We start from the raw sequence: 71,925 nt of genomic DNA on the forward strand, positions 1-71,925 counted from the left end.
TTGGCACTTGCAGCATTAAGGCTGAACGCTTTTTGTCGCCTTCGCTCGTGCAAAAACGACATAACGGACGCCAAAGTTTGACAGTAAACTTCTCCAAGGGCTGAAAGGTCACCGGGACCGCTCATCCCCTTTCTCTCCTCCTCCTGCTCCTCTTCCTCCTCCTCCTCCTCCTCCTCCCATCAGTCTGTCATGAAGATGTGAACTCTTACCTCCCTCCCTTCCTCTTTCTCTCTCCGCCGTCCAGGACACTTTGATCTTTTTTTTCTCCTCTATTCGGTACAAAGAGATCAAAGGCTGCTCGCGATTCTCGCGGGATGTACGAAAGCGTGGATGTTGTGGGTCTCAGCCCCAGCCCCAGCAGCCCCAGCCCGGGCTCTTTCCTCAGCATGGACTACTACCACAGACCCCCGGGGCTCGGGCAGGAGAAGGGACTCCTGTCCGGGGTAGGAGGACTCCAGCGTCCGTTCGGAGGATCCCTGGTGACCGTGAGACACTGGAGCGGATCCAGCCACTGTGAGTCCCAATGAAAAACTATTTCTAAAGAAAATACCTGCAGGGTACAGATCCCGTTAGTCAGTGTGGGCAGTTTAATTTGTTGAACTGTTGATTTGTTGTTGTTTAATCTGAAATGACAAGGGGTGCCGGTGTAAAACCCTTTGCTTGTGCTTTGGTATCTGCTGTCAGCTCGAGGGGATGAATGCATGAGTTCACCGGTTTCAACTGGGACACATGCCAGCGCCTTCTTCTAGTATCAGGTGCCCCACAGCCTCCTTTTTAGCACCCCTATTAAATATATTTGAAATGAACACACCACTGTGCTTTACATGTGCTGTCATTCACTTTGGCTTTACTAGCCTGCTCAGCATGCTTCCTGTCTTACACACTGTAGTTCCTTACAGCATTTATGAGCTTATTACTGTCACCAAAACAGTTCCTCTTTTTATGACCATTATATAAATCCCCTAATATCTGACAAATGCTACATTCAGTCTGAGGTGGTCCATATTAGTCAAAAACGTATGGTGAGACTTAACCTCTGCAGTAGAGATGATAACAATCAACTAATGACTAATCAATTGACCATTAAAAATTTAATTGAACAAGTGAAATGTAATTGATAGGCTATGAAATGCTGTCAAAATATATGCAATATGTTGCTGTGAGCCTTGACTGAGGATAAAATGCATTCGGTATTGTTTAAAATAAGCAAAGTTTTTATGTGTGTTTTTTTTTTCTTCAAATAACAATTTATTGATTGCTCTTTAAATTTTACCGATTAATCAATTAAGGAAAGTGCTTACAGTTTGCAGCCTTGCTTTGTAGCTGTGTGTGTGCACTGTGAATCACGCAATTTCAGGGTTTGGTTTGTGTTTCCATGGAAAGACTGGGATGACCTTAGTAGGTCAGCAGCTGCCTGCACGCATTTGACAAATCTAGCCCATCCTGACCTGAAGCTCAGTGCTTCTCAGTGGGTGAAAATGTTTCCAGTTTGTCAGCATAGAGATGTTTTTAATGTATAAATGATGTAGAGCTGAAACATTTAGATAATTAATAAATTAGTAGATTTACAGAAAATTTTAATTATCCATGAATTTTCAAGCGAAACTTCTAAACACTACTTAGTTTTCAGTTCCTCGAACTTATAGGGTTTTCTGCATTTATTTATTTTATGTGACTGCAAACTGATAGTTGATGGGCTTTAGACTTGGTTAGATAAAATAATTTCTGAAAACATCCTCTTAGATTTAATTTCTGACCGTTCAGACCAGTGAGTCAGGAAATTAATTGAAAAATAATCATCATGATGATAAATAATTAATATGGTTAGTTGCAACCAGAAAAGGGTTTTCAATGTGTCACAGGTTCTGTAAGTTACTTTGTGCAATAATGTATAAATGCCATGTGAAATACAGAGTAAAACAGGTGTTCTGTATAATTAATTTAACCATACTCTCCCACAAGAATACCACTCCTATGTGAAATAATATTGCTAATAATCATTGTATAGTTTATGGTCATTAAATCATTTTTTAGATGATTATGGAACCTTCCAAATTATTGTTAATATAAGCATTTTTTGTTTTGTTAGTCTATAAGACAGTTTGTTGTGAAAATGAGTGCAGAGGATAGGGGGTTAATACCAACAAAGAAATATTATAATATATTCACGCAGATGCTAATAAATCACATAGTAACATTAAAAATACTAGTAAGTGTAATTATTTGGTCATCAAATTTTTGGTCATCATTTTCCATGTGGTGAACATTTCCTGGGTTTTACACATTTTTCGCTAATTGTATCATGTTGGGTATCATTAAAAAGTTTGAAAATACTATTAGCAAAATGATACTATACTATTAGTAGAAAGTTTTGGTATGGGTTCTATAAGGATATGTTTTACGATACATGGTGCGCTCATTTCTAGATAAACGGATTCATGCTAACATCTTGATTTGTGGTCATTTTGGGCCCTCATTATATGTGTCCATGCATCTATTATAATAAGAGCTGTGAATATTGTCATGTAAAATCCATGGCACTGGAAAAACTCAACTTTAGTTTTTTAAGTTATTTTCCAAAGAATTTTTACACATAACTTTCATTTAAAAAACAATGTCACTTTCAATTCCTTTCAGGCTCATTATAACAGATAATAATAACAATTCTGTAATACTGTTACACCGCAATATTTTCATACCATAATCCCATTGTTCATGTTTGCTAACTTTATTGATCAAACAGACTACTGTTATTGTGATGAAAGCAATATTTTCACATCTTCCTGCACCGTTTAGTTAGGTATGCTTGTTTTAGTGTCCTCGCTGGGTGCAAAATAAAAGCTTTTCATGGTAAACAACACGTGATCCCAATTTGGGAGGCCAATTTGCTCTGTTGTGTATCTTTGCGGCCATGGTGGGAAGAGCTGTTATTCTTATAAGTCACAATTCATGATTGTAGTCAGTCAGTTTTCCAGTGCTTGTTCTGAACGATGTATGCTGCGGGTTGCATGGGAGCTGAGATAAATCAGCGCTGCAAAAGTCCCTGCTTGTAAGAGGAACTTTGATTTACTGTAAGCTTTAATGGCCTTTTCTTCAAAATCATGGCAGGGTGATAGTCATGATGTAATGTGACACATTTTGTTTAATATTTTGAGAAAATAAACAATACCAATATCATTAGAAAGCTTATGTTTGCAAATGTTTATCGAAAATGGCCCTTGCTCATTTTAATAAAGGATGCCAAACTGTTGCCTCATCACAAACTGTAGAAGACATTTTACAAAATGAAATAAAACACTAAAAGTGGTAAAATGATTATTTCAGTCAGGAACTATTTGATGAGCGAATGAGTGAACAACACCAGACGGTCAGTACTTGACCTGATGCAGGCTGCTTGAGGACATTTTTGTATGTTAATTTTTTCTTTTTAATTGACAAACTGAACATATAAAAAAAAGCATAGGTCAAGAAAAAAATTCAAGTAAAAATGCAGTATACAAATGATAAAGGTGATACAGATACATAAAAAAGAGAAAAATGAATAGGTAAATAAATAAATAAAAAGCAAGAAACCAAACAAAACAAAAAAGAAAAACATGAAAAATAAACAGATGTATAAACATAGACATATACAATACATTCAATTGGAGGATTTTTAGAGGGTTTTTTTTTTTTATTTTGAGGTTTGATACGTAGCCTTGATGTGAAAATTTTCCATCCAGTTATTTTCTATACCTGCTTAACATCAGCATGCATCGGCTAAGAGGCAATGCCCGTCTTTCACAAGAGTAACACACATAAACACAGAAACACAAGACCTTCTTGCTCTGAGTTGACAGTGCCGGCCCAGCACAGTGTCGCATGTTAGAGACAGTCTGCCTCAGAGTCAGACAGTTACCCAAGGGTGATGACATGGTGATGTCACTGCGACATGGGCCTTGCACAACCGAGTTAAGTCATGAAGACAGAGAGCGCAAAGTGCTCAACTCGGCCGCTGAGAAACACAAGGAAAGAGAGACATATAGAGGCGAGAGGGGAGTGCTCGTAAATTTGGTTGTAAAGACAAGAAGGATTATCCTTAGTGTGTGTTTGGGGGGGGGGTCTTTGTGCGTGACTGGAATGAAGAGCGTCAAACAGGTTCAAAGGTCAAAGGCCGTACACAGATGCAGGCAGGCACGCACATTTAGTGACTGCTCCAGCTACATGTAAGCAATGGCCTGGGGATAGTGGTTCACTCTGTGTGTGTGTGTGCGTATGTGTGTGTGTGTGTGTGTGTGTGTGGTTGGGTGTGATCCAGCGCAATGACTCACTGACAATTGGGAAGTGACCTACATCTCTCCCTCTCTTTATTTCTCCTTCTATCTGCCTCTTTCTTTCCTGTGTCAGCTGCCCAGTCATCATTTCTCTGCACTGAATGACCTCTCTTTTCTCTCTGTTGGATACACACACACACACACACACACACACACACACACACACATTGACTCACACTCACAGTTTGTCTGGGAATGTGAGTGTGTACTGACCAAGTTTGACCTGAGTGTGAGTGTGTGAAAATGGGAGGAGGTGGATGGTTGTTTGTCAGTGTTTTCAGATGGCTTTATCTCTGTATGTGTGTGTTTGGGATTGCACTACTAGCAGATGAATGCTAACAGAGAGGCAGTGGAAAGCTGGTTATTAATTCATTTGTTCTAGTCAGAGTCCTTAGGCATGACATGTCTTTGTCTGTATTTGACTGTGTTGAAATGTGTTCTCTTGTGTCACATCTTTTGTTTACTTTAGAGATAGAATAAAAGAGGGAAAGAACAATGTTAACCTTGACTGCTATTATACAGATTTCTGTCTTGGAGTGTGCACAGAGTGCTAGCATTAGGCTTACTTCAATACAGCTTCAATACGAACAGCTCTGTAGAGCTCAAGTCGGTTGTTTTTATCTTGGTTTACTTTGCATTTTCCTGTCACGTGACTTGCAAGACTATCAAAACGACACTAGTTGCATGGGTTTCTCTAATTTATATTTACAAATTCAGGATGTTCCTATGACATTTCTTTGAGCCGCCACACCAATGCAATTCATGCAATTTATGTTTATCTAAATGACACAGCTGCTCAGATGACACTCAAGCTACAAAATTTCACAAGATAGAAATTTACCCCGAGTGACATTTTTGTGCCAAAGATAAGAGATTCACATAGATATCAGACAATAATTTCCGTGTTGACGGCCATAAGGCAAATAAGATGACATTTGCTGATGGCAGTGGTCAATGTTTTTTTTCTGTTGTCTCACATAATTTTTGCATAGGCTGAAAAGCAGGTCCAATTGTCCAGGGGACAAACGGGACAAATTGTTTCCCTAGAATGCCTTCATGGCAAGAGACCATAGTTAACTCATTCAGTATGTTTATATGCACAGTTAAGTTGAGCTATGTTTATAGTTCCATAAGGCCATTTAACTGGACTACTGTCCTTGTCCCAGTATACAAGCACCGGGGGAGAATCGATTTACTGACAAAAGTATGTCAGTAAAACTCCTCCAAGGCAGGTAGTGATATGCCCTCTTTCAGCTGGTTGCTACTGGACCATCTTCCGGATTACCTATTATGTCACATACTGAACAAGTTAGCAAGCAGCAAACAGGTTGCATGTCGAATGGTGAAAACATGGATAACTTTTCGGTGCTGTACATTTTGTATGTACTCTGCACTTTACTTGGTACCTTAGTCTTTTTTTGTTTCCTTCCCTTCTTCTTCTTTTGTTTTTCCCGGCTTTAGTCTACGAAGTTATGCTATTCGACTTCCGTTTCAAAGTTCAACGCGGGAACTGTGGAGCATGAACGTCAAAGCCAGTTCAGGTCTGCTTGAGGCGTATACATGAAAGAGTAAATCGATCCCCAGCAGCATTGTCTAGGTGTGTTCTTACAACTCAGAAATTGGACTTGGTACAAATTCAAATGTTTATATGCATTTTGAAAAACAAACAAAAAAACAGTTTTTGTCAGACTAACACAATAATTCAACTTGTAAAACATCATGTAAATGTTCCGACTATAGAAGTGTCAGTACGCACCTTATTATTTTACACTGATAATGCTAAATTGAACAACAAATCTGTGCTGAAATCAGCAAGAGGAGAGCTGCTTCACATTACCTATTAGCAGCCGATAGCCAGAACCAACAGCTAACGGAGGTTGCACTGAGTTATGTTATGATGCGTTCAAGCAATTGAACTAATCTGTTTTGTAAAGATGAGTATTAGTTGAAGGTTTCTTGGCAAATAAATACAGCTGTTCGAAGGGAAAAAAATGTTAATGTTTTCACAGCAATGTAAAATAGATATTAGACAGGGAACTATAATATATATATATATATATTATATATATATATATATATAATATATATATATATATATAATTATATATATATATATATATATACACACATATAAAGGCTTTTGAAGTAGTTGTTTTTTAAAGGTGTTTTTCATATTTCATAAATTTGTATGAACAGGTTTTGTTGCCTATTGCTCATGTATTGAAGAACTGAATGACTGTAAACAGTTCAGTTATTTTTTCATAGTGATTTTTTTACGTGGCACAAAAAGGGGAAACATTACAAAAAATCAAAATAAACAAAAACAACAACAACAAACATCAGTATTGGTTATCAGCCCAGGATTGCACATTTGCTGCATCCCTTGCAAAGATGCTCAGTACACATAGTTTAGAAATTGTAAACTTAGCAGCAGAAGGTACGCAGGGTTGATTAAATATGTATCTGACAACATTTAGAAGGCCATTCCAGTGGCCTTCTAAATGTTGCACACATTATTCTTCTTTGGCTACTTAATAAAAACACAGACCCTGGCTCAAAATCATGGAGCTGATAAGCTAAAATGTTTTATAATGAATGTTTAAGTGGGAGAATGTGTCTCCAGAAACTGGCGGGATGCAGTCAGCTGATGGTCGTACTGGAAAAAAATCCATCACTGATTGTATCGTAGGTACAGAAACACTGAGATCGCTGGAGATTGATTGACAGTGGTGTTATAGAGTAGATTTTCTTCCCTCAGCTGTAGAAAGCACACAAAACAACCACTTAAAATTCTGGCTTATCGTTCAGTCCAGACGTGGACCTTGGTCCGGACATTGAGAAGCCCTGGTTTGTTCCGTGGTAGCTATCTCTTTAACATCTCTGGTCACATTAGGGCCAGTGTGAGCAAATCAATGAACTGTCACTGCTTTTTGATAATATTGGATTTACAGGATTATTGCATCAGTGTGATAAAATACCACAATTCGTCAAATGTTACTTGATTAATCACAAAGACACTCCCATCTGGTTATGTTACCCATAATTGGTCTCTAATTGGACTACACATTCCCCTATAAACATATGGTATCTTGGTATATATTAATATTGATATTATAATAAAACTGCATACATTATGGTTAACCCTTCGAAACCAGAGCAAACTATGTTGATTTTTTTAAACATGGGGAGAAGGCAATAAACAACTAAACAACATGTGCTCCAAAAAGGGAAAAAAAAAGAGCCAGAAATTAGTCAAATGTTGCAAGAAAATAACATGAGAATAATTAAAAACAGAAAAGTAAAAAACAAACAAGAAAATGTCCTGCAAAAAGTGCAGGAATTTTTTTTGCAACATAATATTGAATACGGTATAATAATTATTATAAACATAGTTTTCTCGACATTTTTTTAATTTTCCAGTCATTCTCCCACCTTTTTTAAAGCCCAATTTTCAGGTAATTTTCTTGCCACCTTTTACTAATTTCTTGCAATTTTTGGGACATTTCTTGCCAAGTTGGTCATTACCCTTTTTTTCCCCTCTAAAAATCATGTGTTACAATTTACATCTACCTCCTGTTACCTATCCGGCGAGGGGGATGAAATACTGTGATTAGGGGCTGGTTTCACAGCGCATAGAGCATGCTCTCTATTCAGGAACTGTTTGCTGGCATATAGCCAGGACCGCCTGAGGAGACCATTTAGCAGTATTTTAAATCAGATTTGGAAAACGACTTACCCCAACACTGGCTAACATTTAACATTGTCACTATTGGATTTTAACTCAGCTGACCCAAGGACACAAACTGGCTGCTTTACCCGGGAGCAGGGATGCTCCAGAGAGGCTGAAACCATGCATTATTTGTAGCTCAGACCAGGGTAAACGCCAAGCTTATAATTAATGTATGTAAATAATGTGTTGTTAATATTTACAGTACACTGAAACTGAAACTTTTACTCTAAACACTGACAAGCCAAAGCATTTTTAAATAATTTATCACTGAGAAGACACAAAAAAAATCTGCAGCAGTAGGCAGGTTTCCATTAACCCTCAAATTGCGCAAATTGAAATTGCAAATACACAATACACCTAATGGAAACATGTCCGTTTTGAAAAAAAACCCAAAAAAAACCCCTCCCATTTATCGCAAAAAAGCTTTTACGCTCGCATGAGGTGGTATGTCAGGCGATTCAGAAAAGCTATATTATCCAAAACTGCAATTGAAACACTTTTCCAGGTCTCATGATGCCATCTATGTGCTCATCAGTAGGAACTGGCTCCCTCATGATGCAGCAGGCGCTACAAGAGCTGTTATTACATCACATAACTCTTAGACTAAAAGTCTCTTAGACTAAGACTAAAAGATGAGTGGATCATCTGGAAGTTTTGAATTCACAATTCCTCTGTGAAATCGTGGACTATCACCACCCAGCAATCCCTCATACGTGGCCGCTCACACATGTAAAGGACTTGCCTTTCCATTGTCGCTCCATAACACGCCTGCCGCACCTTCAGTTGGAAATAATGACGGCTAGTGCGGAGGCTGCAATAGAAATAAACCTGCTAATGTTTTGAACATCCATCGCTACCAAGTTCCTCCCATGCTGACACTTTGTTTGCATGTATTGCAGACTGCCTTCCCTGGTGTTGGTTGAGTGTAACACGCACACTTTTTCATCCATAAATTTTATTGATGATCACGAGAATAAAACATCAATACAGATAATCGGCAAAATGCCAAACACTGACCCCAATAAATCGGCCAGGCCAATAATCTGTCGACCCCTACTGCATAGTATATTTTTTATGATGATAGGATACAACTACTGAGATTAATGTATTAATTCATTTTTGTTTGTTATTGCAAGCTAGGAAGAAGCCAACAATCATTTGTTAATGCTATCATCTTTATCCAATAAAAATGTAAGGATACGATCCTCCTGAGGCACAAAGATGAGTCACCAATATTCTTCTCTGTTAAAGATCTCATCTCAACAATAATAAGTCTTTCTCTGAATCCAAACCTCCAGCTAAAAGCTTGACGTACTGTTATGACATGCTGTCGACTGCGTCATTTCCTGCCCCACTAAAGCAGAAGTGGGAAATAATAAGAAGAGATTACCAAACACACAGAGCGTCACTTGGAAATTTGAGGCGAAGAGGAGAGAGAGGTTTAAAAGAGGTCAGACAGCGCTGAGGGGAACTGCTGGCTAGCGTGTCAGTGAGAGAAGAGCAAAGACAAATAGAGGGGAGATAAAGAGGAGGGAAGATGGAGGGATGGTATGGTGGCTGAGGAGGAGGAGGAGGAGGAGGATCTTTCTTCATTTCTCTCTCCCTCTCTATGTAAACAGAGCAGACCAGCAGAGGGGAGTTGCATCTCCTCCATAGTGGAATGTCTGGTATGGCTACTGGGGGGAGGGGAGAAGTGTGTGTGTGTGGTTGTTAGGTTAGAGGTTAGAGCAGGCAGAGTGAAAGAGAGAGTTGTGGCTGTTCCTGGTATCTTAATCTGAAGGGTCAGGACCTTAAATTGGGTCACAGTGTGTCTTTGCCAGGTCTCTGAACAAAAATAAAACAACCACTTTGACAAAATAAGCCCAGACGCAGAAATGGGATGTTATGGTTCACTCAGCACATAGCTGCTGATGTGCAGCTGACTCCTTTACCGTTGCTTGAACTGACGTGAGGAGCAGGACAACAAAATAACAGAATACAAACGAAATCCTTTTGAAAAGGCATAATCTGACCACTGTAGTTGCTTTCACTGCCAGTGGGCACAAATTCCCCGTCCAGACTGACCAGATTGTAACCTTGATGTTCACCTCACCAAAGCAATATGTGATTAAGAGATTAGAGTTTAGATTGGATTAGAGTTTAATGACACAACATTATGCCAACACGCTATGGAGTACAATTTGTTCAATACAGGAATTTAAAACAAAAACTGTGGCCCCCAGTAGAAATGAAGTGCAACGTAACTTATTTCATAGGAGATAAAGCATTCCCTACTTCACCTGGAGCTGTTGGTTGATCCAGCTGTTAAAACAAATCTCAACATAAGGCAGGTTTCTGTTCACCCTTCATTTGTGCAAATTGAAAATGCATTGCAATATATATATATATAATGCTCACATGAGGTGGTATTTTAGGCTAGGCCATATTTCCCAAGACTGCAATGGAAACATTTTTTTTTTCTGCTTTTCTAGGTCTCATGATGCTATGGCTATGTGCTTGTAGGAAGTGCCTCCCTCATGATGCAGCAGGAGCTACAAGAGGTGTTATTGCATCACATAACTCTTTAAAATATAAGCGGATCATCTGGAAGTTTTGAATCCACAATTCCTCTGTGAAATCATGGACTATCACCTCCCAGAAATCCTTTATATGTGGCTGCTCCCATGTATAAGGGGCTCGCCTTTCCGTTTTTGCTCTCATATCATGCCTACCTTGCTTTCAATTGGAAATTATGGCTAAATAAAGGAATGACGGCCTGTACGGTGACTGCAATGAAAATCAACCTGCTAATATTTTGAGCATCCGTCACCATGCTTCTTGAAATGTTATCACAAGAGCAGAAGTCACAGAACGTCACTCAATGGAAACGCAGTCATCTCTCAATTGTGTTTTCTCGAAATTTTTAAAATATCTCTCAAGTTTTGCGCAGATCTGTAATTGAAACCCGTCTTTAGACAGTAGGGCTGCTTCAGGCTTCAATGCAATGAAATTTTCTGTGAGGCTGAATAGGGCTGCCCCTGAAAAGTTGGAGATTTGAATCATCAGTTGGAGACCCCCCCAATTACCTTAACTCTAGCAGTTTTTTTTTCTTTTTTTTTGCAATTCAGTGTGCTGTGCAGTGTACTTCTGGGGACGTTTTGGTCCCCAGATTTTGCTGCGGAGTGAGTGCTCCAGACCTTCAAACTACTCTTTGACAAAAGCAGCTGTGGATATGCACACAGCGGCATAGGGGTAGAGACAGACTGTGCTGTAAGGGGAAGAAGTGGTGAATTTACAGCTCATAGCAAATTAAAATGATACAGTGTCTGGCTTTAGTATGATCTAGTGTCAGCAAAATGTATGTTGTTGTGCATTTGTGATCCATTGTTAGCTCGTTTACTCTATTACACATTCAAACTTTAAAACTTTGTATGGAAAGAAAAGGAATTGTCGAATATAGGCATTGAACTGCCAAAATCAACTGACATAATTCAGGGCTGGGTACAGTCCTAAAGATGGATAGCACTGTCACCTCAAGAGGGTTCCAGGTTTGAACCTGCCAACTGACTGAGGCGAGGAGTTGTTCTCTCCGTGTTTCAAAGGGTTTTCTCATTTTATGTGTTTTTTTCCTGCTTTTTGGTCCTTTAGCAGCCACACGCATGCAAAGTCCACAGACATGCAGGTGAATTGGTGACTCAAGATAACTTGTATGTGTGAATGTTAATGTGAATGGTTGTCTAATGTGTGTCAGCCCTGTGGTAGTCCGGCGACCTGGCCAGTGTGCCCCGCTTCTCGGGCGAGTGGTAAAAAAGAATTAAATCAGGGCTGTCTAACGATTATTTTTTAAAATGTTTTAATCACGATTATGATTCAGTTTTTTCGCATTTGAAAACAGTTTTGAAGTCCGTGTTGAACTTGATAAATATTAAACTTTTAGAATAAACTGTTAAAATGAAAAAGATTTTGGAATTTCCTCTCAAAGTTCTGTGCAAAATAGAATTTAGATTCCAATAAAATCAAAAGAATTGAGTAGATAAGTCTTGTTGTCGCTTATACCCAATTCAGCTATATGAGTCAGTATTGGCCCGATAGTATGATCAGTATGAGATGGGTACCAGAAATGCACCTTAATTGCATTCTGACTAAATGTAAGTGTGGTTTTCCTCCGTCTGCCTCCTCCTGCAGCTATAGAGACTGAGAGCACGAGTTCAGGAGAGGATCTGCTTGTCCCCAGCCCTCCCTCGCCTCCACCTCCGCCCCGTGTCTACAAGCCCTGCTTCGTATGTCAGGACAAATCTTCAGGATACCATTATGGAGTCAGTGCCTGCGAGGGTTGCAAGGTACGCAGCAAAACATATGAGTGAGCTCAACTTACAAAGACATGACGCACAACATATCAGTGTTTGTCATGAATTGGTATGTGTATCCTAGAAGTACCCTGGAGCACTGCATGGTGCGCATGAGATCTACCAAAATAATATGCTTGGTCAGATGGCTAAAAAATATTTAAGGGCGGTAAATTATTGAAAAAGTTGAGAACCACTGCGCTACAGCATTCATTCTGGATAACTTGATCATGTATACGAACAAGTTACAACCGGAAAACCTGAATGAAAAATACTAACGTGAGACAACTGAGTATTTGCATAATGTGTAAGCGAAGAGGTCACGACCTTTGCACCTCCCTTAGGATCTGTAAGCCTCTTTGCGTCATCTAATCCTACACCCACACATACACACACGCACACAACTAATCTGTGCATGCAGTTAGTATCGACTTTGATATCTGTGTGTGTTTTTGCATGCTCGTGTTCAAGTTCATGTCCTGTTCCACCAATCACCAACCTGGGACCAATTTTAGCCTTGTTTAGGTTATACCCCAAACCCTGGTTTACAAAGTAGCACTTCCAAATTTTGACAATGCTGTTGTATTCTTTTCTCTTGCCTCCATCTTTTCTGTGTCAGGGTTTTTTTCGGAGGAGCATCCAGAAGAACATGGTGTACACGTGCCACCGAGACAAAGTCTGTGTCATAAACAAGGTGACGAGGAACCGGTGTCAGTCCTGTCGACTGCAGAAATGCCTAGAAGTCGGAATGTCCAAGGAGTGTGAGTATACTCTATAGCAGTGTTTACTGGTGGGTCACAGGTCCAAACATGGGTCACGGGTCCATTTTGAAAGGACTGCAACCATATCAAGTTGGGAAAAAACACACTTTAGTTTGAAGTACAGTGAATTTGCAGAGTTTTGGTTTCTTGCTGTAGTTTTTTGTCATAGTTTTTTGAGAACTGTAACTATTTCTTTGCCCACTGCCATTGAGAAAAATAAATTAGGCAATAAAAAAAAATCACCAAAGCATAAAAAAAAGAAATTGCCCAAAAGCTTGAAAGAAAAAAAAACTGCCATTTTTTTAAAGTAAAAATTTGATTTTTCTTTTAAATCGCCAAAATGTAGTTGCAAAAAATTGCAAAAAATTCTTATAATCACCAAAAATTTTAAGAAAAAAAAGAGTAACATATTGTTACTTGTAAAATTATTTTAATTTTTCTTTCTTTCTTTGCTAAGCCACCAAATCCAAGAAACACCCCTGGTGTTACCTAATTGCACTTTACTCTTGCAATATGTTTTATTTCATTCTGTTTTAAGCCCATATGTCATTTACATTTTGTCAAATTAAACTGAATATGCTTTAATATATTTTATGTACGGACCTTGAACTAATGAACAAGGATAAATCTGGACCCAGTTGCTAGACCAGTAGGGAGCCACTGCTCTATAGATGCAGTGCCATTCCTGTTTGTGTGGAGTAACGTGTGGAAAAGAATGAGCTTCTAAACTGCAAAGGGTTAATGTTGTTAATTTTTTAAGCTGTTTTGTCGTCATGCAATAATAAAGCAGAGCATAGTGTGACCTCTATACTGTAGCAGATGCACTGCAGCTCCAGCTCAGTGCTCTACTCACGCAACACAGTGATGTTTTAACCTTGATATTTGTCTCCCTCTGGTGGCCTTCATCAGGTGACACATGCTCCACAAAACCACCACTATTAACGTGTAATAACCTGCATCACTATAACATGGACTTTTCAAAATCTTGAAGGTTTACTCTGAGTGTGTTCCAGGTGTTATGAATAAATACAGCTGTTTGAAGGAGAACTCTGTTGATGTTTTGCAGTTAGTAAATGGCCATTATTTTGATGTTTTGCACTTGAAAGGTTATATTGAAGGTTGTTTCATAAATGTGCATCATTGAATTAGTCACCATTCAAAGGTAGTGTAATGAAGGGCTTATAGGGGGATATATAACAACAAAAACAAAACAAATAACAAAAATATTTATATTGGCTGTCGGCCAAATAGTTATTTTAAACGGTATTGGCCCTGAATTTCAAAATCAGTGTGCTTTATTCAAGATGTCAGTGTTAACACCTGCTTAAAACTTTTGAGCTAAATCCTCCCATTTTTCCTCCCACTGACAGTGGTGCGAAATGACAGAATGAAGAAAAAGAAGGAAGAGAAGCGGCAGGTGGAGACAGAGATCTACGTCCTGTCAGCAGACACAGAGCAGATGATTGAACGAGTCCGTCAGGCCCATCAGGACACATTTCCCTCCCTCTGTCAGCTGGGAAAATACACCACGGTACACACACACCAACAGGCTGATTCTATTTTTCTTTTAATAAAAAAAGACTAAAAACAAGTGCAACAGACAGGTATAGCCGATGCTCTTAAGGTGTTCTCTTTGGCATTTTGTGAGAAAAAATGTCTCTTTCTGTGTTCCTTACCCTGCAGAGCAACAGCTCAGAGCACCGCGTCGCCCTGGATGTCAGTCTTTGGGACAAGTTCAGCGAATTGTCCACCAAATGCATTATAAAGACAGTGGAGTTCGCCAAGCAGCTCCCTGGTTTCACAACGTTAACCATCGCTGATCAGATCACCCTGCTCAAAGCCGCCTGCCTCGACATATTGGTGAGTTTATCACTCATGTCACACATAGACACACTCAGAGCAAGTTCCACAAAACAGAGACAAATCTTCAACACATGGGCAAATGTACAGTTACGTGAAAAAAAGTCCTTTAAATAATGTATTTCCCTTCCGCTTTCCCTAGATTCTAAGGATCTGCACACGCTACACTCCGGACCAGGACACCATGACCTTCTCCGATGGTTTGACTCTGAACCGCACCCAGATGCACAACGCCGGGTTCGGACCTCTCACTGACCTGGTGTTCTCCTTCGCCAACCAGCTGCTCCCATTAGAGATGGATGATGCAGAGACAGGATTACTCAGCGCCATCTGTCTGCTCTGTGGAGGTACTGCATTTTTTATTTTTTAGTGCTCCGCATCAGCAGAGGTCAAGGTCACTGTGATCTTGTCTGTCTGATTCTCATGATATCATGTTTGAAGAATGCCCAAAATGATTTTTTTTTTTAAATACGTGTACTTGGACTCAAGAATGAACCGATTAGATTTTTGAGGTTGAAGGTCGAGGTCACCCTGACCTTGCATCCATTTCATTCTCCCGAGTACAATCTCCAGAACACCTTGGGGGAAATTTTTTAAACTTTGGCACAAACATCCCCTTTGACCACCAAATTTGAATCAATTCATCATTGAGTCAAAGGTCATGGGTCACTTTGACCTCTTCTGTCGCAGTCTAGTGAACATAATATCTCAAGAACACCTTGAAGGGGGTGTCCAGTGGCTGAGTGGATAAAGCAGGGACCTCATGGATGAAGGCAGTGTCCTTGCCGCAGCAGCCTCGGGTTCCACTCCTGCACGTGGCCCTTTGCTGCATATCGTCCCCTCTCTCTCTGCCCTATTCACGCTATCGATCTGTCCTATCTAATAAAGGTTTAAATGCCAAAAAATAAAAAAGAACACCTTGAGGGAATTGCAGAAACACTTTTCTGACTGCTATTCAACATCATAGCTTGTCAACATTTGGTCAGATACTGATTTGGTGACTCTAATCTCGGTCGTCCACCTTAAAACTGTGCTGATTGTAGAGATCGTCTGTGCTTCTGTGGGGAAGATGTGTGTGAAGCATCCATGTTTTCATAGACATGGATTTAAACTTGGAGACATACAGTACGTTCTTTTGTAGGTATATAAAATTAAATAGTTAATAAAAGAACATAGTGCTGCTAAAGTGTTAGTGCTGTGGTAAAAAAAACATAAAGAGATCGTGTGTAGTGGGGTTCTACACATTTGTGTTGTGTGAACTTTGTGTGTGTGTGTGTGCATGTGCAGATCGTCAGGATCTGGAGGAGTCAGAGAAGGTGGATATTCTTCAGGAACCAATGCTTGAAGCCTTAAAGGTTTGACATCTACTTATTATTCTTATAGCATGACACTGTTACAAACTTGGGTTTTTATTGCAGAGTGAGACACCCTCAAGATCCAAAACAAAGATATGTACTTACACAGACAGCAGAGTGTAACGGGTCAGTGAAGGCTTTGGTTAACAAGACTGAAACACATGCGTTTAAGGTTAAAGCTCCATCAATCATACATGTTTCTTATTGCCAACAACTTCCACAAAGTCTTAAACTATTAATGTCTGAGTCCTTTGTCAGTACTGAGCCAATTTGTTTTTTACGGGAAGGTGTAAATTTCAAATATACAGTTTTGTTTTACATGACTTAAAAAGGCTCAGTAAAACAGCTCACGATGTAGCTACAAGCAAACGCTCCTAAAACAGAGGGAGTTGTGCATTTGTTTGAGATTACAAATTACAATACATTTATTTTTATCCATGTCTTTGTGTGTGTGCATAGATATATGTGAGGAGAAGGAGGCCTGAGAAACCTTGTATGTTCCCCAAAATACTGATGAAGATTACTGACCTCAGGAGTATCAGTGTGAAGGGTGAGAGACACACACACACATACACATGCGCGCGCGCAATGATGGTGATCATTTACTTGGTACCTGGTAATAATTTACAGGCTTCTGCTCACACACATGAGCAGTGGTGGTAAGGTTAGTCCTAATAGCCACACTTGTGAGTAAGCCAAAAGCAGACAGATGTTAAGTAAAAAAGTGAAGCGTGCAGGTGAATGATTAACAAGATGACTGGCTGAGGTGAGGGCTGATCTGTGTCACTGAGGTTTTCTTCAGCTTGAGGTTTGGACAGGGTGGCTTGCAGGGATCACAAAAACAAAAGATCAACAAAAGAATTGGTAAGCGGGCAAAAGTGGAAAAGATCAAAATTGAGCTGGACATGTCACTCAACAAACAGTGTACAGCAAGAATCTGGCAGTGAATAATTGTGGAGCTAGCTCTCTTGTAGGTAGCTGGCTTGATTGCAGACAGGTGCGTTGATTGATGAGGGTCACCAGGTGTGGAGTAAAGGAGTGCAGACAAGGAGTGGCGGGACCAAATAAAGGCACACACGAAACACGCAAAAGTGACTGGAAAAAATAAACAAAAACCACACTCACGCAGACACACAGGAGTCACCGAGGGCCGATCGTGACAAAAGTACAACATTTCAAGCCCAAACTGTCTCTCTGTACATGTTATATAGAAGTTAACCAGTGTTTGTTACACATTCACTCTTTGCTGCTCCGTGTCCCCAGACAGAAAGTGTGTGCTCTGGATAACTGAACGGTACATTCCAACAGCGCTCCTAAAGTAAGAACGGGACAGTTTGTACCAGATTGTGCTCCGGCACTCAGAGTGAGTGTTTCCGAACACAACCTCTAAACCTTCAGAATCAGAAGATTCTCAAAATAATACATTTCACTCATGTCACTGAGTGGGGAGTTTACAAAATGCTATGTTATCAATAATTAGCATACATTTAGCATAACATAGCACATGGGACACAAGCTTAGATGCACCCATTTGTTATCAAAACTATGAATGCAATGATAAATTTTGGTTCTGTAAGGGTTATCAGTATTTTTTTATTGCTTTCCCATTTGCCACATACTCACTGGTGTGGATCTGTGTAATGCTGGTAAAAGCCGGGTAACAGACACAAACACTGTGAGCTGCATATATAATGTTACGTTAGCTAAAGTCTTGACATGGCATCATCACGTCTGGTGACGTTACATCGACAGTATTAAAAGGAGCATCGAGGGATTTCAGTTTGGCATGTTAAATAAGTATCAACTGACACCTGACTTTGAATTTTTGATTGGCTCTATCCATATTATGGATATGGATTGGGTATAACCATGCACAAATCAGCTCAGCTTCAGGAAACTCTAAAAGAAAAAGGCAATATTTCAAATATGGGTTAGGCTTATGTCTGATCATTTTTTAATGCTTTTTATTACATATTAGTAAACACCATATTAATAAAGTTTTGGTGATTTAAGTTCCCAGAGGCTTTAAGGAAGTTGAATTCACAAATCATCGTTGCGTATTTTACTCAGCCAGTAAACTCCCCCAATGAAAGTGCTACTTTGGGAAAGATTACTATTGGCCAGTTGCCTTTGACCTCCCTGGTCGTGAAGTCCTTTGAGACACTGATTAAACTTAACTTCTGGACATAATCCAACAAGTTCTTGATCAATTGGCTTGAAGTTTCACATTGATAAGTCCGAATGTCGACTCCAAGAATGCACTGGCTAAAATAATGAATACAAGCAACAAAGGTCCAGCAGAGTAGCCTTTCATGTCCTGTCTTACAGTCAGGTGGTGAAGAGGGCAAACTCCAGCCTGTCTGACAGCACCCAACCTCTCCATCATCTACCCTCTGGCAGCTGCTTCAGGTTCCCCTTAGTCAAGACATACAGATCAAACACTCATCCCCTCAGCCCCTCTAAACTCACAGAAAAGGAGGCAGCCTGCCCATTGGGAGCATCCAGTCCTTCTTGTAGGACGATGTTAAAGTTGATCACCGATGATGTCGCTGCTGGATGAATTTTGATCTTGATTATAATGCTATGTTGGTCATACATTTATGTATGTGGATGACGAGATAAAGTCATATTTTGTTCATACTGCTGTTCAGATGATTATGCTTGTCCACTGATGAAGCAGGGATTCCCACACATTCATATATTTGTGGCGGCCCACCATGACTAAAACAGCTGGACTGTCATTAGAATTGCCATTAGAATATACATACTGTTTGGTTATTTATTGCACCACACTCCCGAAGTGCAGGTGTACTCTGGGCCCAGACGGAGCAGCAGAACACCATATGTAGTGAAAGTGAAACTGGACTGTTGATTGAGCTGGGTGTAAAGGTTTGCACCCCCTCGCTTATGCAGCAGCTGCTCCTCTCATCTATTGATCTTATCAGCTGTGATAAATTGTCCACCCCACAACTCAAACTCTATAAACCACTGCGGAGTAAAAAAAGAACTCACGACCTGCAAAAATGTCAGAGTATGGAGAGGGGACACAGAATGATACAAAGCACAGAGAATTGCTGTTTTTATTTTTTGTTTGTTTTTAACATGGTATCATATAAGGTATCAAGAATCATGATTACACTAGTATTTGTATTGCCTACAAAATTTCTGGTATTGTGGAAGGCCTACTTGTCCGTTTAAAATTAGTATAATGTAAATTTCACATCATTGATACCATTATGACAGTCATGCCATATTATCCACACCAGGTTCCTACATTATTACATTTTTTGTTTTGCTGAACTTTCTCTCTCCACTTTTCTCTCTCAGGAGCAGAGCGAGTGATCACACTGAAAATGGAAATACCGGGCTCCATGCCTCCTCTCATCCAGGAGATGCTGGAGAACTCGGAGGGACTAGAGGGGCATGGAGCCGGGGGAGGGAAAGGGGGAGGAGGAGGAGGAGGAAAAGCAAAAAAAGGAGGCAGAGAAGAGGATGAATCAGAACTCGGCAGCTGTCATCCAAGTCCGTCGCCCAAATCTGTTCCCTCTCATAGCCCCAGCCCGAGTCCGGCGCCCTGCTCCCCCTCTTCTCCCTCCCCCTCCACCTGAAGTTCTACACACCTCTGCTCAGCGGAAAAGCATCCACACAGCAGACTGAAAGCAGAAAGAAACTGCAGCTAATAACACATGATGTGGAGGACAAAAAGCCTGAATGTTTGAACCCAGAAAATGGTCACTGGCGACATGTTTTGTCCGTGGTATTAATTTATGTGTGCCAGGAAGGAGGACAAATATCTAGGTGGTAGATATGTTGATTTTATACATTAAATGCCTTTTTATGATGCCGTAAAGGCTGATTATATGCAGACTGTGTGAACCTAAATGAAGGATTATGGAGATAATAAAATGTGTACAGACTGACGAAGAGGATTCCTCTTTAATCACACATTTCTTCTTTTAAGAAAAGTCATGTAAAATATGCAAAATCACTGTGTAATATATTGTACATAGAAAAGACTGTGAAAGAAGACAGAGACGGACTTATATAAGAAGTTATTTTCAAGAAGTTATTTTCCTAAATGTACATGTGTATATACTGCGTTTCCTCAGCTGTAAATAGTTGTTTTTTCATCCTCTGTCCACCATTATCACCCCATCACACACACATACTGCATTTAATCCTCTGCTTTCCATCCCCTCAAAGACACAGCAGGGAACAATTACTACTCCTCGTTCGGTTTTCAGATGCAGCTTCAGCAACTTCAACAAACTGTGAAACATCATTTCATTTAAAGTCATACAACACACTGCTCACAAAACTTTCCCCATGTGGTGACAAACCCCCACTGTGGCACACGAGCTTTTGAGCTCTGCTGAATTTTAATGTCATTAAGGTGATATGGAGATGTCCGTGGTGACAGGCGAAGATGTACAGGCAGGCCGTTTGTTAATATTTTGTTTCTTCTAAGTATGTTTACATAGTGCCACTGTTTGTTTCACTACAGCGTCCTTACTGTCAGGTACAAATGTCCATTTTCAGTGTTGTCGTCTTCTATGTATGGTCAGGTAAAACTCATTGCAAATTAAAAAAATACAAGGAGTTCAATAAAAAAGTGAGACTTTCATCTTCTATCCTGAAAATATGCATGTTCTTTGATAAAAACAATGTGTACACTGTGAAATATGCCATCTTTCTTGATATTTAAAATATCTTCTACAAGTCAAAATGCCAAGCAAAACCTTAAATACATTTGGGTATTACAAATAAAATCCTTAAGCTTACCCTTCAGACACTTTGCAAATAGAACCTCAAAACAAGGCTTTAAAACAGAACAAGGCTTTAAAATAGAAGAAGGAAGAACCTGAACAATACTTCAACAAAGATTTGAGACCTGCCTCTATGTATTTCTAAATCTTGCTCTTTGTTTTTGCTGGAGAATGAAACCTAAACTAGACTTAATCGTCATTTAGATCATCCAAAAGTTCAGTTTTGACAGTCAGGAGGAGTTTGAAATGCTATGTTGACAGCAGATAAGTTTAATAAAAAAGCAGTAAGTAAGCAGTAATGTTAGACGCATTGTATGGATTTTAAGATTTAAACCAGATTTTTTCCATTTAATTAAATCTTGTGGTGGAAACAAGCTGTTAACACAACACTCATATGTTTTAAAATTGACATGGTTAGCAAAAAGTTGCCTGTTTACACATCCAGTGGACACATTAGCATTGATTTGAAGTTGCATTTCTGTCTGTTGGTCACGTGGTGTGCAGAGAGTGGAGATTTATCAGTGCTCTGTCACTGAAAACAGCTATTCTCTGTGACCAAGAGTGATGCTATGAGCAGTGTTGTACATGTTCAGTCTTAACAAGAGCTAGCAGGCAATTCAATTCACACAGATTTAACGAACACCCCCGCTCCCAGGTCATCAAATAATGACGCTATGTCATGCCCCGCAGCATCTGATAGCAACGCATGGGACTCCCTGTAGCCTACCTATGTGGAGCACAGCTGAAACACATTGTGACACGTGCTTACTGTTTTTGTTTGTTTACACGGTCGCAGTTAGATTTAGGTAGGAAAATCACTTTTAGAAAAAATATTGTGTTTTGAGCTTTGTTACACAACATGACGTAAATGTCACGTGAGTGACATCACTGCACGACAACCGTACACAAATCACATTGGACTCTTCAAATAGTGATGCTTTGTCAGTGCTTTGGGCATATGAACGTGACACCAAAAGCCACCTTCCGCATCCAACTAGTATGCAGCTGGACATCATCGGATGAGAACATGGTCAGATAGAACTGGTGGCATTATATTTGCAGGCGGACAGCCAGATGGCACCAGTTGCGCCCACATGCCATGCGAAAGGACAGTGTCATGTTATAACACAACAGGTAACAGCATAATATAAGGAATGCAAGTGCATTTATAGGGCGTGTGCAGGGTGGATGGGACACACAAACAACAGACTTTAATGCAGGAGCCTAGAGTTAAGTTCCTTTTCGTTTCGTTGTTTTTTTCTACATCTTACCATGTGCCTCTTTTGCCTAAACCTTATTATTAGTGACTTTGTTTCCTAATTGTAACCATTGCATCAGTCACGTTGGTTGCCATCTACTGCTGTGTAAACATAAGGACCATGCTGCATCATCCCACCATGTGGATTTGTTGACATCACGGTAACAGCATCCCAGAGCATAAACAGAAGGATACGTAAAACATCATAAGTAGATGCGGAAGGTCACTGACAGAGCGGCACCATGTGACGAGTTGTGATAAGAACATGTTGAAAATATGTAACATTACAACATCAGTGACTTTGGTTTCACATGATATGTACAGTAGGTGATGAAGTCACATCATGCTATTAGACAACGCTGACTTTTTGTTTTCGAACAGGACATGGTCTGCTGTCGTCTGGCTTAAAGTCCTGTTTCACCTCCCTTTCCTCCCACGCCATCATTGCCACAGATGGGTTTACAACAGAGTCAGCTCAAAGCCCTGTGTATCTCATAAAGACCAAAAAGGGTGCATTTGGCAAAATCTTGATAATTGATAACATGGGAAAGAGAATGAGCTGAACAGCTTCCAATCAAACAGAGTTCTACCACTAATACATTTTATCATGTTTTGCAGACAGTGAAAAGGAAAGTTAAGGTATAGTGTAGATGCAATGAACACAATTATGCTGCATTTCAAAAACATATATTATAAATGTTAAGTCTCGACCTCTGGCTTCATTACAGCCAGATCTTACCGATAAGGAGGACTTAAAATGACAAAATCGTTTGCAATGTAAATTGGTGACAATTCAGCAGCACCCTGACCGTGATTACCTGAATCTAAGTCTATTTCATCAACTGTATGACTATAACCAAGTGTTGCCATTGTACATTTCTACATACCACAGATATGTAACATTTTGCATGTTATTATGTGGGAGATATGTTGAAGTTCTATGTTTTAATGACGCTGTGGTTAATGTTTTATTTAGTTTAGGCACAAAAAACAGCTATGACAAAGAAAAGACCATGTTTTGGGTAAAAATAGACAGTTTTGGGTGCACAATACCTGCTGGGAAAAACAGCAGCATCCACATTTGGAGGGGCAATGCCATTCACCAACCCCTTTACCGCCAAAATAAAACATATTTGTGGTTTTCAGAAATGTACAGTACCAGCATTTTCTTCTGGGAACTGGGCTGCTGTACCCCAAAAATCATTTTAAATTAGAAGAAAAGTACAATGGCTTGCAAATGCAGTGAAATTAATGTATATGACAAAACATTCATAATATGCTTGTCAATTTAAATTTACCAATCGATTACAGATGTGAAGTGTTTTTTCATGTCCACATTTTGCCATCATCCCAGTGTTACCAGATCATTAATGGATGTCCTAGGTGTGAGAAAAGTTTACGGCGCGCCATATTTCAGCAGTAACTACAGGGTAAATGTGTGCCCTTTCAAAGCCGTTGAAGTCAGTGGACAAACTAACAGAGTAAGCGCCCATGTTGTCGATGAGAAGCCAGTCGCCCACATGCAGCTCAGGAATCCAGCAGCTGTTGGTCACTTTGTCAATGCTGTCGCAGGTTGGGCCCCAGATGACAGAGCGGTATCTCTGCTCGCTGCTCTTGACAGCCTGCACAAACATTCAAACACAAAATGGTTATCATATTCTATTTGGTAGATATATTAGTAAATTAGTGCATGTGTGTATCCCAGTGGTGAGCTCATCGACACCACTTTACACTGTGTCCAAATGGTAGAACCACCAATATCGGGACAGCATCAGTGCAGCTGTAGCACCCATCCTCTGGTTCCCCTCTGGTAAACATTTTGAGTGTTTCCACTGTAGGAGACAGTAGGCACATTTCTAGGTGCAGCCTCATTTCAGGGTGGGCACCTACGGTTAGTGTCACCAGTTCATTATCTGACTAATTGTCTCCCCTTCTGTTTCTGAGTTATAGCCAGAAAAGTGTTTTTAAAAACATTATGATGTCAGAGTGAAGTTTGACCTTTTGGATATAAATTCTCATCACTTCATCATTTAAGTATTTTTTTAGTTATAGCCAAATACATTGTTTAGCAAGGTCACACTGCCCTTGACCTTTGACCACCAAATTTTGATTGGTTTAGACTTCTGTTGAAAGTGGATGTTCATGCCAAATTTGAAGAAATTCCCTCAAGGTGTTTTGGAGCTAAACAATTATGAGAATAGGATGGAAGTAGGGCCCCATTAACCTAAACCTTTGACCACAAACTCTCATCAGTTCATTGCTGAGTCCATGTTAACGTTTATACCAGATTTAATGGACAGACAGACGGACGACCTGAAAACATTATCTTATATATCAATCCAGTGTACAAACCAGTGCAGATCCAAGTTATGAAATCATCTCGTGATAGGGTTTGCATGTGATTTACAAAATGTCATCTCACCAATCACTGTGTACGAATGACTGGCTATTCATTAATGTGGCTGCTGAAAAACACTGTCTTTTACATACCCCAACCCAAAATATTCTGGGTTTGGGGGCCTCGCCCCAAGGGTTTACAACATGGGGAGGCAGGGGAAAACTTGTCTGAGCTAGAAATGAAATGCTGATATATAGGTCCACTTTAACTAACTGGCTCTGTTTGCAGCCTGAAAAGTTTCATCAAAGGAAGTCACAACAACACAGTATGAAAAGCCAACAATGCTGCAGCCCACAGAGTTGCAGTGGACAATTAATCTCCAACTGAGATTGAAATATGTAATTTATACATCCACAATGTGTACCGATTTACTGTCTACATGTATTAATAACAGTTGCCCTGCTGGCTCAGTGAATATGACAAGGAGGGAGTCCACACGAGAGATTTAGTAAGAACTATTATAACTGCATGGATTTAGTATTTTTTTAGTCTTAACTACCACTCTAAGCACTTTGACAACATAAGCCAGCATTCACCAATTCACAAACACAGTCATACATTGGTGGCAGAGGCTACCATACGAGGTGCCGACTGCTCATCAGGAGCTCACATGAGACCAGTATTGGGTTCAGTACCTTTCCAAAGGACCTTTCATCATGTAGACTAAAAAAACTGAAGCACTGACCTTCTGATTAGCGAACGACCGCACTACCTCCTGAGTCCCAGCATCCCTCTACAGTAAAGTATGGTAGCTTCCTAACCCTAACCACACCTTAACAGAGATTTTTTGGACTTTTAACCATTCAGCAGTGTCCATGCTCAGATGCCTCAGAAAGTAAGAATTTTAAATCATTGGCACTGCACATAAAAAAACTTTGTTATTAAATGTAATCTGGTATTTTAATGTTTTATGTGGTGATGGGGCTGATATTGATATTTACCCTGTGAAGGTATGGTTCCACCTTACTGTGGGCAGCATCATTGATGAGGCAACTCAGGGAGCCGTATACTCCATCGTTAAGGTAGTACATCATTATTCGCTCAGGGCTGTTTTCGTCACCATCTGAAAAAAAAAGAATAAAAATATTAAAAATTCCCAAAATATATGCAATATTTATACAAAGGTGTTGAAAAAAATATATAGAACAATATATAACGTATAGAAATATATATAGAAAGTATAATGAAAATGATAATTTTAATCATCTCCACCATATACAACTATGGGGCTCTGCACAAAGTGAGGACCTAGACACTCAGAGGCTGATTATGGCTAAAGATGAATCTTGATATTATGGTGCGTTAAGATCAGACACGTCTGACAGCTGTCACCCACACTCCTTGTTTTTAAAATCAAGATATATTTGAATAAACATAATAACTATAAAGCCATTTGATAAAAACCTCTTCTTCACCAGGCCTCTGCTATAAAATGACATGTCCAAAACTAAAGGAATATTTGTCTGCCATCACAAGGTCTATTCTCTATTTAAATTAATTTCCATCTCATTAAAAGTAACACTTGAAAGACTCACTGCAGAGGTATAATCATTAGGAAATATGCTACTGGGCCATTGTAAATGAATAAATAAGACATAATAAACGAAAGATTTCATCCCCACCTAACAAAACGTTTAGAGACTTTGAGTGAATATCCCTTTGAAATGATGCAGTTGCAACAGGAAACTGCACGTCTGGTGTTCTACTACAGTATATCAGTACAAAGTTAAACTGCCAACTATTTGTGAATCTGTGTACACAATACAATTGTTTTCACAATGTTATCATAGGAATGCTGTTTTTTGTTGTTTTTTTCTAATGCAAAGGAAAGACTTTTCTATTTTTGGTAGGGCTCTTGTCATCTTATCATGACCTTAGAATAGTTTTACTTTAAAATACTTTATACTTTATACTATATTATTTGTGGGCTAAGACATGTCTGTTTCAACCACCAGATGGAAACATAAATGGTCAATGTCTGAAAGGAGAGCTGATCACTGTAACATTCCCAAGGACATCAGTGGACCTCATTCCTGTCCCCTGGCAATGCAAGTCAATGGAGACGACCAACTGGAATAGGCTAAAAACGGCACAAGGGCTTTGCATCACCTATTTCTCAGCGAGGTAAGACACAATCTGTATTTGCGTAAGTACAAAAGGGAGTCGGTTTGCTGCTTTGGCGATCTGTGCCGTGAATCTGTTGTGCAGCGATTTTAGTTACTTGGAATCTGAGGAATCTCAGATTAAAGTTGCAGTATACTGTGTCCTACTTTTTTAAATGCCCTGTGCCAGCCTTATACTGGATAGTCAACATTCATGTGGCTTCAAAAGACATATCTGTACATTACTGCTATGTTCATCCAAATCATCTGAGATTGCTCTTTTGGCAAAGACATTGGCCACCAGTGTGAAGGCTGATTCCACGTAGTATCGGCCTGGTTCTGCAATAATCTGCACTTTGCTGCTTGGAGGGAAGAATTTGTCCAATGCTCCATTGATGACCTCTGAAAACTAGGAGGGAGAAATACAACTGGTTAATGGCATGTTTCAAAAGTGGTATGCCTCTTATAATGTTTCAGACATTTTGCTGACTTAAGTTCACGGGGATCTGCAGAAACCAGTATCTCTGACATCACGGGTGACTACAGTAAGGTTTCTGCATGTATTTCTATGAAATACAAGCCATGCAATTAGAAAACCAGGATGAAAACCAAATAACAGTGTTTGATCAAACATCTTCAACATTGCATAATGTATTTTTATGCTTTCTTGAGGTAGAGAAACCTTGAAAATATAGATATCATACAACCAATAAAGATTTAAATGACAATTTTTCCTTGAATTGTCATTGAGGTAATCGTTCATGTCATAACAATGCTAAGGTGCTTTAAAACTACGAAAAATCAATACCTAACACTATATCTACATATCTTTATTTTACCTCTTCAAATTTGACTTGAAAGTCATCCCTTCCGGAGAACCCTCCACCAATATCCAAGAGAGTCATCTGAAAGCCCAACAAATTCTGAAAAACATATCAGTTCTACTTTTTAGTAAGGCACCATTTATAAAGGGTGCAGAAGTTTGCAATGCATTCTCATAAAACAACACTCCATCACCGTAGCATCAAGTTACATTCTTAACATCAAGTTATGTACTTAACTTGAAGTCATGTAGGTTAGGTTTAGGAAAGTTATATAGGTTAGGTATAGACTGTTTCACTGGCATTGCTAAGCAGCAGCTTGGGTCCATGTTTACTTCCTGTCAGCTGATGTCATTCACATATACTGCAACAAAGTCCAACAAGAAATACAAAGGGACCCCATTTAAAATGTTTATGTTGTCAAGTTGGTCTATAGTAATGAATCATTTTGATGGCTTACCTTCTCATAGCACAAAGTACACTTTGTTTCACGTGGGACACAAACACTAGTGTCCTGGGGAAAAGTCCTGTCTTTGTTTGACCCATCCACTATTCCCACTTACCTCTGTGCAAAGAATTTCTCTGTAATAATATCCAACAACGCATCGGTCACTTAATCACAGCCTTTACGATTACATGGGTTCGAACTCTGATGCATTACTTTTTGTACATATACTTAGAAATTAAAAATTAAAATAAATACACTAAAACATTGCAGCCCATGCCAATACTAATGCTTTTTTTGGAAAAGAAAAAAAAAATTCGCAAACGGATGCACCAGCTTTGGGCTAGATTAAGTAGTGCATAGAAATGCATAAATTAAAGAGTGAAAAGTGGCTGACCGAGTTAGAAGCTGCTGTTAGCAGCCATTTAGATTATTATTACCCTGGGAAAAGCTAACAATGATAAGAGAATTGTTGACATTGAGAGAACAACGCAAAGACTTGCTGATCATGCTGATCATGTTTGCAAAAAGATTTTTCAAGTTGAAAAAGTATTAAGCCTCTGGTACACTTTGCCCCTAGACTAAGCATAGTACACCACCCAATAAACACACATGGCTGAAGGCCTTCATATAAGACGGATGTCATTATTATTCCAATATATGTACCGCTGGTGACGGAATTCATATCCTCCTTAACTACACCCGGATCATGAGCAAACAACAAAGATTTGCACAAGTTATCCAGTATAACCACAGTATGATCTGATGGCTCCCAGTACTTAAGCAGTGCCCCTCTTCGTCTTTGGTAAGGAGGGAAAGTTACACTCATTTACTTTGCTGACGCTGGCCATCACTTCTTTGTCATTCGATTTACATCACATTTGCATATCAACACAACAAGCCTGATTAAGGGTTAGCCTGTATCTCTAAACATGTACATGTACTGCAGTGTTGTAATGTTGCATTGCTATGACGATGACTTACTGCTGTATCAAAAACATGTCGGGCGTCTTCTATGGCATGCTTGAACGCCAAACTTCCCATGCACCCGCTGCCTACATGAAAGCTGACTCCAATGACGTCTAAGCCCAGCTCTGCAGCACGTTTCAGCAGCTTACCAACTGACACGAGTCTGGCTCCAAACTTTGAACTGAGTCTTAGCAGTGATTCAGAGTCATCCACTGCGATGCGGAGTACAAGTCTGTAAATCAATGAAAAAGGCTTCATCAGTACTCTAATCAAATTACACTAATCATAGAAGCAGAAGTAGCTGTTCACTTACTTGGCTTTGGCGTGACAGAGAGAAATCTTTAGGAGTTCGTCCTCATTATCAAAAGTCATCATATCTACTCCATGAGCACAGGCATATTTGATGTGCGACAGTGGTTTGGTTGTGTGTGCGTAAATGATTTTATCAGGTGTCACTCCAAGGGACAGGACCAGCTGGATCTCACCCTGTGTTAGACCAAAACTTGTTTCAAATGAGCAAAGTGAGAAGGAAACAACCACAGTCCATAATGAAGATTACTAACAAGGAAAACAGAAAGCTAGATTATCTTTGAAACACTTTATGTGTACCTTGCTGGCACAGTCGAAGCCAATGTCCAGAGCGCTTATCATCCTCAAAACTGCTGCTGTGTTGTTACACTTCACTGCATAGAAAGGCTTGACTCGAGGTAGTTCAGTTAGCCACCTGAGATGCTTCTTAAACACGCAATCAAGACTTGCCACATAGAATGGCTCTTCACTGTCCTGATTAAATGAAAGAAAGTTAACAATTTATTTCAAAAAGGCACAACTCAAGAATCTCTACAGTCTTACAGAATAACCAAGATACAAACCTGTACCCATTCCTTAGTTGTCAAATATCGTTGCTTGGGCAATGATTTTTAGATACTGACGTCAAAACACAGCTAGCAGGGAATGTTCCTACAACACTGGCTAAGGTTACCTACAAGTTGCAATAATGCTGAGAAGAAAACATTTTAATCTCGTTCAAACAGCATTTTAAGATGTTTATCATTTCTAATAATGTCCCTGTAAGGTTCAATGCTGACAAAGACATAACTTAGACATAACTGCAACATTCTAAGATGTTGTGGAGATGTTGAGGGATGACAAATCATAGAATGTTCTTTTATAAAACATTCCCACAATGTTACATGAGAACGGAGAAAGAACATTTTCAAAACAACATTCAAAACATTTTGATGAGGCCTGAGGTTTAAGACTTTTTTAAAATGAAAATGTAATGCAATGTGATATGTAAACAAACAAACAACAAAAACATTTAATGATGTTTATAAAGAATGTTACCCTAACTTAAGGAAGAATATTCTGTGAACCAAAAGAAAACTTGCCGCTGAAAACATTACTAAAACATTGCATTGGTTGCATTGTACCATTCTCAGAACATCATAATAACCAAAAAATTCTTTGCAGCATCAGTGTATAACACGGCCATATGATACCTTTATTGGCAGTATGATACGCTATCAGTTGACTGGACGGTACCTGAAACGGAAGTATGATACGCCTCCGGACAGTGTCAGTTTATAACACAGCACCTGACGCAGGAGTATAATACATTTCCAGATTACGTCAGTTGAAAACGCTGGTAACAGTGTAATAACAGAAGTGCTTGAAAGTCCCTATAGAGCAGGTGGGAGGAGCAGTGGATGTGTCTAACAAACCCCCTCAGGAGCCTGCAGTTCGCTTCCTCTATGCTTCTTGATTTTTAAACCTAACCACGTGCTTGTGTAGCACATGGAAATAAGTAAGAATCGGTTAGAAGTCTGTAAAATACAAAGTTTACAGATTTATTTTGTAAAAGACAATATGCATCTAACAAGCAGAAACTACACATTCTCTGTGAGAAGAAATGTCTATTTTGAAAAGACACAACGCATTCAACGTCAAGGAATGTCAACAAGGACAATAGCATGTCATGCACGGCACTGACCAAGTGGCGATATTTGACAAGTTGGGATAAAAATGGGTTGGAGATTAATAGTAAGGAAACCTAAGTGACTTGATGCCTCTGAGACTCACCACTGAATGAAGCTCTTTTATTTTGTCCTGTATGAAATCACTGATGCGCTCTCCACTGTCTAAAATGATGGGGGGTTCGGGGGACAAAACATGCATGGCGGATTCTTTTGTAGTCACTGGTGCTGCAAGGGATGACAGTCAGCAATGCATTCAATACTAAATCAGTGAATAGATGTTGTTAACATAAGGTTGAAATATGTATATACACAACAGACAAGGCTGGTTTTGTTTAAAGCTACTTGTCTTCATTGTGGAAAAAGTATGAACTAGAATTAAAAGTCGTGCATTCAAAAGCAGATGAAAAGCAAATGTTCCCTGTCAGTGTTTTACTGTTCCATCTTATGTTTTGGGATTTACAGTATATTGCTGCTTCATTTTATGTCTTTAAGGTTTTGGTCATTTTAACTGTATACTGTCCGTTAATTGAATCTACAGTAATCCATCATTTTCTATAAAATCTTCATATGTTTGTGGCTTGGCTGTCCTATGAGAGCCAAATATCTCTAAAAGGTCGACCTTTCATGGTGTCAGAAAAAAAAGCCCAGTTTTCAGCCTTGTGACGATGCATTTCCCAGCTGATCTCAGTGTTAAAGATTAAGAGGATTAAGAAGTTTATTTAGCTTAAGAAGAAGAATTTTTGCAGCCCATAAAGAGATAATTCATCCTTCAGTTTATCACACACAAAAGAAAATCATGGAAAACCATGAAAATCTGAAAAGTAAATGTAAAGAGGTAAAAAAAAAAAAAATAAAAAAAACATCCTGTGGGGAGTTGAAGTATAAAGATTGAGTTTCAATTAAAATGGAAGTACTCAAATAACTTTAATATCTATAACACCTGAAATGATATCCTGTGCTGAGTTCAGACACTTTTCACCAGCATTTAATCCAATGAAACCTGAGAAAATTAGTTGGATTTCTTTCAAAAACTTGGGCAAAAACATAACGAACAACTGGGCAAGACATGTCCCCAAACTGAAAAAAAGGCCTGAAAATTTGCTGGGTGTATTATAAGACAAAAAATAATAAAATAATAATAATAATATATATATATATATATATATATATATATATATATATATATATATATAAGATAAAAAAAGAAAAATAATAGTCTTAGATAGTCTAAATAGCCTTATTTCATTATGTTGCATGCAGAATAGAAGTATTTTTCTTGTAATTTTTTTTGTTTTGTTGCTTATTTTCAGGTCATTTCCTTGGGGCCTCTTTTTTTTTTTTTTTTTTTTTTTTACAAATTTCTTGCAAATTGAAATACAACTGGTTAATGGCATGTTTCAAAAGTGGTATGCCTCTTATAATGTTTCAGACATTTTGCTGACTTAAGTTCACGGGGATCTGCAGAAACCAGTATCTCTGACATCACGGGTGACTACAGTGATGTCAGGCAATCAAAAAATCTAACTGCTGCTATGATGTTCACATGCCTTTCAAGTCACACATCACCATGAAAAGTTTTTGTTTCAACTTACCCAAGTCTCTATTCACCTCCATATTTCGCAACCCTTAATTGTCAAATGTTTCAAATAAGTATTACAGTGACATGTCAAACAGAACTGTAAGATCTTAAGTACTCATACACATCAAAGTGAGGACTGACAGAATGATCATCTGGGTTTGTTAATTCAACAGTGGCTTTTCCACACCTACTGCTTTAAAGACATAATACCTTACAGTCATTCCCTTATCGGTTAACATGGAATCATTCATACAGTAAAGACATTTTTACTGTTTTGAATGTGTAATTTCATTTATAAATTATGAATTATCAATCTATTACTGAGGTTATATGTAAATATTAATAATTATATTATTAATAACAACAGTAATACTACCTTTTTTTTTAATTAAGTCCTTTTCAGAAGATAATAAGGAAACATTTAAGTCAATGTATGACTGAAGTAATAGGTTTTCAAAAGTAACTTAAAAAAAGACAATAAGCAGGTTTCCATTAACCTTCAAATTGCATGTAAATTTAGAAAAATCTCCTATGTATGGCCAAAAGGTTTTCACACTCTTTCTATGTTCTTGGCAGATAGATATGACCTCAATCGAAAATGTTCTTAAAACATGATTGGACAACATATTTTGAGTTACATGTAGTCTATTTAAAAGCCTCTGTGATTTCTATAGCAGCAAGATCACATAAGGAAACAGATTACCAGTAATTATAAAAAATACATGTTGGACTAAGTGCTGGTAGCAATATTGGTATGCCATACAAATATAGTTCCTCAAAGTGAGTTCTGATTTACTGTTATAAAATAGAATAAATATGCTGCATGACTTACAGTTTTGCTTGTCCATTCAGTTAACAGACGCTGTTTTTCTGGAGTTTTCTGAGACAAGTGTCTCTGATGTGCGTCTCAGATGAAAGTGTAATACTGAGCAGTTCAGCCAAAAAAAAAAGAACATAACGTGCAACGTTTGTTTCTGTATGGTGGAAGGGGTAGTGGTCCAATAATCAGTAATGTTTTTTATTGTTCATTGTTCCTTGGTGTTCTTTTAAAATGTAATCTATCAACTAATCTATTTCTAAAAAGTGAACTAAAATACTAGTATTTGAATGACTGTATTTTATCATGAAAATTGTTTATGTTGTAGCCATGTGTACATAGCTACAACATTGTACATTTACAGATGGTAGAAGTTTCTGTAATATTTGCAATGTACCATTTATATTGTTGATATGGTTTGAATACATTTAATTAAAGTTCGTTTTCACCTGGAAGTAGTCCCACAAGTCATTCAGCCTTCAGTATACTGGTTATGCATTTGCATGAATGTGCAACATAGAAATAGCATAATAAAGTATACTGACTGCAAAGTATGCTTTCTTAGTAATTGAAATAAGCCAAAATTATAACTAAGTATAGTAGTGCCACAGTAAGAATATATACAAGGTATAAAGCTTATAAAGCTTATATATTTGTAAGACACTCTCTCTTTAATATACTTATAATACAAACAAAGTGCACTTCAATTCCACTAATTAAGCATGTATATTCGTACATATAAAGTCATATACTTAAAGTATACAAATTATTCTTGAAGTTGTTCCACTTTAGCTCCTAAAAGTACACATACACTTCCAGTTAAGCCTTTCTACAGTTTAGTTATCCTGTTGACTGGAGTGTCATTGTTTCATTTACGCATGTTCTTTTTTGAAGAGTCATTTGCCAATAATTACAGTAGCTGATTAATGTCACTGTACTCTCTCTGGAGGTGTACACTTATACAAATACAAATACAAGAAACAGGAACTGCCAGTGGTGATAGCATCACGACTTCTCATCAAGTGGATGCAAGGGCGTAACTTTGAGTTGAACATTGGGGGGGTTGAGTGACACAGGCATTGCTTTGTCTTTTTTTTGTTTACTTTTTTTTTACTGTGTGCGTGCCTGTGTGTGTGTGCCTGCAACAGCAGCAGCAGCAGCATCTGCCCTGCAGCAGCAGCAGCAGCAGCAGCAGCAGCAGCAGCATCTGCCCCGCAGCAGCAGCAGCAGCAGCAGCAGCAGCAGCAGCAGCAGCAACAGCAGCATCTGCCCCGCAGCAGCAGCAGCAGCAGCAGCAGCAGCAACAGCAGCATCTGCCCCGCAGCAGCAGCAGCAGCAGCAGCAGCAGCAGCATCTGCACTACAGCAGCAGCAGCAGCATCTGCCCCGCAGCAGCAGCAGCAGCAGCAGCATCAGCAGCAGCAGCAGCAGCAGCGTCTGCCCCGCAGCTGTGTTAAATAACAGCTCAGAGACACAGCACAGCAGAGAGGAGGACTAACTTTCATTCATTCAACATTTGACCACGATTCAAATGTTGAATGAATGAAAGTGGTGGCACTGAAGCTCTAGCAATATCGTACCTCCTGTTGAGGAAGACATTTTCATTCTTTTGCCAACAATTATAAATTGTTGGCTGGGCTTTCTTTTTCCCCTCAGCTCTCTTCATACCACCGCGAATGCTTCCGAAACATAACATTAAAGGAACGCTCAGGTCAGTGGTGGGCGAAATCGAATCTCAGCACGGGAGGGGGGGCGCAGACCAGTCACTTTTTTTTTTTTTTTTTTTACTGCCATTGAGAAAATCTACCACATTATCGTGTTTATAATACCTAATATTAATTTTAAATAATTATGATATGATATTGGGGGGGTTGTGGTGGCTGGTTTAAATTATTGGGTGGGTTGCAACCCACCCATATCCCCCATAAATTACGCCTATGAGTGGATGTGCCAAAATCTAAATTTACAGGCTATACAGTATATCACTGAATCTGCTTTACCTTTTTGTATATTGGTGTGACCTCAGTCTGTCCAGGCTCAACAACTTCCAGTCAAAAAACTGGAAAGCATCATGTTAGTTTACTCAAAAAAGTAAGCAGATGTATTGAGCTTTTTATGAGCAAACAGATTTTTTTTTAAAAAAACACTGGAGAAAATGCAATGAGCAACAAATTGCAGGAAATTAGTAGATTTAGAACTTCTTGTTAACTAAATGTTTAGGGGAAAAAAAGCTGGGAAAAACTGTATTTGTTATTATCATAATTACCTAATTTAAATTTCGATTACTCATTATTTTAATTTCCTTTGTTTGGAGTTTTATTTTTACTTTGTCCCCGTTTTGACTGACTATTCACTCAAGTTTGAACTATAGGCTAAGTTTGAACTATTGAACTGCAACCCACTCCAGGTCTGCAATGTGTTATAGTTTAGAATACAGGCAAATTATTCCCACTTAATAGTTAAGAACTAAACAGCTATGTGCTGTGAATTAATGTGACGTCCTGATTATCAGCTTGATCAACTAGTCCCAGCTGTCAAGCTTTAGTGCTTTTGTTATTTTTCATGCTCATGCAACAGGAGTAGGTGCAGCCCTAAGTAAATTGTTTCTATGTTAACAGAGTGAACACTGTTCAAGCTGATTTCACACACCAGCTGCTACACACTGTTCTCTGTAAAAACTGAAGATATGGGTAAGTTTGTGCTACAATATGCTCTTATATTTTACTTTCTTGGTTATAGCCTACTTTTTAAATTATTATTAATGAAAATTTCTAAATTTGTGAAGTGTTGTAAAATACATATTTTGCACTGCATGTTTTGCTATTTTTATCTAAAAATATCTACGCGGTTTTCCATTCTTCATGTTTTGCTTATTTTGGCTGTGTTCATGGCTTAAATCTTGGCAAGATTGTGTATTTTTGTTTCATCTTGGAATTTTCAGCTCAACTCCTACAATAAGTCTAAAATACACTGTGTATACAAAGTGTTACATTTATATTGTTAACTGCAAAAAAAAAAAAAAAAAAATGCACTATTGAAACCAAAAGCAGTTTGTTTCCAGGCTGGCTGCACCTTGCCAAGCAGTACACCTCGTTAGGTGATGCAGCACGGCTGGGCAGGATAGAAAAGGGACAACAGTACAGAACACATACAGCTCTAATAGCAAAAAAAAAGGGAAGAAGGGTGCTTTTTTAACTAATGAAATTAATCATTAAAGATTATTTTATAAAAATGTTATTGTCATTTAAATCCTAAGATTTTATATAGCTGTAGTAAAGAAAATGCATTCAGCCATTATTCTGCACAAACATGTCAGAGCAAAATGTGCACAAGAGTGATCTTCTGGATATGTAGATTCTGTTCTTACCAAAGAACAAACTTCTAAAGAACAGTTGGTGAATGAGGCTTTAGTTATGTCAAAACATATATATATTGACAGTACAACATAAAAAAGTTGTAATATTAATGGGATTTCATCCTCCTTTGTTTGGGGCATGATCATGATCTAAGCTTTAGCCAGTATTTTTTTACAACTTGGTAAACTGGCCCCTTTAATATATGAAATGAGCAGCTCGTTTACTGAAGAAAAAGCATAATTATTTGGTGTTATTGCTTATTCACAATGGACATTATTGGCCCATTATTGGGCCACATTTTATGTTTTTACAAACAAATTTTTCCAATGAAGCAGTTTTCAGAAGTGACTTGGATCAAGTTTCTGCAGTGTAAAATTGACTTACTGAACTTTAAATACAAGGACAAATACTGTATGTCTGCTGTGTAACCTAGACTTACTAAAGTGGATGAGACAGGAGGTCCAGCTAAAGAAGATGGCCCTGGTTATTGTGTTTATCGCCTTGTTCCTGGATCATATGCTGCTGTCAGTGGTTGGTAAGTTCAAACATACAAACTGTTGCACAACACTTTATCTCAACACCCGATAGCGGAACATGGCATACTACAATAACTAAAAGAAATTCTTCATCTGCAAAGTGACCACTTACTCACCGTATGTAACCTCCAAATTGTGAAAAAACATTGTTTTTCCTTTGTGTGTCTGACAGGCAGAATCCAAAAATGGGTTAATCATCAACATTAATCATGAGTCAACCCTAACCCTTACCCAAAACAAAATTTGGATTATTGCTCTGTGACAAACAAACATCTGATACAATTTTTTGGCAAGATAATCTTTACAAACTAACACCACTTTTTAAGCCTAAATGCCGTTACCAGAAGTAAAAATCTAAAATAATAACCTGGTGAAAGTAATATGTATATTTGCATGTCAACTGCATAACTATGGCCTGATGAAAGCACACAGAGATTAAACAAGAGAGGTCCCAAAATGAGACCCCTGTGGGGACATGGCAAGTCACAGTTGTGTGCTCTGACTGACAGTTTCCAACTGAGTCTTTCTCATAAAATTGTATGGTCCACTGTGTCATAGGCACCACTTAAATTTAGCAGCACCAATACAGAGACTTTAATTGAGCAAGATTTTGTTGTGCTTTTTTTTTTGTTGTTTACAGTGCCAATCCTTCCAGATTACCTGTACATGACTGACCAGACTGCCATCAGAACCTCTGAGAACAGCACTGCCCTCACAGTCAGTCCTCCTATCATCCAGTCACTCAGTAACACATCAGCGAGTCAGGGCTCCACATTTGGACCTCCACAACAGAGTCCAGCTCTGTCCACTGATCCCACTGTGGCCCTAAAATCCCCTGAGTCAAACTGCTCTGATGCAGATTCTCAGCTGGACAAAGTGAACATCAAAGTCGGTCTGCTGTTGGCCTCTAAGTCCACCATACAGCTTATCATTAGCCCCTTCATCGGGCCTCTTACTGACAGGTGAGTGATTGTGGTCTGTGGATAACAAGATAAGATTTTACCTAGTTCAAAAACACATAATTTTGCCTACCTTTTTACTGTATATTGCACAGGATTGGATATCACATCCCATTGTGTGCTGGTTTCAGTATAATCATCTTCGCAATCACTTGTAAGTATCACATTAAAGTACATCCAGACAACAGCTCTGCATGAAAAAACCTAGAACTCTTATTTAATTGATTAAGGCCATGAGAGGGGTGCCTATGCAGAGGCACCCAGCAAAAAAAAACGAAGTTGTAAAGCAAAATGTTTTACTGTAGTCACCTGCCAATGCAATGTCAACTGTCAAGACCCTGCAATTGCCAGTCAGATACATGCAAGCACATGCAGTTTGGAGTGGTATCAGTGAAGTTAAATGAAAAGTCAACATGTTCTTGGTTTGTTGGACCCATCCACCACCCCTCCCGCTTGCCCTTCAGGCACCCTCATGCTCCTTATATTACATCGTTACAGGCAGCTTTTTAACCTGATATGTATCATATGGACATGACACGTTTTGTCCAATCATGTTCTTATGTGATGACACCCATTTGTGTATTACACTGCCAGCCAGGCGCCAGCCAGTAATCCGCCAACATACTATAACACCATGACTGATCGGGATCTTATGCCTAGAGCACTGCAAAAGCTATTTAAAAACTTAATAAAAAGAATGGGTTGGAAAAATGCATTTAATAACAAGCCATTTTGTGACAACCCAGAGGGGGTTGTGGTCATCACTCAGCAGCCAAATTCACAATTTTAAAGCATTTATAGATTAAAAGCCTGGTCAATGATTATGGTCAACTTTGAACGAATAACTTTAATGAGCAATGAGCTAAATGAAAATGGATTATGTAGGTACCCATGAGTCTTTCCTAAAAGACAAATCCATGATATGCTAGTCCCATGCAGTTTTTTGCTTTCAGTTCTAATCAAGATAATCTGGTATAAACTGTTGCACCTTGTAAATATGAACTTCAAAAAAGTTTTATAATGCAAAATAATGGTATTAAAAATGTGATTTAAACAATGTGATTAAGGCATGTGATAAATCGCAATTACAAAATTGTTCAGCAGCCCTAGATTTACTGTTTTAATCTGTTGTTGAAATGATTTCAGATTTGGTGAGGAGGCATCATGAGTTGTTTAGGACTTGTATCTATGAGTTGAAGACTTGGGACTTCACCTTTGACTTGGGACTTGAGTGCAAAGACTTCAGACTAACTAAGATTTCACTGTGTGTTATCGCTCTAAACATCTATCTCCTTGTTTCTGTGAAGTGTTTGCCTTTTCATCTAGCTACCTCTTACTGCTGCTGGCCAGATCAATACAAGGTGTAGGTGGATCCTGCTTGTCGGTGGCAGGTCAGATATGTTAATTTATGAATATTTTACAATGTTGACTGCAATCCACCAAATCATTTTCATTTTCAAATAGATTTGAAAAAATGCTATTTAAATGGTCAGTTCCACTAATTATTGTTATTGTTATTATTATTATTATTACTTCTGTTTTGCAGGAATGAGTATGGTGGCTGATGTGTACAAAGATGTCGAGGAGAGAGGACGTGCAATGGGTATATCGTTCACTGGTTTGGCCTTAGGATTAATAGGTATGCAAACAGACAGCAACCTATTCTTCAGTGTTCACAGAATTACAGCATTTCATTATTTTCTTCTACTTGAAATACCAGCGCATGTTAAACACTCATTTGGGGTCAATATCTGTGCAAATGGATAAACTAAAAGAAATTATTTGAAATGGCATCGATCAACTGAAGACGAGATCTGCATTAAAACATATAAAAATAGTAGAGTTGATTACAATAGCTTTTGGATGAGGAGCTGGCATTATAAATGAAATCATTATGATGAAATTGAGACTGACTTTGACCTTTTTACTATGTTAGACATTTGTGTGAAATTTTGTCATAATTAGCGGATGAATTCAAGAATTATGACTTAAAATGACGTTTGGTGAAGTCTCAGTGACCTGGACTTCTAAACCTCAGTTAAGTGGATGTGTGTATAAAATTTAATAAGATTCCTTCAAGGCCTTCCTGAGATATCACAGTCAAAAAATTAGATGGATACAACATCACACTGACCTTAACCCTTTAACTATGGCCTCCAAAAATTAAATCCATTTCCCCTTGAGCCCAAAAGGACGTTTGTGCCAAATCTTATGCCAAATTTGTGCCAATTACATTCAGATGGGAAGTGAACACGAATCACGTTCACAGGAACAGGTAGGCCTGAAGGATGGTAGGACAGACGTATGGACAGAAGGCCAAAACCATAATGCCTCGCATTTGCAGATATATAAAAATGGATGGATGTTCTGAAAATACCCAATAACAAGGATCTTTTAAATTATTTACTTCTTTTAAACTGCCCTCCTTATGTATTATGCAAGTTTTCCTTTGATAGAAGACATTAACTAGCATGGAGTTTTGATTAATTTAAGGGGGCGTTTTCCACATTTTCCACTTACTACATTATTCTTCTACTCCAATGTTTAACTTTCTCAATTTGAGTTGTCAATGATCTCTTTCTTATGTTGAAGCTGGCGCTCCTTTTGGCAGTGTGATGTATGAGTTTGTAGGAAAGATGGCTCCATTCCTGGTCCTGGCGGTCATCGCTGTGTTGGGTGGAGGTACTGTGGAATGTTGTACATATGATTAAACACTTAAAAATTCTTTACAATCCGACTGGAAAAGAGATAAGTCAGAAAATTTGGTTTGGGGTTGTATGGGGCATAGTAAGTGTATAACATACAATAGTTGTCAGTCGGCGCACTCTCACTTTGAAGTAGTGGCAGTAGTGGCAACAAGAAATCCCAGCAATTTACTGGATGGAGGGCAACTACAAAACTTGAGCAGTGCATGCATGAGGTACAGGTACGGGAAGACCACTTTGACAAACTACCCACATGCAGAACTACATGATAGAAGTTTATGGACTTTTGTATTTTAGAAAATAAAAAAAAGAATCATCTGCTGACTTTAAAGCAAATGTATTAAGTATTAAGAGCCTGTTTTACCCTCCACACACAGGTTTACATGTCCTCATCTTTCAACCCTCGCAGGTGCAAGCAAAGGTAAAGGGACCTATTAAGTATAAGGAATACTTTATTGAAGACCTGTTAAATAAACAACAAATAACATAGATAATCATAATAAATAAATGACTGAATAAATAAAGGTTCTAAATCTAAACAGTTTTTCATTATCATTATTTTAATCAATCAAAAAACTATTTATTACAAAATAAATTATTTCAACCTTTTCCTCTCTTATGTTACAGATGGAAAAAGGGACTCCTCTCCTGACTCTCTTAAAGGATCCATACATCCTCATTTCTGCTGGTATAGAAATGGCCTATAGTATACATTTACAATATAGTTGATACTGACTACATACTGACTGTGATTTTAAATACTAAACTCAGAAAAAGGAAGTAACAGGAAGCATACTTAATGATATAGTAATAGAGTAATAAGTATGTTCTATTAACTCTGCTTTCCAGGAGCCATATGTTCTACAACTATGGTTATTGCCACAATAGAGACATCCCTTCCTATCTGGATGATGAAGACCATGTGTGCTAGCCAATGGCAGCTAGGTATTCAAGATAAATCTATGTTATGCTGACACTATTGTGCTAACAGCCCATGCTCACATTATTCAGTGCCAAATTAAATAATCTTCATGTATACACTACAACTGCAGCCCATTATCACTCTGAACTTGTCAAACAGTCTGCATTGAAGGGCGGGACTTAACAAAAGGACAATTGCAATTTTGAATAAGTCATAATCTGATGGTGCCAGTGTTCTATAGTCGTGATGTGAATTTATGACTATACATGGCAGTTCACCAGAGATGAGATAACCCTCAGCAGTAATTTAAACAATAGATTCCAATGTGTTAGTAACTTCATATTCTGTGAAAATGTTTACTACCAAATATGAGAGTCAAACTACTGTATATTGTATCTTTTTCTGTTGCTGTCATATTCCAACTCATGGCTTCTTTTTGTCAGGCACAGTCTTCTTGCCAGACAGTATATCCTACCTTATCGCATCCAACATCTTTGGTTACCTGTCACAAAAATACAGTGGAAGGTATGTTGATCTGAGTCTGAAAGCATAGTAAGCTTTTTAAGTTTCTTCATGGTTTTTGATATCTCAGTACTACCATATACATTCTGTTAATGCCATGTTGTTCATCTCCTCTCGCAGTTGGATATATGCTTTTGTTGGAATGATTATGGCGGGAATAACCACCATTTCTGTGAGTCTTACATACATATTAACTCTTTGGATTACAGCCACCAAAAACAATATTTTTTTGTTTTTGTAATGATATTAAAAGACTAAGTACAAAGAATAACACATTTGCAGATATCACTTCTGGCTCCAAAAATCCAATCATTTACTGGCTGTAATCTTAACCACATAGACTGTCATACATTCTGTCCAGCAGACATCCTATAGGACTTTCATTTTGCTTGTCCAGATTAAAAAAAAAAAAAAAAAACATCAAAAAGGAAAAAAAATTAAACCAGATGTGAATTGGTGTAGACAATTTTTTGATGATCTTGTTAGGCTTTAATCCATGATACTGTAAATTTCTTCCTTTAAATTTCAGTTTGGATTTTCCAAGACCATTTGTCATTTGCTTGTTCTGAATGCATTTGTTGGATTTTCAGTCGGTAAGTAAGTCATGCCTAATATTTGCTGTTAAACTGATAAATAATTTGTTAGTTGAAATAATCATTACCTTGTTCTTCCAGGCACAGTGGACTCCTCAATAATGCCTCTTTTGGGTTACCTGGTAGACCTGAGATACATGCCAGTATATGGTACAGTTTATGCTATTGCTGATGTTGCAGTAAGCACTGGATTCTGTATAGGTAAGCACAGTACTCGCATGCAGCGATGATTCCATGATGAACTTTAACCAGTCTCAATGGAAGTTGATGAGGGCGGTATACTGCTAGGTAGATGGGTAGCTAACCACGGAGGAAGTATACCTTCCTATAAATTCTGATGACTTCTTGGCTTATGGGTGGGTATAGTGTAAACAGAAAAGAGATGGGTAAGCCCTGGTTACCTGAGTTTAATCTACACTAAACTACTGCTGCCAATAGGTGGTGTTTGTTGGCTTTGGACCAAGTCAGACTAGCCATTTCTTGCGTTTGTGCTAAGCTAGGCTATCTGTCAAGCGGTAGTAGCTTTGTATTTGCTGTACAGAAATGAGAATATTATCAAACTAATTACTTTGTCAGCTTTATCGGCAAGAAAGCAACTATCCATATTTTCCAGAATGTTAAACTCTCCTCTTACTTGACAGGAAATAATAACCTTAGAGCTGTAAAAATCTTTAAATCCCTCAATTAGATCTGTAGTATGTTTTACTTAAACCTTTGATGATGGCAGCTTCTGAAAACACAACAATGGGGTTTAATCAGCCATAGGATTTTGTGAAATTACATCCATGCTAATTAAGAGCATCAGTAGGTGGGTTACAGATTTTCCACAAAACTTAAAAAATATTTTCAAAATATCGATAAAATACAATTACGTGATGATGGTGTTTCTCATGGGACCCATAAAAGCAAATGTAGTGTTTCTGTTGCAGTTTTTCAAAATATAGCCTTTTCAAATTGCCCAAAATACCACATCATTCAAGCATAAAAACTTTGACATGTTTCCATTAGGCATATTTTTATTTCATTTTATACAATTCGAGGGTAAATTGAACATTAATTTTATTGAATGTTGTCTCATCTGTCAAAAGGTCCAGCTATTGCAGGTCCAATAGTGGCATCAGTTGGCTTCCCCTGGCTCATGGCCATAATTGGAACAATAAATATAATGTACGCTCCACTCTGCATCTACCTTTTCAGTCCATCTCAGCGGGAGGAAAACTTGGTGAGAGCTGGGGGAAAAAAACACATGATAAAGAATTTTGTTTTACATACAACAGTTGTCAAAACAAATATATTGTATATTTTACAATTTATCCCAAGCTTCATATTGCTTGGGTGTTACTACAGAGTTTACCAATTTGTAGTCAGTCATTAATCACTTTGTCCTGTGTTCCAGCCTATATTGAAAGAAAATTAAGTGTTGGGATCCCTGGACATCACTGGACGTGTTCACTGTGAAATGTTTGATCGGACTTGTAAAAGTATTTCATGCAAGCTCAGCGCACTCAAAATAGCAGATGAAGTCCTTCGTTCTCAATGTTGAAACTCATCAGTTTCCCCATAATCCTACCGGTTATCACACTTCAAGTTTTCACTCACTATTTGTCAATGTGAGGGGAAAGCCTCTATGGAGCTGCAGCCTAGCTCTAATCAGCACTTGAGGCATACTTAAAGCAAATACAGAACTTTCTCGAAGATGACTTTAGGGTCTGTAAGGTTTTTGGTTAATAAGGTCCCCACATAAACCTGACAAGTTTGCATCAGCAGCTAAAACGAACTCTGTAAGCTAACTTTGTAAGCAACATGGAGCAACACATTGAACTACAAACTGCTCACAATGTTGGAATAAAGAGTGACCAGTTCTCTCTTATCTGCACCACTAGAAATGCTGCAAGGACTGTATCGCAGCAATCTTCTCTCTCTCTATTTCTCTTCTTTTTCAATATAGCCCTATTGTTTATCTTGTGATTTTTGAGAGTCAAACATGTACAGTATGTATCAACATAACAAAATGAGGTATACCAAAATACTGTATATGTAATACGACACTTGTGCCCACACTTATACATGTTGATCTAATACTTTGTACTTTGTACCAACTCTTCTGAGCTAGGATTATCCACGACAGACATATGCCAGGTAAGAGAGCAGCATTTAATGTAACCTAATTTCCTATTTGTAAATTAGCAACATCAACTGTTGCTAATTGTTAGGACTTACACATGCTAGACAAATATTTGATGGCTGTCATTGTCTGTAAAAACTTGACTGGATACTTGATTACTTGTTTACTTTTGTGCTGTATCACCTACACTGTTTAAACTATATACTGTTTATGAAGATGGACGACGCGTCCCCACTTACTGACGGCTATGCTTCAGTGTAGCCAAAGTATTCAGGAGACAACATCATCTGGAGCCAGAGTCCACACAGTTTTGATCTCCACGATGAAGGAGTTCCTGCCAAAACACCTGTCTGACCAATCCCCAACAGTGCCGTTGAACATGAGCACACAGATTGGCATACACAGCTGTCATTCATGGTGAAAAATCCCCTTTTATTGAGATTACCACAACCAGTGGCATGTCCAGACTTTTCTTTACTGGAGTGGCCCAAGTGGGCACTGACTTCTGCAGGGGTGGCTTCAAGTATGAGCAGTGCTGCAGGCACGCATGTCAGTATAGCTTTAATTTCCATTTTCGTCTCCATTATCTATACCTTCTTTAATTACCATCACTGTCTTACATTTCTGTTTATAGTTTAGTTTAAAAGATTAATAGACCTACCAGTCACAGGCTCATCACATATTTGATCTGTTCCACCACTAGTACAGGTCAGATGGCTAGTTAACAGGCTTGTTTGCGACGAGAGTCGCGATGCCTTGAGAGTGGACATATCAGGCAGCAGGGGGCAACAACAAAGAACTGCAGTCATGCTGGACAGTTTCCACCACAGAGTCTCTTAATGGGGAGTCTGGTGTAGAGCAACAACCAACAGCAGCTCTGCTCTGTTCTCTGCTATGTTCACATTTTAGAGCATGTAAATATTTTTCTCATTATTTCACCCATCTTAATATCTGTGTAATGCACCCTTTAAATAGTAGGAAAATACTGTTCAGTTGACATCAGGCCTTGCTGCTTCAAAAAAGCAATATCATGACCAGACCTCATTTTAAGACTTACACAGTGGGTGCAAGTACATTTGCTACGTATGCAATGTGGACTCTGGCCTTGAAAACAAGCGATGACAGTTGGGCTGTGCATTGCACGGACACAGTTATAGACAAGCAAGTTAACAATAATTTGACATCCTGTACCATGTGAGACCAAATTTTGACATTTCATACCCTTTTTTTGTCCTGATGTCAACAACATGACATTGAACTATTTCTGTTAACTTCTTGTCTCCATGTGTCATAGGTAGCGGAGAGGTTAACCTTTTCTTTTGATCAAATTTGTTTTTTGTTTTTTTTCAGTTTCTGTCAGTTGGCTGTTTTTGTTTGTGTGTTTCTTTGGTTGGTTGGTTGGTTGTTGTTTGATTTTCTTTTCAAAGGTTATTGCAGCTTTGTTGTTGTTGTTGTTGTTGTTGTTGTTGTTGTTGTTGTTTTCATGTTGGACATTGTTCACTCTGAATATACCCTGAGTGGCCACGTTATTAGGTACATCTATACAAGCCAGCTCATTTTACAGGTCCAGAAACTTCAAATGTTTTAAGAGTTTAATAGACATTATCCTGGAAAGTAACCATGCAAAGAGTAACAAATTGTTACTAAAACAAAGGTGACTTCGTACTGGACACGTCTAAAAAAGTAATTCTAATCAATGGCTGAACTATTGCTTAAATAGAATAAATTAGGGTATAAAAGCTGAGGCAAGCATCTTATGCTTATGAACATATGAACACATCTGAGACTAACAATGTCCAATTATGCATGCTATGTTTACATATTATATGAACTATTTAGGGACTAATGCTAACATACTATGGAAGAATATTTTTGTTAGCACAATACATTTATTTACATGGCAAGTTTTACATGCTATATGCTAAGTAAAAAAGAAATGAAGAAAGAATAATTTATGTAGCTTTTTATCACGAAACATTCAGACACATTTGGTGACTTTAGTTTTATTTCTTGAGGCAGCAGACAGATTTGTTAGCAGTTAAGTTGTTCCCAACCCAAACTATCAATCATATGTGATTTTCCCTCACAAATTCATGATATTTTGACTGATTATGGTTTTAGTTAAAGCAGAAAATGAGTGTGAAGTGACAAAACAGCAGCCAGATGAAGAGGAGAGACACTCTTCATTACGTTTCTGAGTGGATGCATTGAGATTTGGCTCCTCTCCGGGTCAGACAGATGTGTGTTTGGTCTCAGATGGTCTCCTCGATGACCTTGACGGTTGTGGTGGTGGTGGAGGAAGAGAGAGAACCACCTGAAGATCTGAGAAACAGAGACATCACAGAAAGTTAAAGAAATCTGTTTTGCTATGATCTATATCAGAAATGAATGAAGTTAGTGTTGAAGCTAATCAAAACTCTCAGTCCAACGCTGAGGTTGGACTGGTTTACCAGAAATGGAAATGTTGGACATTAGATCCCTTCTGACCCCTTCTTACCCGCTGCCCTCTCCGTCCAGCAGCCTCCTGTACTCCGCGATCTCCATCTCCAGTCTGCACTTGATGTCCAGCAGCATCTGGTACTCCTGTCCCTGTCTCTCCAGGTCGGCCCTCAACTGCACCAGCTGCTCCTCCATACTGGTCACCTGCATCTGGTATGATTGCAACTGCATGGCGTAGCGGTTCTGGATGTCAGCCAGTGAGGCTTCACTGGCCGCTTTCTACAGGGAGACAGATGAGTTAGAGGACAAAAACTGGACCACTGAGGGACCAGATGTGAGCAAAAACACATGATTAGGTGTCCAAAAAAAGCAATCCACAAAGTATAGATTTGAACATATTACCATCTCAAAGTTTGTTATTGTTACCACAAGGACACCCAAGAGACTATACTGTCTCTATGTGGACACCTAGGAGTCTTTATTGTCTCTATATGGACACCTGGGATTCTGTTACATTTCTGCATGGACACCTGAGAGTCTTTATCATGTCAGTGTGGACACCTGGAATTCTTTATTGTCTCAACGTGGACATCTAGGAGTCTTTATTGTCTCAATGACACATACACTTTGGATCAATAGTTCCTCTTCTTGTAAATTTGTATTTGGACACCGGGGAGTCTTTAGCATTTTCAGTGGATTCCTTTGAGACTTTACTGTCTTTATGTGGAGACCTTTATATTGTCTCTATGTGGACACTTGGGAGTTTCTCATCTTCACATGAACAACTGGGAGTCTTTATGTGGACACCTACAGGTCTTTGTTGTCTCTATTTGGACACCTGAAAGTCTTTCTTGTCTCTACATGGACAATTGAATGTCTTAATTGTCTCTATATGGATACCTGGGCAGCTTTATTGTCTCCATGTGGAGACCTGAGAGTCTTAATCATCTCTAAGTGGACATAGGGGAATCTTCATCATGTCCAAGTGGACAGATGGGAGTCTTTATTGTCTCTCCATGGTAACCTGAAAGTCTTTCTCTTCTACTGTATGTGAACACCTGTGAGTCTTTATTGTCTATATGGACACCTGGGGGTCTGTATTGTCTACGTGGACTTGACTTCATTGAGGGTCACTTCATGCTAACAAAGATAGAATTAGTAATTGGATAATCCTAAAAACTGACACTGCCTATGAAACGGCAACATTGATTGATTGATTGATTGATTGATTGATTGATTGATTGATTGATCTCTGTGCTCTCACCATGCTGAGCTGTGACTGGAGCTCAATTTCCAGAGCCTGAAGCTGCTTCTTCACCTCCTTCACCTCCGAGGTCGTCGATTGTATCGTCATCTCCACATTTGCCACCTCCTTATTGAGCTCCTCCGACTGACAGAAGGAGAGATGTGGTCAAAATACATCAAACAAAACATGCATGCTGATGTTCTACTTTATCACAGTTTTCACGCCCACCTTTTCCCGGAACCAAGCCTCCAACTGTTTGTTTGTCTTGGCGTTCATGGCCTCGTAGTGTTCCCTCACTTCTTCTAGGACCTGGTTGAGGTCCTGCTGAGGACCGGCGTCCACCTCCACATTCACCTGACCGCTCATCTGATTTTTCATGGCTAGCAAGTCCTGCAGTCGGAGGAAGGGGGAGGTAATATCAGAATTGAAACTGACTAAGAACCCCTTTAATAATAAACAATGTTTTGGTTGAACCTATTTTATTAAGCTTCTATATTGCCTGCAATTCAGTTTTCAAAAGTTAAATTTAATGCATCCAAAACATTGCGGTTATAAAAAAAACAAAAAAAAACAAAACAAGAGAAGTAAACTGTCTGAACAAAGATTGTCAGTTAACAGAACTCTTCTTTTTAGAAGTTTTGTAAAACTCTGTTACCTCTTCATGGTTCTTCTTCATGGACTCGAGCTCATCCTTCAGGCTGACAATCTGCATGTCCAGGTCCTTCTTGGCCACACCCATGTCTCCTAACAACATCTTCAGCCCGGCGATGTCGGCTTCCACTGACTGACGCATTGACATCTCATTGTCATACCTGCACGTACGGGATCACATTAGGGTCAAAAACACAGAGATATTCAGCAACAGCTATTAACCTGTTATTTATTGTATAACAGTAAAACAATGAGGAGCATCCAAAAATAAAACAATATAATGCTACAGATATGGTTAAAAATTCTACATTTTTACTTGATCTATAAATCTTTACTACATATTCACAAACTTCTTCACAGGATTATAAAGGCTCTGAAGGGATTTCACAGCATATGTTTTTTCAAACTTAGAATCTGATTTATTCTTATATAAACCTGAATAATATCTGACATGTTTGCACTTGTTGATTTTTTTTCTTTTGGTGTGTGTGTGTGTGTGTGTGTGTGCCAGCAGAGGGTGTGATGCTGCTGATAATAAAACACTGGAGACCCAGTATCTATTTTTAGTTATGTGTCAGAATTGTTTGCCTTTTACTTTGCATTATTTATGTGTCATTTATAAATATTGTTTAGGTTTCTGTTTTTGCAGGAAAAAAAGGCAAGGATAAATAAAAGAATGAGGTACTAACTTGAGTCTGAAGTCGTCCTGAGCCAGACTGGCGTTGTCGATGCTTAGCATGACATTACCTTTGAGGATAATGGCATCCTTAATCTGAAAACACACAAAAGCAAAACATAGTAAAGATGTTATATCACCAGCCACAATGGATACATAGATAGCATTAATCCTGCTTCTGCTACAGCACACACCACATGATGCCAAAGGGATCCAATTATTAACCAAAAGTGAAATGTACAAATCCATGTGACTCTAGAGATTTACATGTACTGTAATGACAACTCATAAAAGAGTATTGGTATACAGTAAAGTGCACTATATTTACTTTAAAAAAGTGCTGTAACTCTGAGTAATTTCAGACATCACCCATGAACTCGTGAGCTTGTTGTGTGTCATCAAAAGGCCTGAAAATACATGTTTCTGATGTTGCCTTTATTAAAAATAACCCCAAAACATTTGTTGTTTCTGTTCCTTGAGACATATTTTATAGGCTATAGCATAACACCGCTGAGATACAATGAGCTTTTCATTTTCTTAATGATGATAAAGGATCAAATTTAACTTTATTCTCTTAATTTTTGAGTCCAAAATGCTTCATTTACATTTCAAAAGTAATACTGTAATAGAAACTGTAAGATAAATATAAAGATTTTTTTTTTTGAGTCTCAGCCACCAATGAGATTGTACGGCATCATTTCTCACCAGTGTGACTCGACCAATCACAGTGGTTTTTTTTATGACACAAAAATAAACCTGTTTAAGAAGGGGGTTGGGGGTGGGGTGAAAAAAGAAAACTCATTGGTCATGTTGTGGTGAAATCTGTAATAGTGAGCTGCGCGTAAGCTTCACCCTAGGTTATGAGGGTGTAGTCGACATCACTGGAGCCTGACAATAACAGCCACATGACTCCACCCAATCACAGCAGGTAAACTAATAAGGATTTATTAAGTACTTATTATTCTGTTATGTTTACTCCATGAAAGGTAAAAGAAAAGGTATTACAGTTCAAATGACGTTTCATTTTGTCCAAAACTTGGATCTGTGGGAGAGAAAATCTGCTTTTCCAGAGTATTTGGAGAAAAAAAAATTCATTAAACAATTATTAAAGTGTTACTGGGTTTGTCAGTCGACAAATATTTCAGCCAGATAAAAAAAAAACATAAATGCAGAATTTGGGGGAAATATTAAATCAGCTCTGCTTGCACACCAGGCAGTCTGTGTGCAGCAGCTTGAGTTTTTCGGGCGTGGCAGCTTCACCTGGATCACTTACACGCAGGTGTGGTCGACCTATTTTTATACAGCGACATCCATCTGATCACTGGGGGCCCTAATTCACTTCTCACTGCTTCAAATTACAAAACCTTGTCTGTAATTGTTGGGCTGCTTTCCTCTTTTTACTGTTGTTCTTGATTTTTGTTTTATTCTCAAATTCATGAGATAATGATTCCTTGTTTTTTCCAAAACGCTTGCCAGTTACTAGTACAAAACAACTTTGTTAACTATGGATACCTCACTCAATTAGTTTGTCTTGAGTTAATTTTTCCTCTATATTGCTTTTCTTTTGTGGTTACATTTCGAAAATGAAATGACCGTTTCCCATGCTGCCCCTCTTCCTCACCTTGTCCTGCAGTTCTGCGATGACTTCAAAATAGTGACTGTAGTCCCTGGTGCTGGGTCCAACCTTGTTCTCCACAAACTGCCTGATCTTCAACTCCAACTCAGCGTTAGCCTTCTCCAGCGCCGCCACCTTGGCCAGGTAGGCGGCCAGGCGGTCGTTCAGGTTCTGCATGGTGAACTTCTCGTTGCCGATGAGGCTGTCATCTCCCCCGAAGCCTGCACCACCACCGACACCTCCCCCGAAGCCAAAACTTCCACCACCACCTGCGCCAAAACCTCCACCTCCACCACCACCAGAGGCAAAACCTCCACCAAAGCCATAGCCACCGCCGCCGCCGCCGCCTGCAGAGAAGGTCCTGCTGGCCTGGGAGACCCTAACACCACCACCTATTGGTCCTCCTGGCATGCTGAATGAACTCATGCCTCTGCCATAGGATGATCGCCCCATTCCAAGGCCACCACCCATCGTGGTCCTATGTGAAAAGCTCATCATGATGGAGTAATAAAAGAGGAGGTGTGTGTTGGCCTGTCTTCTCAGGCGGAGGGTTGTAGGAGAGAAGAGAAGTGAGGAGAGATGGATCAGTTTGCTCCTTTTATAGGTGCTCAGGTGGGCCGTGCTGCAGGTGAGGGGAGGGGTGATGATCCACACCCCCCAGAGGTGGAATGTAACCCAGTACATGAAGTACAGCACCAAGGTATGATTTTGAGGTACTTGTATTTTTGGTCATTTCATGCCATTTTTAATCTACTGCTACTTCATACTTCTGCCCCACTACTTTAAGATGAAAAATTCAACTCTACACTGCACCACATTTCCTTCATTGTCATTACACCTCAGCAGGATTCCTTATCTGATCAGGTTATACTTGTGCAAGAGTTCAGGTCAGTGTTTAAACAGTTACATCACATTACAAAACTGGTTCTGCCATGTTTTTTCTGCAGCACAGAAATATTGCAAAAATTAGTTTCACTTCCGCCAAAGTAATTTATAACCTCTCAGTCAGAAGACTGTAATGCAGTTTTTAGGCTTTACTCCAACTTAAAATCTGCTGCCAAACAACAAACAGTCCTTTCACATTGCACCAATTTTAGCATCAATACAGATGCTCCTAGTTCAGCTGCAACATTAAAATGATGAATGAAATAAGGCTTTGTTAATTATATGCCAGAAATATACATTATTCTGAAATGGACCACTCTACATGCAATGTTACTTTTGGTACTTAAAGTTTATATAGATGTGTTGATTTGGCATTATTCCTTAGACTTGTTGATCTTGACTTGACACCTGTCTATGGACCTGTCCATTTTGACTTTTGCATTAGTGTTTTGGCTGGTTGGTCTTGACTTTGCACTAGTCTTTGGTTTTGACACTGAACTAGTCTAGGCTTGTTGGTCCTGACTTGGCTCTTGTCTATGGGCTTGCAGGTCCTGACCTGCCACTAGTCTTGGGACTTATTAGTCCACTATGATAGTCTTCATCAAAAAATGTACATTTGATTGAGGCAGCCAACACCCATCGTCATTCCAGATCAAAGCTGACGCCCTCTAATATTGTGTAGTCTTTTCCCTGCATGAGACTAGTACCAGCCAACGAGTCCCAAGACTTGTGCCAAGTCACGACCAACACGTCCTAAGAGTGCCAACTAAAGACTTGAGAATATTTCACGTATTTTTACGCTATGTATATATATATTTTAGTGCATGAACCTGAGATGCTTATGTACTTGTAGTTAAGGATTTTTTATGCAAAACCTTGACTTGCAATGAAGTACTTTCAGGTTGTTGATTTTGTCTCAGTGGTCGAAGAAGTACTCCAATTTATTCCTGGTGTGAAAATACCATTACCACAGTGCATTTCTACTTGGTTACAAGTACACACTTCAACATCCAGAATGGCCCATTTCAGATTAGTATGTTTTATATTATGGGATTGTAATTTTTGATGCATTCGTGCAATTATCACTTTGAAGTTGCAGCTGGTATTTATTAATTACTGATAGGTTGTACTCATTACCTGAATCTGCAACAAAAGCTGTCAAATTAAACTAGTTGATTAGAAAGTAGCATAAAATACAAACACTCAAGTACATGTAACTCAAAATGATAACAACTCACGGTTCTTAAGTAAATGCAGGTTATTGCTATCTGTTCCGGCTGGTACTGTAACTTCAGAATATAAATACTTCCCCCACACATCCCCTCTCGGCTGTGTGATATAACACTCAGTATCTCCTCGAAAAGTAGATGCTTTTAGTGCTGGCGTTGCAATTTTTTTCTGAGAGGACAAAGAGCTCACAGTGATGGCAACAGCAACAAGTGAAACGCCCTCTGGCACCGAGCTCCCACCTGAATGACAGCAACCTAATTCAGTTGTTCTATGTGGGAAACCGCCCTTTGGCTGACAGTTTGTTTTATTGTCATGGTAACCCAGAGATTATCACGGCTCTCCTATGTTGTGCAGAAAGCAGCTTGTTGTATGAAGTCTCAGCTGTGGCATATTTTTGTGTTCCTATAGTGTGAACCTTTTGAACCCAAGGATTTTAGATTCTACATGTATTTCTAGGTAGATTAGTAATCTAATACTGCATAGTAAAGTGTATACTATGTTGGTATTCTACATGCAAAATTAGCTAAAGTTAGTGGAGTAAAAATACAATATTTCCCCTTGAGGTGTACCTGAGTAGAATAGCATAAAAATACTGAAGAAAAGTACAAATATGTCAACTTTAGTAAATTTATTACATTACTTCGGGTATGGTTTCAGATAGTTGGTTTTGTTTTGTATCTGGTTTCTACCCAAATTCATTTATTCATCCACCGCCAACAAATGCTGTACTAAGTCTATCATTCACAATCTCTGAGAACACTGTGGCCTCTCTCTGACTCTACAAACATCTGCAAAGACAACAAACTGTTTTGTGTTTACATTAACATTAAGAGAAGGAGTGTTATTTTAGATGCCTTCAGCATCTACATTGAGAGTTAATCCATTGAGTTGGCAGCAAAGTGAGATCTGATCCGTGGAATGAAAAGGTGTGGATCTGATTGATGGGCAATGATCTGCTGTCACATGTAAGAGGCTCATGCCTGCAGCCAGTGAAGCACTTATCTTTGAATGATGGTGTGATTTGCGGGCGTCTTTGTCTCTACATGCATGAGTAGCTGGTATATGAGCATTAATACCTCCTATATGGACATTTTTCACCTGCAGGTAGAAGCCTCTTTGCTCTCTGCAGCTTCAAATTGTCGATTCAGGTTTAATTTGGATTTGATTAAAAACATGTTATGACATCATTTTGATAGCACATGAGCCAGAAGGACTGATATGATTTATGTTATTACTCAAAATAACTGGCAACTAATAAATTCACACACAGGAACAACATCTACATGAAAATTGGACCGCCCCGCTCTATCATAGCTGCTTTTACTCTGACCAAAAAAATTACTTGTTTAAATAAGAACCCTAGTGCTCCATAGCTTGATTAACCCACAGAAGGCAGGAGCATCTGGTGGCTCAGTGGATAGAGCACGCACCACATGTACAAAAGATAGTATCCTTGCTGCAGCGGCTGTGGGTTCAACTCCAGCTCACAGCCCTTTGCTACATATTATCCCCTCTCTCTCCCCCTTTCATGCTGCCACTCTGTCCTATCCAAAAATAGCAAAAAAGCCCCCCAAATTAAAAAAAAAAAAAACCTACAGAAGGCAGCACTGCTGTGGGCCTTTTGTGTTCCTGAACGCAGTTTTACAACTAATTTAATGCAGATATATTTAAGTGTAATATTAATTGAAATAGCAAAGGTGTTAGAGTTACATTTTGACAAAGGGTCTCTCTGTAAGACAAAACATCAGAACTGAATAAAGATACAGGAGTATTAATAGTAATACTTGTAGTAGTAGTAGTTACATCTTTATTTTGAACATGGCAAATAAAATAAGACAATAAACAATAAAACATAGGGAAGAAAAAAAAAAACATATTCAGACAGCAGGCATAAGTATTTCAGGTCCATAAAGGAGTGTGAGTGACTTTAAAATTAAAACCCTTTCCATCTCTGTTATATTTGATCAGTTAATCAAATTATCACAAACTGGAGGTCAAAGGCTCCTTTACAATTGTTTGTTTTCTGTTTTCTAGTCTAGATATTTGTATAATAATAAAACAACTGCCAAATCAAGTAAAATGCAAAGATAAACACAGAGTCAAGACCAGCATGGCCATAGACAAGTGCTCGGTCAAACCTAACAGTTCAATAGGCAAGTGCGAAGTCAAGAAAAGTCTCAATACTAGTGCCAAGTCAAGACCAGTGATCCCAAAGACTTGTGAAACAAGCCTAGCAAGCCTACTGACCAGTGCAAAGTCTACCAAGCCCCAAGACTTGTGCCAGGTCAAGACCAACAAGTCCATGGAAAAGCACCAGTTCAAGCCCAACTAGTCCATACACAAGTGCCAGGTCAAGATTAAGTCACAGGTCAAGTCCCAAGACAAGTGTCAGGTCAAAATCAAGTCCTAAGACTAGTCCCAAATCAAGACCAAGTCCCACTTCAAGTCTCAAATCAAGACCAAGTCCCACATCAAGTCTCAAATCAAAACCAAGTCCTAAGTCAAGACTGACACATTGCAAGAAAAGTCTCCGGCAAAGGAACCAATGCAAATTAAGTTCCAAGACTGGCCCTAAGTCAAGAACAACAAGTTCCAAGGCAAGGAAGGATGATCAAAGTCAGTGGGATTTATCCTCTTGGGACCACAAATGTTTGTTCAGGTTTCCATGGCAATCCATCCAGTAGTGATTGAGGTATGACAGTCTGAATCAAAGTGGTAGACCACCAGATTGTCATTCATAGAGCCATGCTGCCACAAATGGACGCAGGATTTTTTTTTGAAAAAATGAAACAGGGGGTTCACTAAATTAATGCAACATACCTCTCAGATTCATTTTGGAATTTTCCATTTGTGAAACTGAAAACTTAACTATACTGTGAGAAAGGCGTCAAAAACCCCTCTTGGTGTGCACCTAAACAGAGTAGGCCTGCGTGCTAAGAAGGGATCACTTCAGTGCCAGTGTGGACAGGAGAAACGCATTATCACCATTAACTCATTCAATCTTGAAACAATGTAATCCAGTCACTCATCAAACCTTCTGGTTTAAGGAAATTTGACTGAACATGCAAAATCACATTTAATATGATCTGCAGTGCAGGTACAGTTTCTGTCTGCCATCTACAGGGGCAATTTTGAGTTCAGTACCTTGCTCAAGGGCTCTTTTATTCATAGATTCTGGTTGGATTACTCATCTGGCGTTGCAGCTCGTTTCTCTCTGCTGGCTTCAGTCTCTCCTCTGGTGACTTTTTAACCTCCAAATTGTGACTACACCTTAACTCTTAATGAAGCTTAAGCTCTGTAAATCACCTGCCAATCAAAGCAAACAATTGGGGTGAACTTTTTTCTCTCTCTCTCCAAGTCGCAACACAAACCAACAGGCAGTTGATCAGGAAATTGAACCAACCCTAAAACAATCCAGCATCAACACTGGCAGTTGATTTTTTATTTCTCTGTTTTAAACAGTTAAGCTAAACTGTGGATTGATCCGAACAGGGTCAGAAGCAGCAAGATTTTACCCTGAACTGGACCATTTGACAGAAGGTTACAAAGGACACTTTCTCCCATTTAAAAGTCAAAGGGCCTGGAGGTTTTTAATGCAGCCGACTGTTGTGAAGAACAGTGGTATGTTCAGAAATATTCATAGGCGCAGCCAGATGGGGCTATTATGCTATAATATCGGGGTAATAACCAAAAGCCATCAGTGAATGTCAAGGAATCAGTTATGTTTTATGTTACTCTTGAAATAAGCTGGTTATCCTTTTCCTTAAAAAGACAAATATATAGCTTTATTTTGAATAAGTATATTGTAAGGAATGAAACATCTATTGGGAAAAAGCCCTCCTAAGTTTAGTGGAGATTTGCTGGTGCTCCTAGAGCCCATTTTCACTCAGATATTTTGAGGCGAGACTTCAAGGGACCCCTTTGAAAATGGCCATGCCAGTTGTTCCCAAGCCAAAATTAAGCCTAACTTTGGTGTGTTATAAAGCCCCTTCCTAATAAGACATGTCAACTTAATTGGTACCAGTGGATGTCTTATGTTGTCTAATTTCACAGGACACCACTACCTTCAAGACAGCTAAAAAATGAGTGCACAAGACAATAATGACCTCCATTATTTTTTCCAGGGGGGGCAGTGGGAATGCCCGACACATACTCATACCATGTTGTCACATATTGCCCCTTATACTATATATTACACTCTAGGTATCCCTCTGCATTTGTGATGTCATCAAATGTACATGGTGGGATGAAGCTGCGCATGGTTATGTTTACACGACACAAGCACATGGCAGCCAAAGCCAGGACGACAACAAACGCACATGCTGGCACATATGGTGAGGTTTAGGCAAAAGAGACACATGGTAAGTTGTAGAAAAAAACATCACATTCAGACAGAAAGCAAACATCGGACTCAGGCATCAAAGTTCATGGTTTGTTAGATCCATCCCGCTCCTGCCCACCCTACAAGAGAATTCACGCTCCTTATATTTCACCATTATTGGAAGGATTTCAACCTGACACCATCCAGCAGGTTATCATGCAGACGTAACAGAATCCTTCCAGCTAATTTCTCAACTGACACCAACTGTCAGCATATCATGCTGCCACAGCAGGTGCCATCTGGTGGCGTATAATAACAATGTGAATGGTTCAGTCTGACACATTTATCATCTGACATCATTCAGCAAGTATCACACGGTCACAAAATATGGTTTTTGGCATTGGGATCTTACACCGAAACCCCTGGCCTCAGCTCCAGTCAGAGCTTTACCTGTTATTCAGCAAGAAAAGACAAAGTTTCAGTTAATCCATTCGCCTGCTGCAATGTGACAAATTCAGTAATGTATGACTGAAAAAATAAAAAAACATAAGTACATGCTTAACCCATCATTACACTCACTGCCACAAACAAGCTTAACTGTTAAAATAGCCAAAACCTGATTGATAATAAGACAGAACTGTTGGTGCCTTCTTTAAAAAAGATAGTACCTCTATCCTCCTTCTATTTTATTTTTTTAATCTATTAACAAGATATGGACATTTACATTACTGATACATTTCCTCTTTTAGTTAATTTCTGTGATAAATCAGTAATACTAGTGTTGCTGCAAGTGTGCTACCTCCCCGTTGTTTCTTACATACTGTACACAATGTATACTATCTGCCCCTCCACATACCTTCAGAAGAGAATTAGCCATCGGCACACAGATCATAGAAAAAACATCAGGTTCATGAGTTTATGAGTTTTTGGGCAGAGTTATATAACATCAAGAGGTTTTACAGGCAGCCTGAGGTGAGGGATGGGCTGGAGATTAATGAAACTCTGACTGTCAGGCTGCATTCTCATTCAACTTTTACTGCTTATGCTGAGGGGTCACTGAAACAGCCAACCACAGTTCAGTATGAGATCAGAAAAGATTGTCATGCCACTCTTGTCAAACTAGGCCTACATTTTGCATCAGAATACACAGGTAATAAAGCACAGTCAACACACATTTCTAGATGTACTTAAGGGATGTGTTTTGATTTTGAGAAATGCATCATCTTGCTAATAAAATATTTAAAAACAAACAAAAAAATTCTGAGTGATTCAGAATCAGGGGTGGGATTGTCTGCAAAAGGTTCTCAATATGGTGGTGACTGGGTTAACTCTGTAAACAGCACTTACAAGGACAAAACAGTGCTGACAGAGCTAACATTGTTAACCCAGGGGGGAACTGGAGGGTGGGTACTATGCTTCCATAATGATACTGTACAGATAGCAGTTACTGCATGGTGGCAGCCAATAGCTAGCCAGGGAGACACACTCACAGGGACTCAACATGCACTACAATGCACGTATAGCCAGATGCGCTTACCAAACAAACTGCAGAGAAGCTTGGCTTACAACACACACGATATCTTTACATAGCAAATTGTGTGCTGCCATATTGTGAATGTTGCATGTAGAGCCTCAACCTGTTATTAAAGCTCTTATATTGGACTTAAGCCACCAGTCAGTGTTTTATGTGGGAACACTAAATACTGTGAGGGAGGTAAAAGCAGTAAAATGAACGTAAAGCCTGAGGCTAACTGGAGCTGCTGCTACTGTGCACGGTGATTAATGCATTTAAGATGTCGAAAGTGCTAAAGAAACACACTGCCACAGGACAAACGTGTGTCTCTGTGTTCTCGCGCTTATATCTGAGTATAGGAGGGGAGGACATTACTCGGAGGTGAGGTAATTTTGGAAAGTGGGAACATTTTTAAGAAGTGAGAGCATTTTTTGAAAGTGGGGACATTTTTGAAAAGTGGGCTGTATTAGTTAAAATAATTTTGCTCACATTTGATTCTCATTAGTTAAATGAAGCAACGCAATACAGTACCTCCTCTAAGTATTTTGTAAAGTACCCGTACGGGTACTGTATTGAGGATAATTTCAAACATCTTTCCCCTAAAGTACCCCCACATCTCTGTTGACACATTTCATGATTTTGAGGATCTACCCCTAGGTCTTTACTTTTCAGTGTTTCTTTGTTGTTTATGTGTCATATCCTGGGTGTTCTGTTTGTTTATCCTCATTTCATGTATTCATTCATGTTTTATCTGTTTCCTGTTTCATTTTGGAGATTCATCCCTCATGTGTCATGTCTGGTTTTATTTCCTGTCTTTGTGTGTTTTTACACCTTTGTGTTGGTCTGCCCTGTCCTGATTAGTTTCACCTGTCCTTGCTAGTCACTTCCCCTTGTTGTTTACCACCTGTTTTCAGTCTCACCTGTCTTACATCAACCTCATTAGTCCTTCCTGCTCCTCATTTTCTTTCAGCCAATCAGCCCGCTGCCTGTCCTTCTCCCTCATCACATCATTCCCCTCACCTGAGCTTCTCTGCCCTTTTTCTCCAGCTGCACTTTGTCTCCTCGTCAGTCTAGTTTGTATTTAAGTCTTTGTATTTTAAGGTTTTCACTTCAGTCTGTGTTGGATGCTTGGTTTAGTCCTATGATCTTTTTTTGTTGTTGTTTTTTTTGCTGTTTTCCAGTTACAACCTAGAATAAAACTCAGTTTGAGTTCTAGCTGCCTTTAGTTTCGTGCATTCGGGTCCACCCAATCTGCATTACATAACAGGCTTTGGTTATTCAAATAACCAAAGAACAAAAATTTTATGACTTTAGGTACTGAAAATCTTGCAAAGACTTTGATCAAGAATAATCAATCAAATGAAAATGGAAGGCTACAACATTGTTACAGCATGTTTCACATCACAAGCACTACATAAAACACTATATAGCAACCACGTCCACTGTCGGTGAAAAAATGGCTTGCTGTCTATTGGGACACTGCACAGTTGGAGCTTTCCACAGTCCCGCTACGTTTTGCCAAATCCTAATATATTACTTGTTGCCCAAAGCTACTACACAAAATAAGTGCTTTATTGTAATGACTTGTGTTTCTAACTTGATCTTTTATTGTCTAAAGCTGTCAATCAGTCTGACAACTATTCACATAAAAACATCTATAATGTAACATCTTCTCACGTGTATGCATGCCACTTATATTCTCTGCTATTTCTGTTGTTTTGGGTGTTTAGAGGGATTCGGGGAAGGGGGGGGTTCTCTTTTTTATTTTCTTTTTTTGTCTTATTTATTATTTTATATTCTTGATTTGTGTACAGAGATGTCTGGATCTATGATGTAAGGAACTTGAAGGTGGTGAGGGGGAATTCTAGGTGGAGAGGAAGGGAAAGTACAGGCAAACTTTACACCAAAGTGTGCTTTGTTCACTGGAGCCCACTTTGGCATGCACTTTGGCTATTGTAATGATCCCTTCCAGTTCTTGTAAAAATCTCAATGATCTCAATTTGATCACAAAAAAGCCTCCCACAGACTGTGCAAATTTAGCAATCTTATAAGTTTAGTGCAAGCCACACTATGCAACATAGATCTATGCAACATCAAGTTTGATGTATATGATGACGACACCTACAATGCACACAAAAACATGTTGTCAGCATGCATCATCTATCTATGCCACTCTAGTTGTAAGAGAAAATGTAAAAAACACATGAATTGATTGTTGATTGAAAAACATGTTATGGGAGTTTGAATTTAGTGCAGCTTATCAATCAAGGGCTGCAAATATCCGCACTGATTTTTGTTGCCAGTCTGCCCTCAGACCTGTACCAACTTGTCTTTCTCCACCAGTAAATTTATTTACCTTTAATATATCACTGCACAGATCCTGTCTGCCAGCTTTATCTGCATTTTGACATTTAGAGAAATATTTAGGTTCTTTGTTTTTCGTGAGAATACTAACAAAATCAAGTTCCCATCATGGAATTGATCCCAAAAGGCTGTGACAGCATTGGAGGAGTTCCAAAGAGGAGGAGACAGGTATTAATTTCTAACCTGTGCAGGAAAAATCAGGAAATAAGACGTGATGCCCAGAGGGAAGGAAATTGAGTCTTTCCTGATTCGGGAGATGAAGCAGCCACTGCTGCTTCCACTGCTGCTTCCAAAATACTGCAAAGATTTAAAAAAAGAAAAGCTTAAGCTAAGAGATTAAAAAAAAAAAAAAAAAGAACAGAGAAGAAAAAAAGCATAAAAATAAAAATCAAAAATTAGAAAAGACCAGAAAAGGGTAGCGTAGTATCTTATTTGGGTTTGTATTAACCTTTTGAACCCCAAGAAAATTGGAGCTGTTCCTTTCAAAAACATGAAAAAAGGCAACTTTACAAGAGATGTTCCTCAGATTTAAAACAAAAACTCAAATAAGACAAGAAAATGACCTGATTGTTAGCTTAAAAAATGAGAGAATCATTAGAAAATTATCAAATGAATAGAGAAAAATGTCAAGAAAAATATATTAACAATACGTATACTTGCGTGTTGCAATTATTGCAATTATTGCAAAGGAGGATGTTCCCTTCGACAGCCACTTGCCTGCATGTGAAGAAAGAATTTCTCTTTTTTAATTTATAAATGTGACCACATTAACATATTTTAACATAAAACTGACCTTGCATTGAAGTCAAATTCATTTCCATTGTATCCTAATGCTAAAATTTTTCTTTGTCCAAATATTGTACTTGTTATATTATATATGGAAGTAAATGGAAAGAATTATGTTCAATATTTCCTTTAATGCAAGAGAATTGGTCCCACCTATTGATGTCCCATGTCTCTGTTGTCTCTCACGCAGGGGGCATCTGATGAAAATTATCAAACAGTCTTGCATGCAGAGCTTATGAATTGGAATGCCAATAAAGTTTAAAGGAATAACTCTTGTCTTGATCATTATTTTAAGGTAATTAATATTAACTGTTGCTTTCCTCAGATAACAATAAATTCATTATTTCAAGGTCACAGAGATTTTTAATTATGTCAAACATGGCTGTTCTCATTACTTTATAGATATTTTTGGTCCCTTTGTTTTCTATGTATTCCTATTTTACCGTTGATCTTTATGGTATTTGTATGAACTTTTATATTTTATATATATATATTTTACATCAGAGCTCAGGATGCAGGCTGTTAAACAGCATATAACCATAGCAACAAGACAGACATGAACACACACAGCTTATTTGGACTCTTGCTTTATTGTTTATACATCATTCTTAACATCAGTGAACGATGATGATGGCGATGGTGACCGGCTGACAGCCCCAGCAGCAGCTCAGGCGGTCTAAGAGGTGGAGGTGGTGGTGGAGGAGGAGGAGGAGGAGGAGACCACCTGCCCATCAACCACCTGCTCCACCACTGTCACTATGCGCTTGGTTGTCTTGCTGGATGAGGTTGAGGTTGTGGAGATGCTGTTGAACCAAACAGAAAATAGATCACTGTGAACTGAAGATCTTTGGTAAGTATTAATTTTATCTATTTAGTTCACATCATATTTTATATTTTAATTTTAATTTGTTTTGATCACTACTTAATTATCTGTTAATTAAGCAATGTCACACGAGAGGGGTGATGTTGTGCTCATATATCATCACGGCTGTGATTCGGTCGTAGGCACGAGGCCGCAGGCCGAAGATAATCATAATCACACTACTACTACTACACACTGACTTACGTCTAACTTCTTACTTACTTACTCATGTACCTGTTATGTTATACCTACTTATTTTCTCATTTGTTCTGTATTTGTTACTGACAACCTAGATACTAAGTGTCTTACTAACTACTTATTTACTTGCTATGTACTTACTACTTAAAAACTTATTGACTATGTAGTTAATAACTTACTAGTACTTCTTTTTTTGTTAACGTTAAAGTCTTAATCTATCATTTCCCAACCCTAGCTTGCCTCAACCTCCTTAGGAGTGATGATACAGTCCTGAGGAGTTGAACCCTCCTGCTGAGTCTCACCTGCTGCTGGCCTCTCCATCCAGCAGCCTCCTGTATTCTGCAATCTCCGCCTCCAGTTTGGTCTTGATGTCCAGCAGCATCTTGTACTCCTGGGCCTGTCTCTCCAGATCGGCCCTCAGCTGCACCAGCTGCTCCTCCAGAAGGGTCACCTGAAAGTGAAGAGGGAGATTAACAGGTTAAAGTCAACAGAAGTATGTACAGTAAATAGTTCTTAGAGGTGGAACTTTTTCTGTCTCACCTGCATCTGGTATCCAGAGAGCTTCATGGCGTACCGGCTTTGTGTCTCAGCCAGAGTTCCCTCTAGTGACGCTTTCTACAGAAACAAAGTCACAAACACTTGAACAACTGATTTCCCACCTCAGAATCAGAATCAGAATCAGAAAAAGATTTATTGCCAGGTATAGTTAACACAATACGATGAATTTGTTCTGGTGGGTTGGTGCAACATAAATATAGAAAAAAAAACCCAGATAAAATAGAAGACCAAATATAAAATATAAAATATAAAATATAAAAAGTACGAGTCTATACCAAGTGTGATTTTTATTTATTTATTTTTGTTTGCACAGTGGCAGCACTGAGCAGCAGTCTGTCAGTGGGGGATTTGATGTTACATGATTAATATTGATGTAAAACTTTTGTACTTTTTGTTATTACTTGTACCAGTAATTAACTTTCTGTCCATTCCTACATAATACAATATTATTATTATTGTTGTTGTTGTTATATTATTATCATTAATAATAATAATAATAATAATAATAATAATAATAATAAATAATAATAATAATAATAATAATAATAATAAATAACTGTAATGTCTAATGTTCTTCGGTTTAAGTGGTTGAACCATTTACTATAATTAAAATTAAAATAAAATGTTTATAAATATGCAGTTTTTTTTCAGGCCATTTTTCTGTTTGTTGGTTCTTTTGAGTTCTCTTTTTTCTTTCTTTCTTTATTTGAGCTAAGGTTTAGAAAATTTTCTTGTAGTTTTTATTTTTTATTTCATTTTTTGGGCTAATTTTGGGTCTTTTCTTCTTGAGCTGCTCATGACCAAATCAAACTAATTTAGTCAGGTTGCAAAGGGTTGAGTATATTTTGATTCTGATATTCAATGAAAGAACAGACTTTTTCTACGCTTTAAAATTGAAGTTAAAGCTTGTTGCACTACTGTGACACTCACCAAGCCCAACGCGGCCTGCAGCTCGATCTCCAGTGACTGCTTCGTCCTTTTGAGCTCTGTGATTTCTGTCTTGGACGTCTGCAGGGTCTCCGTCTGGATGACCACCTCCTTGCTCAAAGTCTCCGACTGCACAAAGACACAAATCGGTACATGTACAAACCATGCAGGTCCTTTCTGCGTCCACAGGAAGTGATATCATGGCATTACCTTGGTCTTGAACCAGATCTCCAGCTCTTTCTGGTTCTTTGCAGCGATGGTCTCGTACTGCTCTCTGATTTCTTCCATCATCTTGGTGAGGTCTGGCCCTGGAGTGGCTTCCACATCAACCTGGACCTGACCGCTCATCTGAGCTCTCATCGCTAGCAGCTCCTGCACAGACACAACAGATATGAAAGAATTGTGACTTTAGTTTGCTCTTGCTTGATTAATGTTAAAACAGCTGTTTCTAAGACTCTGTTCATTTTGAAAAATCCAACATTAGGATTACTTGCTGCCTGAGAGAACAATGTGAATGAAAACAAGTAAGTGCTGAAATAAGAATGATAATAATTATAATATACGTTTTTTATATGGTACTGCTCAAAAACAAGTTACAAAGTGCTTTGCAAAAAAACACCAAACCAAAAGATGTATTGTTTAATGAAATATTAAGAAATTAATTAAATAAATGTCAGTTCATCGATTAATTTTCATAGTCAGAAAATTAATCTGCAAAATTAATTTTCTGGTTCGAACTTTTCTAATCTGACGGTGTCCTGCTTTACATAATTTTAATATGAATATTTGGGTGGGTTTTAACTGTTGATCGGTCAGATTAAGAGTTTTACAAATGTACCACAGAAATGATTAATACCAAAAATGCTAAGAAATGGATGTACTTCTGAATCTCGTTTTGCAGTTTTGAGAGAGTAGCATACTGTTTGTGTGTAATGTGCAGGGCTGCCACTAGGGGCTGCTGTTAGTTCTGTTTTTTTTACAGTCTATGGCTGTCAATAATAAAGGTCTGGAGTGGAGGATTTGGTGACATTTAGTGGAGAGGCCTCAGATTGCAACCAAGTGAAACCCTCCCATGTAACTAATGAACAAGATTAAATTATTTTTTTATGATGTGCACATAAATTATGCAAATAAATTAAAATAAAATTCGAAACCAAATTTTAAAGCTTGAAAATGTATAAACACTTTTCTGCCAAAACATGGTTTTCAGTGTTCTACGTCTTAATAATAATAGAATTGTTAATACTAAAATTGACTGTAACCTATATTGCTTTCATTTGCGGAAAACCTAAACAATATTAAGGCAGAAATTTTTAGTTCTAATAAAATGTACACAGAAATTGTATTATTCACAATGACATGATGCCTTTAATGAAATGTCCCTAAGTATCTTAGTAGTAGTAGTAAGAGTAGTAGTATTGTTGTTGTTGTTGTTGTTGTTGTTGTTGTTGTCATGACAGATGTGTCAAAGTCAACCATAAAAGGATCAGGTTTAGATTTTCACAACTGTTACACTTATTTATCATTTAATTTAATTTAATTCACAAGATGTTATTGTAGGGGGCAACAGAGGGTAGCTGGCCTCTGGGGACTAGCAGCTGAAGAGGTGCCAGTTCATCTCCTAGGCACCGCCAAAGTGCCCCTGATCAAGGCATCAAACCCCCAAACTGCTCCAGTTGCTCCATTCATGGCCGACCTTGTGCTACCCCCTTGTTGCATGTGTGGTACTTGTTTATGGAGGGCTCATAAACATAACATATTTCAACCACCAGTTGGCCTAAAAAATGGTGCAGACTAACAAATAATAAGGTAATATTGTAAAAGGGTGTGGATGAGGTGTTTTCATGCTGTCTGACCTCCTCATGGTTCTTCTTAAGGAAGAGGAGCTCCTCTCTCAGGCCCTCGATCTGCATGTTCAAGTCGTTCTTTGCTAGGTTAAGCTCATCCAGAACTCTCTTTAAGCCGGCGATGTCGGCCTCCACCGACAGACGCAAGGCCAACTCGTTCTCATACCTGCAGCAGGAAGAGGGACTGTCAAATGTCAGCTGTCACATAAATAAAAGCAATAAAAACATGAGACATCAACACATAGCTCAGATGTAGTGATGTCCCGCCCACCTGTGCAGCTGTAGTCAGAAGTTGCTTTCATTACTGTTGCAGGTCACAACTATGAAGGTAACATAGTTGTAATAAACAGAATTATCCTTAAAAACATCTGCAGCCATCTGGGACACTTCTTTGAATGATTATAAATAGTAGAAAAACTACATTTTATTTTTGCTCTAAAAGCAGGGAAAGTGCCTTAATGTGTCTTGGTGAATGACTTGTGAAAAGCGTAGCTGATGCAGGTTAGGCAGTAAGAAAACTTCAGTTTCATTTTAACAACAGTTCATATGAAGTTAAAGGCGAAATATCAGGATGCTTTAATGAAAGTTAGATATGATCTGCTTGAATGAATCTGCCAGACGACAAACATCACAGCACATCTACTCTTTGATTTCCTGCAGAGTGATCAAACTGATTTATGAGTTGAGGTAAAGCCCTGAGGTCAGAGCTGCTGCTGCTGAAAGAAATTTTAATATCTCTTAACCTGTCAGTCAAGTCACAGCTGAGACATAGCAATGATGTCAGTAATTAATGAGTGTCTCTTTATCCACCTCAACGTGTGGTTTTACTAACCCTTGTACTGTGTGTGTGTGTGTGTGTGTGTGTGTGTGTGTGTGTGTGTGTGTGTGTGTGTGTGTGTGTGTGTGTTAACTTGGACTCACTTGGTCCTGAAGTCGTCTGCGGCCAGGCGGGCGTTATCGATGCTGAGGTGAATCGCTCCGTTCACCTTGATGGCGGCCTGAATCTGGCGAACACAAACAAAGATTTCATCATTTCACTCTTGCATCATCAGATTACATGTTACTTCTACTACTACTCTTACTACTACTACTACTACTACTACTACTACTACTACTTCTGCTTAAGTTGTTGCTCATAGTGGTACTACTTATGTTTTTACGCATAGTTCTACTACTAATACAGTTTTTACATATAATAATGCTACTACTACTACAGTTTCTTCAAACAGAAATACTACTTCTACTACTACTAATACAACTGCAATTTTTTCTTATAGTACTACTACTTGGGTTATATTTTATTGTACTAAAGCTTTTTTATACTATAACTACTACAGCTGTTTCTCAGTACTACTACTACTGTTGTTTCCTGTAAAACAACTACTACAGCTGTTGCATATACTACTATTACTTCTGCAGCTGAAAGTACTACTACCACTAAGTGTTTCATATAATACAACTACTACAGTGGCTTAAAGTACTAGTACCTCTAGACCTGTCTTATAAAGGGCAACTACTACAGCTGTTGCATATACTGCTATTACTACTGCAGATGTTTCTTGTAGCACAATTACTGCAGCTGTTGCTTTTACTACTACTTCTGCAGCTGATGCGTATAGTACTACAACTACAACTACTGCAACCTATGCTTAAAGTACTACTACTAGACTTGTTTCATATAGTACACTCACTACAGCTGTTGCTTATTCTACTTTTACTACTTATGCAGTTGTTTCTTACAGCACAACCACTACAGCTGTTGCTTATTGTACTACTACTAGTCATGTTAAATATAAAACTACTATTGTTGTTGCATACACTACTACTGCAATTGATGCTTATGGCACTACCACCACAGTTGTTCCTTATAATGCAACTACTACAGCTGTTGTTTATATTACTATTACTACCGCAGTTGATGCTGATTGTACAACAGCTACTTCTGTTATTTCTTATAGTATAAACACGACAGCTGCAGCTGACAGAACTAAGCTCCCTACCTGAACTTAACCTCACTTCCTCATGTAAAACTTTATTGCTCTGCTCAGGCGTCACATCTTTGCACCTGCATGTTACCTGTGAGGATGAGGAGGCTGGGCGTTACCTTGGCAGTGAGGTCAGCGATGGTGGCGAAGAAGGCGCTGTAGTCCCTGGTGCTGGGACCGACCTTACTGTCCAGATACTGCCTGATCTTCAGCTCCAGCTCGGCGTTGGCCTTTTCCAGGGAGCGCACCTTTGCCAGGTAGTTGGCCAGGCGGTCGTTGAGGTTCTGCATGGTGAACTTCTCATTGCCGATGAGGCTGTCATCCATGCTGTAGCCGCCTCCACCTATGGCAGAGGAGATCTTGACGCCTCTGCCTCCTGCTCCTCCATACACGGTGCCACCACTTGACCTCTGCTCAGCACCGATGCCTATCAAGGAGCCACTTGAGCGCCGAACCGACATGGAGGAAGTGCGAGAGACGTAGTTGCTCATGATGGATGCTGCCTTTCTGCTGTGAGATGACAGAGGAGAGTGACGAGCTGCAGGAAGCTCACCTCCTTTTTAATACTCCTGCAGCCATCAATCACTCAGCAAACACCATGGTTACTGAGAGTGAGGTGGGTAGTCAGGTATGCATGCAGGAGGCTGGTCCTGGGTGTGGATGGGCATGGCAGGGGAAAAATGTAACCTTCAAACATGCTTTCTTACGTGACAGTAATGGGTTTCGTTTATCAGTGCCAGGATGGGAGGTCGCCTGAACCTTTTGATTTCAATTACCAAGGAAGAACTTGTGTATCTAAAGCTGTCGAGACAGGCAATGTTGCCAATTTTCAGTCAATCAAAAGTTCAAATGAGGAAGTACACTTTAGTAAGGCTTTTGTGAAAGCTTTTCAAAATGTCAGTGCACTTATAAAATGAGTGTGAGCACAATAATTATACACTTCCAAGGAGTCTAAGTGGCACCAAGTAAAGGTTTAAATAAATAATATAAATATATATCAAATAATATCCTCTGTAATTGCAGTGAGAGTGGTCTAGTTTATTGCTCCTATCACACAAACGAAGTATGTCAAATGGCTTGAAACCTACTGAGATGACCTAAGATAACACAGTTAAAAAAAAAAAAAAAAAAGGTCAGGTCAGATGATCTTGTGTTGCATTAAACTTGATTTTAAACTACAAGCAGTTTTGGAAGAGAGAAAACTATCAAAAGTTTAACAAAAGTCTGACATTTTTGTGAGTGACTTGAATGCAAGTCCAAGCTCAAGTTCAAGTAGTTTTACTGTCATAATATTGAGGGTCAGAACAATATAACGAAATTCAGGTGGCAATTCCTGAGGAATAAAAGTGTTTTAAACAAATGGAATATAAGACAGACAAAAACATCAATGGAATAAAATAAAGAGCCTGTGCAGACTTGGTATTAACCTTCCTGGGTGATCCAATGACAAGTGGACAGCTTTATATCTGTCTGTTCACACCAGGCATTAGAATGCATTTCCACGTGTCGACTGACAACTTGTAATCGGATCTCCCTCTCTATATGCAAATAAACACATATACACATCTTCTGTGTTTGCAAAGGCCAAATGCATTGCTGGTTTTAACTGAGGTCTGTCATGCTATACACACACTACTGTGAGCCAGTGACAGATCTGACTGTCAGCATCAACCAGCTGTTACCAAACAGTTAATAAGCAGAGACAGCCTAAAGTTTAGAGACACAGTTGAGCCATTTCTGTGTTGGTGTGAGTTTGATGATGTGTTACCTGGTGCTACAAACATTAAACTGACCATTCTACCAGGGAAGAGCGGCTGCAGAGACGGTCCTCTAGCTCTGCATCTACAAGTGGGGAGTCAGTAAGTACGGACATCAGCTGTGTAGGTCGACCTTCAGTGTGACTCAGGAAACACTAGCTGCACACACTGCCTAAAGAATGTGGTCATATGCAATCCAGACCGCCTCCGAATATGGTTGGATCGATCAGAACTCAAGATAAATTGAGGATGCATGTGGTTCATTCACAAACTGCACTTAGAGCTGTCCACTTTCAATCCAGTCACCCAGGATTCTTAAACCGCATGTAGACAGGGCCTAAATCCTGAGTGGAGAGCTTACCTGTTTTAACCCCAAACGCCACTTTAATATTGCACAAAATGGTATCGCTTTGCGCACAAAATGCACTTTTCAAAATCAAGCATTAAAAAATACATATTATACATTTATATATTATACATATATTTTACATTTACTTAGATTTTTTCTGCTTTCATTGAGTTTATTTTTTCAACCAACATCAGTCCTAAAATATATATGCAATATTCATTAATTTTCAGAATTTTGTCCTTTAATTGCCAGGTTTTTGCCACTATGTTTTTAATATGAAAACACACACACCACACACACACACACACACACACACACACACACACACATTATTTTCAACATACTTCATGCAAAGTACTGTAGTTATAGTACAGGTTGGAAATTACAAGATTAAAAAGACAGTCTTTTGAAAATTTATGACATATGCATACATATCCAAAATTATCAAAAAAAAAAAAAAAATGAAGAATGAAAAGTGCGTAAAATGCACCAAACAAATTATCAAAAAAAACATAGTAACT

The 71,925-nt window shown here is 38.7% G+C and overlaps 5 protein-coding genes across 5 annotated transcripts in view; 2 read left to right on the plus strand and 3 right to left on the minus strand.

Moving 5' to 3' along the window:
• LOC121956359 (retinoic acid receptor alpha-B-like) overlaps positions 1-20,973 on the plus strand; it is a 21,573-nt gene extending 600 nt beyond the window's left edge. The window contains exons 1-9 of the mRNA XM_042504529.1: positions 1-513; positions 12,208-12,362; positions 12,988-13,129; positions 14,500-14,660; positions 14,813-14,989; positions 15,132-15,336; positions 16,277-16,344; positions 16,804-16,894; positions 19,672-20,973. The exon at positions 1-513 is cut by the window's left edge and continues 600 nt beyond it. Coding sequence (XP_042360463.1) covers positions 315-513; positions 12,208-12,362; positions 12,988-13,129; positions 14,500-14,660; positions 14,813-14,989; positions 15,132-15,336; positions 16,277-16,344; positions 16,804-16,894; positions 19,672-19,952 — 1,479 coding nt within the window. The 5' untranslated portion in view covers positions 1-314 and the 3' untranslated portion in view covers positions 19,953-20,973. The remainder of the gene's footprint in view (positions 514-12,207; positions 12,363-12,987; positions 13,130-14,499; positions 14,661-14,812; positions 14,990-15,131; positions 15,337-16,276; positions 16,345-16,803; positions 16,895-19,671) is intronic.
• Positions 20,974-23,747: 2,774 nt separating this feature from the next.
• Positions 23,748-32,696, minus strand: LOC121956195 (ornithine decarboxylase-like). Its single transcript, XM_042504331.1, has 9 exons — positions 32,675-32,696; positions 31,186-31,307; positions 29,713-29,886; positions 29,417-29,589; positions 29,119-29,335; positions 27,708-27,791; positions 27,115-27,277; positions 25,708-25,829; positions 23,748-23,990 (listed from the first exon to the last, which is right to left on the minus strand). Exons 1-9 carry the CDS (start codon positions 32,694-32,696, stop codon positions 23,748-23,750), a joined length of 1,320 nt encoding a protein of 439 aa, XP_042360265.1.
• A 3,467-nt stretch (positions 32,697-36,163) lies between these two features.
• Positions 36,164-42,508, plus strand: LOC121956198 (synaptic vesicular amine transporter-like). The gene is made up of 11 exons (XM_042504334.1): positions 36,164-36,167; positions 37,267-37,368; positions 38,010-38,331; positions 38,424-38,482; positions 39,636-39,719; positions 39,875-39,967; positions 40,921-41,010; positions 41,411-41,454; positions 41,661-41,721; positions 41,883-41,978; positions 42,399-42,508. The coding sequence occupies exons 1-11, from the start codon at positions 36,164-36,166 to the stop codon at positions 42,506-42,508; spliced, it is 1,065 nt and encodes a 354-aa protein (XP_042360268.1).
• A 4,674-nt stretch (positions 42,509-47,182) lies between these two features.
• On the minus strand, positions 47,183-52,391 carry LOC121956365 (keratin, type I cytoskeletal 13-like). The gene is made up of 7 exons (XM_042504540.1): positions 51,829-52,391; positions 50,221-50,303; positions 49,536-49,692; positions 49,109-49,270; positions 48,899-49,024; positions 47,693-47,913; positions 47,183-47,517 (listed from the first exon to the last, which is right to left on the minus strand). The coding sequence occupies exons 1-7, from the start codon at positions 52,318-52,320 to the stop codon at positions 47,448-47,450; spliced, it is 1,311 nt and encodes a 436-aa protein (XP_042360474.1). The 5' UTR covers positions 52,321-52,391; the 3' UTR covers positions 47,183-47,447.
• Positions 52,392-63,492: 11,101 nt separating this feature from the next.
• Positions 63,493-69,814, minus strand: LOC121956367 (keratin, type I cytoskeletal 13-like). Its single transcript, XM_042504542.1, has 8 exons — positions 69,418-69,814; positions 68,235-68,317; positions 67,323-67,479; positions 65,677-65,838; positions 65,470-65,595; positions 64,522-64,596; positions 64,284-64,432; positions 63,493-63,724 (listed from the first exon to the last, which is right to left on the minus strand). The coding sequence occupies exons 1-8, from the start codon at positions 69,787-69,789 to the stop codon at positions 63,598-63,600; spliced, it is 1,251 nt and encodes a 416-aa protein (XP_042360476.1). The 5' UTR covers positions 69,790-69,814; the 3' UTR covers positions 63,493-63,597.
• Positions 69,815-71,925: the final 2,111 nt, after the last annotated feature.

Source organism: Plectropomus leopardus, chromosome 17 (assembly GCF_008729295.1).
Source record: "Plectropomus leopardus isolate mb chromosome 17, YSFRI_Pleo_2.0, whole genome shotgun sequence".
In the NCBI taxonomy this organism is placed as follows: domain Eukaryota; kingdom Metazoa; phylum Chordata; class Actinopteri; order Perciformes; family Serranidae; genus Plectropomus; species Plectropomus leopardus.

Bases quoted from the DNA above. Each gene is read 5' to 3' on its own strand.
- LOC121956198 (XM_042504334.1), top strand. The intron at 38,483-39,635 runs GTAAGTATCACA...GTTTCTGTGAAG, and splicing joins AATCATCTTCGCAATCACTT to TGTTTGCCTTTTCATCTAGC. The intron at 41,455-41,660 runs GTAAAGGGACCT...CTTATGTTACAG, and splicing joins CCTCGCAGGTGCAAGCAAAG to ATGGAAAAAGGGACTCCTCT.
- LOC121956365 (XM_042504540.1), bottom strand. From the start codon at position 52,320: ATGATGAGCTTTTCACATAGGACCACGATGGGTGGTGGCCTTGGAATG. The intron at 49,693-50,220 runs GTTAGTACCTCA...CCGTACGTGCAG, and splicing joins CAGGACGACTTCAGACTCAA to GTATGACAATGAGATGTCAA. The intron at 47,518-47,692 runs GTAAGAAGGGGT...TCTGTTTCTCAG, and splicing joins CTGGACGGAGAGGGCAGCGG to ATCTTCAGGTGGTTCTCTCT.
- LOC121956367 (XM_042504542.1), bottom strand. From the start codon at position 69,789: ATGAGCAACTACGTCTCTCGCACTTCCTCCATGTCGGTTCGGCGCTCA. The intron at 68,318-69,417 runs GTAACGCCCAGC...TGTGTTCGCCAG, and splicing joins TCGCTGACCTCACTGCCAAG to ATTCAGGCCGCCATCAAGGT. The intron at 65,839-67,322 runs GTCAGACAGCAT...GTGTCTGTGCAG, and splicing joins TTAAGAAGAACCATGAGGAG to GAGCTGCTAGCGATGAGAGC.
- LOC121956195 (XM_042504331.1), bottom strand. From the start codon at position 32,696: ATGGAGGTGAATAGAGACTTGG. The intron at 31,308-32,674 runs GTAAGTTGAAAC...CATCCCTTGCAG, and splicing joins GGAGGTGAATAGAGACTTGG to CACCAGTGACTACAAAAGAA. The intron at 27,792-29,118 runs GTAAGTCATCGT...TATGTTTTTCAG, and splicing joins GACATGTTTTTGATACAGCA to AATTTGTTGGGCTTTCAGAT.